This window comes from Eschrichtius robustus, chromosome 1 (assembly GCF_028021215.1).
Source record: "Eschrichtius robustus isolate mEscRob2 chromosome 1, mEscRob2.pri, whole genome shotgun sequence".
In the NCBI taxonomy this organism is placed as follows: Eukaryota; Metazoa; Chordata; class Mammalia; order Artiodactyla; family Eschrichtiidae; genus Eschrichtius; species Eschrichtius robustus.
The window spans coordinates 71092862-71164950 of NC_090824.1; positions in this window are offsets into that span (position 1 = coordinate 71092862).

Below are 72089 nucleotides of genomic sequence, written 5' to 3' on the forward strand. Positions count from 1 at the left end.
TACCATCATAATGGGGATTAAGATTTCAACATATGAATTTGGAGGGGCACACAAACATTCAGTCTATAGTAGCTCCCCTATTCAAATTAAGCCTGAAGTGGGCAGAAACCATGTTTCTTTCATCCTTTTATCACCCTGGGACCTTGTTCATTATAGATTTTCAATAAATTGAATGATTTACTAAATTATAAGATATGAAAATCAAAGAATATAGTAGATTCAGATTTCTGATAAAAACTTCAAATGAAATTAATATGCCTTAATGAAGTTCCAGAAGAAAGTTTACCTATCTCTCAAGTGATGATTCACTGAGACCAAGAGTTCTGAAGGGTCACTGGCAGCTAACAGTCACAGAGAAGGAAGAAAATTTCTATGTGACTTGATCTATTTCCTCAAAAGAACTCCTCTGGAGTGAATAAATACTCTGAAGAAATGGTATTGAATACAGCCATCAATGAGGCCCTGAAAAGAAATACTTCTAGGGGTTAAATTTATTTCTTAAAATGTTAAAAAGAACTTCTCCTTATGATAATTCCATTTTAAAACAAACAAAAATGATGGCATTTATTAAAGCACATGTATTGAATTAAAAATAAATTGATAAGGACATATAATCTTTAAAGAAAGATGAAAACATATAGTTTTACTTCTGTAACAGAGAAGAACTGAATATAAAAATAATTATTTAGATATGTAATAAATTATGTCACCTTTCTTCTTCTAACAGTAGAAATAACTGATGATCACAACTCTTGGAAATAATATCTTAATTCACAATTTGTGAAAGTTAACAAAAACAAGTCTTGGAAATGTATGTTTTTTTCACTTGCTTTCTCAAAAAAGTAAAAAGTTTAACATTAAATTTAACGAAAACTAATCAAAAATAGAACAAGGCAGGTTTCACAAAGCTGTATCAAAAATAGCATCTAATTTTAGAAAAAAAACTAACATCTTGGATAAGAAAATACATAGACATGCAGTACAAGACAATTTTCTTTACAATATTCTAATTCATCTTCTTGCCTTTGAGATTTCTCCTGCTTCCAAAATTTTTCCTAACACTCCATCCCTACTCATTAGTCATGGCTTTCCAAGGTCCTCAGGAAAAAGCAAAAAAAGAGACAGAGACCTCTGACTTTTTACGCCTTCCAAAAATCACTCAGGCTCATGGTGCCTTCTGGCATCATAGAAGAATAAATAATCTAAATTCAAAGGAGTATATATGATAGCCTTATATGAAAAGATTTTAAAACCCTTTACCCAAGAAGTTTAACCTCCCTCCTCACAAAAATATTTTCCGATACATGAAATTATAATAAGTCTGATGACCCTGCCCAAAAAGATGTAGCGAAGTCATTCTGGACAATGTAATGGTGTTACGCTAACCATCCTTTAAGTCAGATATTCATCTTACAACCAAATATATTTTCAGAACTATAAATGAACCTGATCTGACCCTGTGCTGTGCTCTGTTGAAGCACAGATATAAAAAAACGCACCCCCATGTTCTTAACCTTATCATCTAATTGTCTTATGTTCCTTGAAAAGTCTATGTCATTACATCCTTGCTTTCTTATCCCAGTACCTTTGAGACCAAAAGCATGTATCTTCAGGATGGCAGTAATGTGCTTTCTATGAAAAATAGGCAAGCAGCAATAGGTTGAGATATGGATTTCAAATCCAATATTCTGGACCTGTCACACAAAACCTGAATGTCATCTTATACTAAACCTTTCTTATGAGAATGTCAATTCACTTGCTTAAATTATAAAAGAAAACTGTTCTTATATGTAAAGTGGTATAATATTGTTTGAAAGTAGACTGTTGTAAGTTAAAATGCATATATTGTAAAATGTAGAGCAACTCCTAAAAAAATTTTGAAAAGAGATATAGTAAATAAACCAATCAATGAGTTCAAATGGGAAAACCAAAAATTACTCAATTAATGCAAAAATTACTCAATTAATGTAAAATAAGAATTCCTCAATTCATGCAAAATAGGACAGGAAAAAAAGTAAAAGAACAGAAGGGAAAAAATTTTAAACACGTAGCTGAGCATAGAAATGAATCTAACAAATTTGACATTTACATTAAATGTAAATGATCTGTATGCCCCAATTAAAGGGAGAGATTGACACACTGGATTAAAAAAGCAAGACCTATTTGCTCTCTATGAGAAAGCCATTTTTAATACAAAGAAATAGATAGTTTAAAAGTAAAATCTGGAAGAGAGATAGATCTTGAAAACATTAATCATAAGAAAGTTGGAAGCATTCTGTAAACATCAGGCAAAGTAGACTTCGAATCAAGGGAAATTACGAGGGATAAAAAGGGATAACTCATAAGGATTAAAGGGTCAACTCATTAAGACAATGTAAAAGTTCTAAGAGTACATGTACCCAGGAACAAATCTTCAAAATACTTGAAGCAAAATATAACAGAACTAAAAGGAGAAATAAACATCTGCATTGCAGTTGGAGACCATAACACTCTTGACAGAAAATAAGGAGCCATACAGAGGGCCTGAACAACACAGTCTACAACTTAATCTAATTGACATTATAGAATATTCCACTTTACATCACCAGAATACACATTAGTTCCAAGGACATATGAAACATTCATAAAGATAGACCATAAACAAGTCTCAATAAATTTAAAAAGACTGAAAACATAAGAGCATATTTTCTGACCAAACTGAAATTAAAATAGAACTCAATAACAGAAAAATATATAGAAAATCCCCTACTATCTGGATATTTTAAAACACAAGTCTAAATAACTCATGGTTCAAAGAAGAAATTGCAAAAAAAAATTAGAAAATATTTTGTACTGAATGAAGATGAAAACACAGTATCTCAAAATGTGTGAGATGATGCTAAAGCAGTGTATATAGGAAAAATGTCATCTTAATTTTAAATGCTTAGATTAGAAAAAAAGGGTCTCAGATCAGTGATCTAAGTTTTCACATGAATAAACTAAATATAAAGAGCAAATCAAACACATAGTAAGCAAAAGGTAGAAAATATTGAAGATGTAAGAGGAAACAAATATAAGAGAAAATAGACAAAGAATGGAAAAAAACAATGAAACCTCGAAAAGGCCAATAGCACTGGCAAATCTCTTGCTAGAGTTATCCAAAAAAAAAAAAAAAAAAAAGAAAGAGAGAAGACAAAGAAAGAGAAAGAGAGAAGACAAAGACAGCAATATTGGAAAAGAAAGATAGGATTTTACACATCTTACAGGTATTAAAAAGATAATACAAATTATGCAAAATCTATGTCAATAAATTTAAAACCTCAAATGAAATTGAATAATTCCTTAAAAGGCTTATTACCAAAGTGATTCAGAAAGAAGTTGAAAATCTGAGTATTCCTTTATCTAGTAAAGAGACTGAATTTTGGTTGAAAACTTTCCCACAAAGAAAAGACAAGGCCAAGTTGTCTGTACTAATCAATTTTATCAAATATTTAAGAAAGAATTACTCTTCCACAAACTCTATCAGATAATTGAGGAGAAAGAAAAAACTCAGTGAATTCTATAAGGAAATTATGACCCTGCTACCAAAATCAAAGACATTACAAGAAAATAAAACTTCAACACCTTCACAGATATAGATGAAAAAAAACCTTCACAAAACACAAGCAAATGAAAACCAGCAATGTGTAAAAAGGGTATTATTACATCATGAGGTTTATTTCAAGAATGTAAGTTTAAGAGTAAAAACATCATTTAAGAACTACTAAATGATGTTGCAAATGGCAGAATTTTCCTCTTTTTTAACAGTGATTAATATTCCATTTTATGTATATACCACATTTTCTTTATCCACTTACCTGTTGACAGATACTTGGGTTGTTTCCATATCTTGGCTATTGTGAATAGTGAGACAATGAACATGAGAGCACAGGTATCTCTTCGAGATCCTGATTTCAATTATTTTGGATATATACCCAGAGAGGAATTGCTGGAACATACGGTAGTTCTATTTTTAATTTTTTGAAGAACCTCCATACTGTTTTCCATAGTTGCTGCACCAGTTTACATTCCCGCCAACAGTAGACAGAAGTTCCAATTTCTATACAACCTCACTAACATTTCCTATGCTCAGTGAAATAAACCAGTCACAAAAGGATAAATACTGTATGATTCTACCTATATGAGGTATCTAAAACAGTCAAAGTCATAGAAGCAGAGAAAACAATAGTGGTGCCAGGGGCTGGGGCGATGAGAGAAACAGGGAAGTGTTATTCAATGGGTATGAAGTTTCAGTTATGCCAGATAAATCAGTTCTAGAGACCGGCAGTACCATGTAGTAGTGTCTAGAGTTGACAATACAATATTGTGTACTTCAAAATTTGTTTAAAAATATGACATACCTCGAAACTCTGAGAAGTATCAGGTATGTTTATTACCTTGATTGTGCAGATGGTATCACAAGTGTTTGCGTATGTCCAAACTCATCAAATTGTACACATTAAATATGTGCATTTCTTTGTATATCAATTATACCTCAATAAAGCTGTTAAAAACAATAACAGAACCTATCTCAAGAATTGTTCTAAGTATTGAATGAAGTAATGTTTGTTCCTTGCTTAGCACAGCATCTGGCATAGGATAACCATTCGAAAATCATACAATAGAATAAAATACTCAAAACACTTTCAATAAAAGAAGAACTATTACATGAGTTTAGTCAGTTTGCAGAATAGTAGATCAATATACAAAAATGATTATATTTCTATATCCTAGAAAAAATAGAAATCAAAATTTAAAAACTAACATCTACAACAGCATCCAAAAACCATAAAATATTATGGGTAAATTAGCAAAGATTTTGTAAGACTTGCACACTGAAAACTATAAAGGATTGCTGAGAAAAATTTAACATCTAAATAAGTGGAGAGATACACCATGTTGATATATCAGAAAGAATATTCAATATGATCAAAATATTAATTATCCCAAAAGTGAACTCTAGATTCTATACAATTATAATCAAAATTTGAGGTTTTTTTGGGTAGAAATTAATAAGCTGGCTCTAAAATTTATAAGAAAATTTAAAGAATCAAGAGTAATTTTTAAATTTTGATAAAGAAGAACAAAAGTGAAAGAAGTATATTGCTTGATTTCAAGACTTACTCTAAAGGTACAATAATCAAGACAATGTGATGCTGACTTAAAGACAGAGATACAGATCAATGGAACAAAAGAAAGAGTACAGAAATAAGTCAACAAATATGTATTTACTTGATTTTTGATGTTGCTAAGGCAATTCAATGGTGAAAAGATAGCGTTTTTCAAAAAAAAAGTAGTGATAGAATAAATATCAGTATAGGAAAAATAAACTCAGATCTTACTTTACACACAAAAATGAAATGGATCTAGACCTAAACATAAAAGTTAAAACTTTAAAATTTCTAGAAGAAAATCTTTGTGATCTTGGGGAAAACAAATATTTACTAGAGAGTTCACAAAAAGCAATAACATGAAAGAAACAATAAATTGAGCTCTGTGAAATTAAAAAAAAATTCTCTTTGAAAGACATGATTAGGAAAATTAAAAGGCATAAAACTAACTAGGAAAAATATTTATGATATGTCTATCTGAAAATTAGCTTGTATCCAGAATATTTAAAGAACTCATATGTATCAATAAGAAGAATACAAAAATATTTAAAGTAGGAAAAACTATTAAAAATATAAACAAACTTCACAAAAGAAGGTATACTAATGGCCAATGTACACAGGAAAAGATACTCAACACCATTAATCCTCAGGGAAATGCAAATTTAAATTACATTGAAATACCACTTCACAACCATTAGAAGAGCTAAAATTAAAAGGATTGTTAAAATCAAATATTGGCTAGGATGTGGAAGAATGGAATTCTTAAACATTGTTAGTGAGAATGCAAAATGGTACAGTTACATTAACAAACAGTCTGGAAGTTTCTAATAAAGTTTAGAATAACCTTACCATATGAACCAGCAGTTACACCTTCAGGTATTTACTCAAAAGAAATAAAAGTCCAAACAAACTTTGTACACAAATGTTTATAGCAGCTGTATTCATTATAACCAGAAACTCGAAACAGCCCCAAAGAACATCAACAGGTAGATGAATAAACAAATTGTAGTTTATCCATGTGAATATAACTCAGCAATAAAAAGCAACATCCTACAAACACTTACAGTAATGTGGATGAATATTTAAAACATTATGCTGAGAAAAAAAGTCAGATGTAAAATATATGTGATGCCATTTATTTAAAACTACAGGAAAGACAAACCTAATATATTGATCAAAAGCAGATCAATGGTCATCAAGGTGGGGGATGAGGGAAGGTTGAGTAGGAAGGGGCACAAGGAAATCTGTTGGGGTTATAGGATGTTCTATATCTTGATTATTGTGCACAGATTTGGCAAAATTCTTCACTGCACTTAAAATACATTCATTTTATAGTTTGTAAATTAAACCTCAATAAAGTTATTAAAATTGGTCTGCTAAAATTTTTTGAATAGAAATAACATGGCAACTATTTCTATTACATGATATCAGTCCTTATTACTTCAGAGCTCACAAAGTTAGCACTGCCCAAAACCAGGCACCTATGACCTCCATCTAAAACAAATGGATTATAGCTGAAAGCAAATTAGTTCAATTAATAAATTAACTGACTATTGATAAAAATTCCCTAGAAATATTCCAAACTAATGATGCTTCAGGATTTCATTAATCAAATATTGAGAACATCTTGCATCCTTTTCTCTCACAAAGGATACTTCTAGTTAGCAGTAAGTCCTGAATCATAAAGTAAAAACACAGGGAGTTTTAGAGGTCTGGTTCAACCTAGGTAGAATGAGCAGATAGGCAAGTTCTTTGTATATTCAGTGATATCCTGTCCAACATAAGGGCCATTCTCCTGTCAGCACTGAATAAATGGCAAATTACAAAAATATTAACCTTGATAACTGCCAGGTAAATTTGAGGAAGTTTAATTTTACTTGGAAATATAAAAGGATATGTTTCCAATCTGCAGTCTGTAAGAATAAGAAAAAGAGGACAGATATGTTAATAGTCAGCTGCCCTCACCCCTTTGTGTTCTCAAACTATCTCTTTTTTAAACAGCTTGGCAGAAAGGAGAACTATACCACTTATTTTCTGAACAGGAAACAGACGCAGCAAGAAAGCAGCCCATGAAGCGGAGACTCTTTGAGTGCCTTGTACAGTTCATCAGTGCACACAGATCTGGCCTCTAATGAAGCCATTTACATGCAGATGCAGGCCTGGGTGTGTGGACACCAGTCCCAACTCTGGGAATTGTTGTTTCATCTAATCAAAAGAAATTTGCACATGAAAGCCACATCCGTGTTCATTAACCCCACAGCTCTCTCAATATTGCTTCTCTATTATTCCTAACAAAATTGCAAACCTTCATATGATTAGGTACCCCACTTCAGAGCTTTATTTTCCTCCCATCCTCAACCCAGGCCCGCATCTGAATGCAAAATTGAATGTGGGTCTGTAAGACTGAATAATTTGTAAGTACACTTACTGAAAACCAACCCCAAGCACCTTTTTTGCACATTGATTGACCTACATAGACACACTCTTTCTCTCCTCCCCAACAGAGGAGAATCTTCCTTGCTTACAATTTTATCATCAGGGAAAATACAAAAATACTCTTCAGGATGGGAATTCCAAGACAGTAAGTTTATTCGTCAACTTTATTTGCATGTGCAAACAAGATAAAAATCACAGTTGGATCTGGTGGCGAATATTACTCACACATTACATTTGAAATAGAAAGGCCATAAGACAAGTATTTGCATCAAGTCCTAAAAAAATTGACGGTCATCAGTTGATATAGGTCCATCACACACTTAATAAGAACTACGTCTCCTGTCAATTGTGTGGGTGTTAACTGGGCAGAACTTGTGCCAGTGATCAGCTACATTGTCTTCTCATAGCGGACAAACAGGATGCATAATATTTGTACCCATTTTTATTATCAAAGATAATCCTGAGCCCGAAACTTCCAATATATGTAATAAATGTACTGGAATCGCTTATTTTGCTGGTAATAGCAAACTGAGTTTCTGTTTCCATAGAATTAGAAGAGCAAGAATAACTTAGCTTTGTTAATACAATTCAGCAGTGACCTGCTGGGAAGTCTGGGGCTGAGAGGCCAGGCGGATCTTCCTGCCCACTCAGTGTCTGGCCTTTTTGTTGAAGCTGCCAACAGTGGTCTTAATTAGTGCCAATTATGATTTTTTTTTAATGTGGACACCTGTATAATGTGAACTCGATGGAGTCCTACCACATCTTCTATCAACTGTTAAACAGCTGTCAGAGGTTGACAATTTTTAGTTGTTATTGTTCTGGGAAAGTTTCAGATGACTAGACTAGAGGTTTACTTATTTATGTCTCATTTGTATTAATGCTCTAAATCATCTAGACCTCTATTATTTCCTTTTCTAAAGATATATATTTATTTTCAGAAAAAAATACAGCTTATAGATCCTTCAGAAAACAAGCTGAAGTGTGATTCTGTGTTTTCAGTTTACTGAATGACTTTAAAAATTATATATCACCTGATTATTACTATTGAAGAATTAGCCATAACTATGGGACCCGCCAAGCCCTTCTATAGAAGAGGAGACTTTAAATTAAAATGTCACCTATCGAGTCCTCCATTCTTTCAGTCCTGCAAACTTTCAGCCCAGTAGTTTTGCAATATTCTTCCATGGATACATCGCAGAGGCCACTGTGGAGGCTTAAAACAAGAAGGTAGGGGAGTTCACCCTCTACTACACTTCCCCAGTTGCCATCCAGAGTAGTTCTACTTTTCTGTAACTAGAAACACACATAAGATACTTTTAAAGAAAGTTTCTGCAGCTAAAGGAGTTTGACATCATTGGCATATGTAGAAGACAAGAGAGAGGAGAGAGAAAAACAAGAAATCATCTGTTATCATTTATGAAAGTAAAAGGAAATGGGAAACGACACTATCACAATTTCTAGTGGCAGAAATGCTCCCATGGAATCATTTTATTGCTCCAGTTGATGAGAGAGCAGTAAAACAACTGTTGGATTTCATTTCCAATTGCTGCTTAGTCTGTAAGAATGTTCAATGAGTAGATTTGCAAAAACTTTGGAGCAGCCTGTCTGTTCATTTTAAGGGATGAAGGAAAAGAAAGTAATTAGGAAAAAGAAGGATGAAGGGAGATGAAGAACTGGGAGAAACTTCTTGTTTCATATTTGTAAATTAAACCTTTAAATAAGGTGGTTTGTGACCACCTAGAGGGGTGGGATAGGGAGGGTGGGAGGGAGACACAAGAGGGAGGAGATATGGGGATATATGTATATCTATAGCTGATTCACTTTGTTATACAGCAGAAACTAACCCACCATTGTAAAGCAATTATACTCCAATAAAGATGTTAAAAAAAGAAACAAAAAACCTTTAAATAAAAATCCTTGAATTCTGGAACACTTACTAGTTAGAGAAAATTCCAGAGGAAATGGTTCAAGAAGTAAAAAATGCATATTGTATTTCTGAATCATTTCATCTTTCTATAACCTCTTTTAGCCACTTTATATGAAACTTTAAAATTCAAAATGCATAAAAGACCCATTCATTAATTCACTCATTTATTCAACAATTATTAAGCAATGACTAGATCCTAGGCACTATGCATTTAATGGTTCAAAGCACATTCAGTTAAAAGAAAGACCAGAGAGCAGGCAACTACAATGAAGACTGGTAAATAATTTGATAGCAGTAGGCACAGAGTACTATGGGAATTTTCAGCCTAGAAGTTCTAGAAGTCTTTTTGATGAAATTATGCTTATGGAACAAGAGTTAGTAAGTGGAGAGAAAGGAGAAAGTTCATCCAATTCAGGTATATTACTGAAAAACAGCCCATATTTGTGGGATAATTAGAAAGGGAATATTGAATATGAGGTTAATAATTTAGTCTTAAAATTAATTTCCTCAAATTATTGTTAAAATATTTACTATAGCCAAATGATAGCTCTTCTTAAAGGAAAGCATTGAAATGCTAAATATAGACAAAGAGCAAAAGTCATGTTTTATTTTTTTGTTTTAAAGCAGCATCTATTTGGTCTTATATCAGCTGCAGTTACCTTCTGAAGAATATTTTGCTAGGTAGTTCCAAATAAAAACTGTGAAGAGGGATGAGAAGGATATCCCATAAATGTACAGTAAATTAGGATCTCTGTTGGGCTGAGCTTAAAGGGATGAAAAGTGAAGTTGTAGAGCAGGGTATCCTTATGGGGTGGGCAGGGCCAACACCTTGCTATCTGTCATCATTTCCCACTATGAAGTCCACGGAAAACTAGTCTAGGAGGTACTCCATGAAAATGAGTTCTATGCTCAATTAATTTTTGAAATAATTTTGTTCTAAAGGCCCCCTTTGGAAATCCACAGTGCATATAAAAATAGGAAAAGTTACATGAAGTCTTTCCTTAAAGAAACCTCTTTAACTTTGTATATCTCAGTATTTCCCCAAATAATTTTATTTTGTGAAATTCTTGATTATATCTAAGTTATTTGCTTGAAATAAAACTAACAGAGAAAGCATTATGCAGTTCATCCACGGATGTCATTGTGTACATGGACTATAGGTAGGTAGCAAGAGACAATTTTCAAATATTCACAGCTTCTCCATGCTGTATCAAGTTTCTAAATAACAGTATCTAATCCAACTTGAAGTCTGCAGTTACTAAGGATGCACATGAATTTCTCCTATGTCTATTATTAATGTTCTATTTTCTATTTTATGAACCTTTATTAATGTTCTACTTTGACGGTTTTATTTTGCCATGCATTTTTTCAGAACACTACACTATTTGACAACACTAACAACTGTCACATTGAAACACTCCCTTATTTTTTGTTTTTCAGTGACATGGTGGATTACTTCTTTCTCCAACCTGCTATCATTGACCATTTTTCTCTGGGTTATTTGCTATCTTATCCCCCTCCATTTCTGGATTTTAATTATCCTTCAAGGCTCAGGTTTGGGCCTCTGTTCTTTCTGCTCTCTTCTCATTTTCTAGCTAATCATCTCTAACAGCTTAAAATACTACTTGATCCTTAAATACATATTTTCAGCTGCTTCTTTTTCACATTCCCATATTTTGGGTACCTACCATAGTCGTAAAATCTAATAATTCAATACCAAATCATCATTGATTTCATCACTGAAAGTACAGATTTTCATTTCAATTTTTAGGCTTGAAATTTTGACAATATTTCTCCTTCATACTTTATATCCAACCAAATATAAAATCCTGATCATGTTTCTTTCACCTATTCTTTGCGTTCCAATCATGCTGTCAATTATATACAGCTGTATATGTCTCCTCCCTCCCTATATCTCATTTCTACTTTCTCACATATTGGTCTTCTAAAAATATAGAAGTCTTTCTATCAATATATTGTCACAAATTTTATATGGTTATTTATTTTTTGAAAAGTATTATGTACTATAGAATGATAGATATTCCATGTACAAAGTTTGTCCTGAAAAGGACAAAAGAAAATAATCACCCAGAATATTCCTCATCCATTGATAAACAGCGCTAATATTTTTGTGTATTTTTCTATACCACCAGTATCTGTTTTTAAACTATTTATTAAATAGTATTACATTTTTGTGTCATAAACAATTCTTTTAAAACATGGGGTTTAATGAGCATTTCATGTTCCAAGAGATATCCTAATTCATTTAACTGTATCCCTTTTATTTGAACATTTAGGCAAAATTCAGTTTCTAAATATAATTAATAGTATTGTAGAATACTCATTTTAAAATCACCTCTAATTTTTCCCCCTCAGGAAAAATTCCTAGAAGTAGCAATTTTGGGTCAAAGGATAAGAAAATTTTCAGAAATACTGAACCAGTTTTCACTAGTATCAGCAGGGTAGGGTTCCTTTAAAACTTCTCATAATTTCTTAGCGCTCATTGTATAAATTCTATAACCTCAGCTTGGCTTTCAAAACTCACATTTCACACTACTATAAATAATCCATTGAGACCATTATAGTTTCCTGACTCTCAAAAACAACACACTCTTTCTTGATCTCAGACTACTATTTATGTTAACCTTTATTTCAGAATGCTTTTTATCTTCTCCCTCTATCTATACAAATCATGCCTATCCTCCTCAACTCTTGCTTATATGGCACATCTTTAATTGGCTTTCCTTCATAAATTGCTTTCCCCTCTCTCTGAACTCCCGTGTTGTTATCAAATATTTTGATTTTGATTTGAATTATTGATAGTTTGTATACATTTCTACCTAAGTTTTGAGGTTATCCCTGCTCTATTAAACTATGTTACTTCAAATGGTTCAATATTTAACAAAGATACTGTGCATCTTATAATGCTCAGTGAATGTTTGTTGAATGAATAATAAATAACTTACTAAGATAGTAACCTCCACATTAGTGAAACATCTAGCTAATGTCATATTCATTTCATTGGCTAGTTATTCCTTGACAGTTAAAATTTTGGAAGATATTATAAGAGGTCAATAAGTAAGACTTTATTTTCAGATTGTTTTCTCAATTATCACTTTCTTTGTCTTTGTATGTTATGAGAAGTTGAAGCAATTAAATTTCAATCAGCTTCCACCCTAAACCAACCCCAAAGTAGGTCTTAGAGTATACACTCTAAAGTTATCCCTCCAAAACATGTACTCAGGAACTGAGAATATTATTAAAGAGGAAATAAAAATAATGGTGTATTCTTGGAAATTATTAAAATGCTTTGTTTCATTGCAATGCTTGGTAAAGTACCGGAATATTGTCTCCAAGATTTATAGTTTTATGACCATAGTCAACCTTGGCAGTAACTTAAAAACTAATTGTAACAAAAGCTTTAAGACTTACTACAAAATTAGAATTTGACTCATAAGTACATTTGGGTAATCATTAGGATACAAATACTAGATTTGTTTCTACAGTCTCTTACTATGTAAGTTTGTGATACTTTGATTATGTATATTATTAGCTCCTTCAATTTGGATATGTTAAACCAGATCCTGAAATGATGATGACCAAAATTATGTTGTTACAGTCTTTATTACAATAAGATATTTACAGATGACATTTCATTTAGTGGCACAAGATCCCTAGCAACCTTTAAGAGAAAATAAAATTATTCTGGGTTTTCTGATATTGTAGAATTTTAGCAAGCATTAAGCTTATATAATAATAGCAGTCAAGGGATTATCCTTCCCTTAAAAATCACATTTCTAGCTATATTTCTTCAAGATAATTTTTGAGATAGAGACTTTTGACCACACTCTGCCTCATGTTACACAGGTTTGATTGTCTTAAAAATGTCTAATTATGCAAAAAAATCCTTTAAGATATTAAATACACTCCAACTTATATATAATCAGAATATTTATTTTATGGTTTTTTCCTACTGATTTCTAAAACAAGCTGAGTTTACACATGGAAAAGCACTTGGTTCCACCTTTAAATGATTACCCATCACCATGAAGAAATTTGTAAGTACTGCTTCAACTTCCAATTATTGTTTCTCTTTAGTAACTCAAAGGGAATCAGGACAATCTAGTTTAACCCCACAGGGATAGCGAGAGACTCCAATAGGTAAGTTACCTAATGATAAAGAATTGGAGATTGCGTTTTGTCTCTAACTTCTCCAATTTCTGTTGTATTATTGTGGAAATGTACGTCCCTTACCAATCTAAGGCAGGCCCATAAATCTAGAACTAGGAAACTGCCAGAGCAGACCATAAAATCCTCAAATTCCTTAACGGAGTTCTAGTTTTTCATAGAGACATATTAGTTAAGTTCAGATTTTACATTTTTATCTTTAATAGTTCATCTACCAGAAACAGTTGAAGAATGAGAACAAAATGCTCAGGAGAGCTAAATCTCTGATTTATGTGTTTGGAAGAGGACTGACTTCTTATGTCCCAAAGATTTTGCAATAGTTTTCCATGTGTTATCTCTTTAATCCCTGAAATATCACTGTGAATCAGATGATCTTATCCCCATTTTTGTAAGTGGAATAAAGCTTACAAAAAGATAGTTTAGTAATATCACAAAGAGAAATGAAAAGTTAATAAGTCAGGATCTAAGGCAATTTGGTCTAAGTTTAATTTGACTATAAATGTTAAGAAAACAAATAGAGAATTTATACTTTAAAAGGATCATGGAAATCTGAAAAAGAGAAGGAGAATGCTTGCTTTGTTTTTGATCCTGGACTGGAATTCTTTAACATCTCACTGATGATTTGAATAGGCTATAATCCCAGGTCCGAGGACTGAATCCAACCAGCACCTGTGCGTGACGCTGAGTCATCTGTGTGATACTTCTTGCTGCCTTGAAAAGACCCTATGCCTAGAACAGAAAGTACTTTCAGGGACAGAATGACACTGACTTGACCTATTCCCCAGCTGCCTGGAGAGTAGTGCACACACAGGTCTAAGACTGTTTGCCTATCCAGAGGAAGCTTTGGATGAATTGCTCATTCATCATCCCCATGTCTATAATCAGGGTTGCTCTCTGTGAGGGTGTTCTATTACTCCCTAGTAATATCAAAAAGGCCAAAGTTATACAAACAAGACAACTTTGTCCTCTACCCTACTGTGCAAGAAAGCTTACAATGTCTGTCTGTCTATTCCTAGGTTGCTATGAATCCCTGCTAATGAAAGGATGAATAAGGGCATATGTTAATGAGGAGTCAAGTGCAAATTGAATGTAAACAAAAGGGGGGGGCCTTCTAGTCATGAAAAATATTTGAAAGTGATTTTTCTTTCCTCATCTTTCACTCAGAATTCATTTGCTCATGTCAACCTTCCTTTCTCCCCTCAACAGACTTGTTGAGAGATTAAATCATTGCTATTGAAGATGTGTTATATCTATGCATATGTGAAAAGAAAAAGAAACAAAACTGTGTATGCTCAAATTGTTGTGAATATAAAAGATGTTAATATCCTCACTTACTATTTCATATGCCTGAGTAGAACTTCCAGATTTTAAATAATGAATTACTAGTTTTCATGAATATATAAAAATGCCATATTTTTAACTTGAAGCTCTCCTATAGAAAAGATTTTATATTTTCTATTAATGTAAGAAAAGTTTAAAATAATATTGTTTTCCTAGTTGTGAATCTCATAATACACTAATTCAATGTGAAAAATTCCTTTTTCACAAATTTTTTGTTTAAACTTGACAAAAGATATGGAAAAAAATTAGAAGGTTGTGTAATTAGCAGTGTAGCTCCTAATTCTTTAATTGTTTTTCCATAAGATCCCTAGTAACTTATCACTTACAAATATGAATCCTATATTGATCATCTCCATATTAATCCATCAAACAGAGCAAATGCATTAATATGGCATGGGGATATGCCACAATGGGCTTCTAGGTATTTTAAATCTCCTATAGTGTATTACTTATAAACTAATATATACATGAACATGAACAGATGAAAATCTGGTATTTATTTCTTACCTGAAGTGTTCCAAGAATAACACTGAAAAGAAAATACATGATAATGCCTAGCAATCTGAAAAACCACCTACAGTCAATTCAGGATAATAGTCAAAACCATGAGGAAACATTTGTCAGTAGCCAAACTCCTCCCCCCACAATGCCAAAGCCATACATATCAGACAGATAACAATCTCTGAATAATGGCAGGATATGGTAGAGGAAGTGAGCTGTGTAGAGATGCTGCCTATTAACCTACATAACAGTACTGTAAACAGTACACACTAACTTCCTACTCCTACCCTGTCTCTGCAACCAGATCCCTGGGAATTGCGCAAGACCACCACCTCAATCAAATTCTGTACATCATAGAATGTCCATTTTCTGGCTCGAGACTGGAGTTATGGTTGTCATGGTGATGTATCTTGCTTTAGACTCTGTTGATGCACATAGGCTGTACATTTTTCTAAAGCAAAAGACAGCAGCTTTTCACCTATGTGATTAATATAGAGAGGTTAGGGACAGGAATTTATTGGTAAAGCTCCTATTTTGTGTGCCCTACTATTCAGTTCTTCTGGTAGGGTCAGTTCCTCATCACCACTTACCCAGAGCATGTTGAACCATTCTTTTATTTTATTTTTTATTTTTTTTAACAGTGAATCTAAAACATTTTTTTTGTTTTGTTTTGTTTTTGTTTTTGTTTTGTTTTTTGTCTGGAAAACTGAGTGCACTGGGGGTAACCACGGCGTAGCCTGGTTCCACCTCCTTAAATTTTCATCACACCCAATCTCCTCTTCCCATTCATGAGAACCAGGCCTACTCTAATAGTCACAAACTCCCATAATCAGATCCCAGATTTCACAGTTCCTAATCCCTTAAAAATAAGTTGTTGGCAATCCATATAAATAAAGGATAAAATAATTAACAGGGCTTCCCTGGTGGCGCAGTGGTTGAGAATCTACCTGCCGATGCAGGGGACACGGGTTCGAGCCCTGGTCTGGGAGGGTCCCACATGCCGCGGAGCGACTGGGCCCGTGAGCCACAACTACTGAGCCTGAGCGTCTGGAGCCTCTGCTCCGCAACAAGAGAGGCCGCGATAGTGAGAGGCCTGTGCACCGCGATGAAGAGTGGCCCCCACTCGCCGCAACTGGAGAAAGCCCTCACACAGAAACGACGACCCAACACAGCCAAAAATAAACATAATAAATAAATAATAAATAAAAAATTAAAAAAAAAAATTAACAAAAAATTTAAAGATTTTAGGGCTGAAAATCAGAAATTTCTTGATACTTGCCTAAAATATTTTCAGAATACTAAAAATATAAATGTTGATTTAAAAGAAAAACTGGTGCTTTGTGATCACATAGAGGGGTGGGATAGGGAGGGTGGGAAGGAGACACAAGAGGGAGGAGATATGGGGATATATGTATATCTATAGCTGATTCACTTTGTTATACAGCAGAAACTAACACACCATTGTAAAGCAATTATACTCCAATAAAGACGTTAAAAAAAAAAAAAAGAAAAATTGGCAACTTCGTGAATGTCATTTATTTCCTTTGATTGCTATCCAATTCTCAATTTATATCTCCTGGCTCCTCCTCTGTCACACCCCACTCACCTTATTCTTGCCTCATGTAACATGAACCTTCATGCACTAGAACATTACATTATCATCCCCTCTACCTCAAAGGCTCACCTATTCTCTCTTCCTTCCCTTCAGTCCTTTGACTGCCAATTTTTCCTTCTGCTTCTGGACTCAGCTTAAATGACATTTCCTCAATGATTTTTGCCTTGGTCCATCCCAACACCCCAGCCCACACCCCCCCCAATGCTTGACAAGATTAGGGTTCCCTTACACTTCCTGTAGTAGCAACCAGAAATTTTTTCAGTTGTATTTTTATCATTATTTGTGTTTTAATCCCTTTAACATTTGTCTTCATACCACACTGCAAATCACATGAAAACTAGCACTGTGTACACACAATAGGTAACCTATAAATAATAAACAATTATTGAATGAATAAGAAAATAAATTAATGGGCGTACGAATGAATAAGTGAATGCCTTGAAGACAATAAAAAGACAATGCTTTTGTTAGCATATGTATCTGCTTTGCTTTAGTTGTGGATTATCTAGAGCAAAAGCACTTTCAATAATGTTTATTTTTCTAACATCAGTGAATTTACTTATAAAGAGTACCTTTATTATGACACTTACAATTGACAAGCCTGAGTTATTTTCAGTTGAGACCATGACCTGCTTTAAAGATGAATGACTCGTTACAATACTCACTGCCTACTCACTACAGAGAATGCTCTGAGGGGGCTCTGAGAAAACACAAATAAGGCAAAGCCCCTGTCCTGCAGATGCTTGCAACTTCTCCCAATCCCTCCTCCCCACACTCAACGCCGGAAAACACCACCAGCCTCCAAACAAACAAAACAAAACAAGAGCTTGAAAGCAGTGAGAAGAAAGTGGAGCAGTAAATTCTTTGTGTTGTGTACATTTATGTAAAAACTTCCTTAGCACTTTGCCTATATCTCCCTGCAGTGTTTTATCATATATCAGATATGGTTTGAGGCTCTGTGGCTAAGAAGACATAATCCCTTCCCTCACAAAACACATATTCCAGTCAGGAACACAGAATAAGACAGAGATGTCCCTACACAACAGAGTCAGGGCTCTATAGGAACTGGGGACAAAGGTCTATGGGAGCACTTGAGAGGAAGAGGGCAAATTTGCTTAGAGAGAAAATTGTTGTATGCAGTAGCCTGCTAGGAGCTGGGTCTTCTTGAAGAATGAGTAGGTTTTGTCAAGTGCACCAACAGAGGAAGAGCATTATTGGAAAAAGAAACCACATAGGAAAAGGCAGGCTCTCTTTACTGGATATATTTAAAAATAAGTGTGGCAGTCATGAAACAAACAAAAATTGTTATAACAAAATCCAAAGGATAAATTGGAGAGAATCATTTCCAAATTTTCTTCTGCACTTTTTATGGTTAATAATTATCCCATTCACCACAATACTAAATGTTTTCAAGCATAGAAGAGTATTAGTAGAGTAGTCATTGTAATAAGGAGGGTGATACCAACACCTACGCCAGTGGCTTTTTGACATAGTAGAACTTACTATCCTCCTCTGGTTTTAGCTGCTTTGGAGTGATCTACATGCAAAACCATAAGAGAATATTCCCTCTGATTATGTATCTTGGAAAACTGTAATAGCCTCGAATACCAAACAAGTTAAGATTTCCAGTATATTATGAGATCCTTGGAACTTGGAAAGATTGTCCGCTTTAGGACTCAGAAAGTATAAGTCAATTAGACTGAGGGATGGCAGTTGGTTTTTATCAAATGCCACCATCAAGGGAAATTTCTGTTTTGAATAAAACTTAGAAGAATATTTTCTGGTTCAGAAGCTGAAGAAATTGGAGTTCTCACAAGAAATCCAACACAAAAGCACTGCTTTATCTTTATATATGTAGATTTATATCTCTGAATATTGGCATCTTTTTAAAAATACCTGGAGAGTGTCTTGGTTGACTTGTTTCTGTGATTTTTATTTAATAAAAGACTTGTGAACTTATAATTTTCTCTTATAATATTTAAATAAAGTTGGTAATTTCATTTTAAAGCTATATTTATTCTGAGTAATTTTAAAAGCATTTTAAAATGAATTTGGGGTCATTTTTGATGAAAAAATAAATAAAACATTTAGAGATCAGAAATTTCAGCCTCTGTGAGTAATATTTATGAACATGTGACACTGCAACCAGATTGGGAAAGGGGGGAATTTGGACAGTGGAATAGTTTCTTTATCTTGGTTTAGAAGCAATCAAAAAATAAGCAGTAACTAATTTATCATCATAGAAATCTGAAACATAAGGATAATTTTTGATATTTCTTAAGTTTCCAAAAAGATTTCCAAGTATTAAAGTTTGCAATACCCATATTTTAATGTTTTATAGGTTTTCAGAAATGATCTTCTAACTTCATAATGTTTGCATTTCCAAAATAATAATTTAACTCCAATTCTCTGAGAAATGTTTAGATAGTCTGGATACCTGTTTGTGGAGGTAGATAATTCAGAATAAAAACATCACGTAGGCACATCAAACATTCTGTACATACTAACTAGATTTCTTATCTTTCTGTATCCACTCAAAAATAGTTGCGATTTGATGGTCTTACTTAGAGAAGATAGTGTGTTTAGAGAATTTTTTTTCCAGAGTTCTAACTGGGCTTCTAGGAGTTAGTTGTATCTATATCTAAAACATGTATCTCACTTGGCGACTTTCAGAGATGAATCACTGGGAAACATATGCATGAAAGAAAATAGACTTGCCAGCTTAGTACCTACGTGCAAAATGTGGGTACGTATGAAAATATACTAGTATTGTCATCCCTACAGTTATCCTTACATACAAGGCATGGACTGTGCATACTATTGAACCAACTACCATATGGACATAAGAGACTAGTTGATAAATACATAAATAGGTGTAGTATATATTAACATGGGCGCAGCCCATTCTTATTGCTGTGAACTCCACAGGGCATTACAGTTTTCATCTCCTTTTTTCCCCCTGCAACAGTAAGATTTCATTATATACTGCTACAAATCATATTCCCAGTTGTGGCTGAGAGTAAACAAACTCAAAACAAGACCTCCAGGTCTCTTTATTGATGTTGCCCTGGGAGGAGGCATGCATTAACAAGTGGGAAAAAAAGTAGAGGTGGAAGGGCTTTAAATTCAATGCAGTGAGAAGAAGGAAAGAAACCCTCAAAGGAAAGCCATTTACTCTCCAACACTACCTGATAAACAAATGAATTTCCTCTTTCTTGCTTCAGACTCCAAAATGCCTGTGCTGGGGGTAGGGGCAATGGAATTGTGGAAAGGAGAAAAAAAGGACATTAGAGGCAAGGTGGAGCTCTCTAGCTAGACTGGATGTGGGTGATTATTTAAGGTGACTGCATGTGAGGGAATTAAAGATGCCTTGTTACAGATATTTTTCTTTTCAGAACGAAAGACTCTGTTGTTTTACAACTTCTTGTTTAGATCTAACGGTGCAAAAAGACTCACAAACAACTGGTATTTATATGCACTCAACACACAAGTCTTCTATTAGTTACTTTTGTAAGGGTTAGAGAATGACAATAATATAGGAATTTCTACTCAAAGCTATTTGCTGTGAATTATTACACAGAAAATACACTTGTAACCTAGTAAATAAAGCAGCAGTCTACAAACTGTAAATGGAATCATGGAATTTTGGATAGCTGTTGTTATAGTTGTTACAAAGAACTTTCTTTGTGTAGACATTCTTCGAAATCCTAATCTGCATTTTGTGGATGGCCTAAGAGAATGTATATATAAATGATTAAAAACAGAAACGGGGGTTCCTAAAACTAGATTATGTGGTCATAACCACTAGATATCTTTCTTCTCCAGGTGCTCTACTTAACAGGTGTTAGTTTGGGAAATGGATCCAACAGGTCTGTTGACATCATTTCTCTTTGGGAGACTTAAACGTACTACCTTGCAGCACTGTTCCCACCAGAGATGACTACCCATCCCTTTTGTTTACTTCACTAAAATTAGTTTCTCACACAGTGAGAGCAAATGGGGAGATTGCAACTGTTGGTAAATAAAGGGCTGTGTATGAGTGCCTCTTAATAGCTTATCATCGTGTGTAATCAAACTGAATAATTGCCGGAGAGGAGAGTTCCTACACGTTGGCAGATGCCTGTGGGCTGAGCTCTGCTCTGGAATGTCACCATGCAACAAAGCCCTGGATAGATAATGCGTCAGCAGCGCTGGGGCTCTAGGCATGTCACGCAGGTGGGGAGAAATCAGCGAGGTGAGGCAAATGTATAAGTGTGCCAATGACAAGGGAATGGTGATAGATGGACAGGGGGCAAGTAAAAAGACAAAGAAGGCAAGAAATTGAAGAAAACAGCTTTCACCACTAAATGGAAGTTACCTTGAATGCTGCATTGCACCAGTGACTTTGACAGCTGAAGCAGCGGCAAAGAGAACTTGACTAAGAGATTGGCCGTGCTGTTTGCTTTGCAATGGGCTAAGTGTGGTTGGTTCTCTCCTGACAAGATCAATCACCATTCATACACCACAATGAGCTAAATTCAAGAATATTTTCTTGGGGGCATTCACAAAAAGATTGAAAAGCAGCAGGCTGTTCCTGTGCCCTGAATCCACAGGGACACAGAAACACATTTTCCAAATGGCCATTTAGCTAAGAATTTTTGTACGTATTACATAAAATTATATGTTTACTATTTTATGTCATATAATTAAACTTTGATGTCATTGATCAATCAGAAAATAGATCAAAAGATTCCAGATAATCTTAAATCCACACTTCTTTTGCCCCATTTTAAACTGGATTTCACAGACCGGAGCCTACTTTTCTTGCTCTCTCTGTCTCCGGTATTCTCCTACGGAACCCCATATTTATATGGCAGATTGGCTGGCACCTATTATTGGGGTCTGCAGTGAGTTAGCTTTGTCATACTCACGTTCACACACACACACACGTACACACACGCACACCAAGTCAAGTGAGCCTCATTATAGGCTGGCATTCCCTGTGACAGACAAGTAACATCTGTGCTGCTTTGTCTGCAAACAGTGCGTCTGCTGGGGAAACTCATTTGGAAATCCTTTAAAACATTCCAGCTCCCCTTTTCTTCTCTCTCCTTTTTTTGCACGAGGCTGTGAATAAGAATTGAAATTCCAAATTAACTATTCCATATAAAGCTTAAGGTTTTCATTAATATTTAAATTGAACTATCAGATGTGATGTTGTGATATTTCATTACCAACAGCTTGCACAGAGAGGCTTTTAAATATTAAGGTTTCATCATTTTCAAAGGAAAGAATGAATTGTTCTTTTCTTTCAAACAGTGATACTGTGGAAACTAATGTGAGCCATGTAAGAAACAAAAAAAGCATGAGATTAGCCATAGATGCTTAGGTACTATCTCTGCCTTTGCACACCACCTTGAATACCAGAGCTCTGTGCTCTGTCAAATAGGCTCATTCTAGCACTTAAAAGAGAAGCAACTACAATTGTTCAGCCAGCAATTTGTTTGGCTCTTTCCAGTGCCTGGCTCATAATAGCCATTCAATAATCATTTAATATTGAACAAATAGAGATGTGAGATAGATGTTGTAGGGAACACAAACACATAATAAACAGCCTCCATCCTTCATCATAGTAGAGTATTGATAAATTATTCTATGATTCACAGAGTAAAAATGGGAAGACTTTCTAGAAGAGACATGACAAGCATTGGTCCAACATTGATTGAATGAGGAAGGCATTCCAGAAAAATAAAATGCTATAAGCAAAGAAAAAAATATGAATTTTCCAGACTTTTGAAGGGACACTTAAATGGTGAGATGGCTGGGAGCAGAAGTTTCATGTAGGGAGGCAGGAGGTTCATCTAGGTTCACCTCCTAGATGAGGTTAGGTTGAAAAGTTGAGACCAAATCATGGAGCACAGGCCTTTGAAGTTTCTTCTCCATTTCATGAGAAAGAAGTCATTGAAGGATGTTTTAGCAAGAGAGTGAGAGAAAAATTCTATACTGGGGACATTACCCTAGCTATCCCAGAGTCCTGTCCATCTTTTTAATGGGAAAATATAAATATTCAATACAGGCTATTTCAAAATTTTCTAAGTAAGAAGCAGAACATCCTTATAACACCGGTGCTATGACCAACTTTCTTTGAGCTACTGATCTTTTAATCATCTTATAATGTCTATAACAGTCCTTGATATGTTCTTATGTCTAATTAACTGTTTCTTCTGTCTCCTTTAAAGGATCATTTTTCTCTACCTGGAAATTAAATATTGGGGCATTTCAGTGCTAGGATTTAGACTGGTTCTTTTCTCACTTCATACTCTCTCTTTCTAAGCTCCTTCTTTGCGTACTCATGATTACAGAGCTATCTAACAAAAGGTGACCTTCAAAATACCTTATATTTTATATCTTATATATCTTATGCCCAGCTATTTCCTCTGAACTCCTGGCCCTTAGCACCAACTGCTTAATTAACATTTCCTCTTGGGCATATCAAGAGAATTTACCACTACCTGCGATGCTAAATATGTATTTAATAATGTCAATCTCTTCCTTGCAAAAATGTAGGCTTTGTGGGCGGGATGTTTTATCTTTTTGTTCACTGATGCATTCCCATGTCTATAACAGCACCTGACACATAAATGGTACTCGATAATATTTTTGAATGAAGAAATGGCTGAATCTCTGGTCCAAGTTATTATTTATACTCTCCAATGGTATATCAAGTGAATAGACTATTTTAATCACCACGATTGTTTAGAATTACTGGCACATAATGATAATAAAAGATGGTATTTTAGTTGGTTACATTTTCCTTTAAAATTCTCTACAGATAATGCACCCCTTTATTACCCAGACCTAAGGAAAACACAGCTTCCACCAACTCCTCCCTTGGTAAATTATTGATAATCTCTCTCCTGGACTATTTCAATCACCACTTTTCCCTATTTCGAACTTCACACTATAATTACATACACCTTTTAAAAACGTATATCTGACATAACACCACCCTGCTTAAAATACCAAAAAGGCTTTCTATTGTTGTTAAGATAAAAAACAGCACATGATCAACACAGACAACAAAGCCTTGCATGACGAAGCTCCTATTTACCTCTCCATCTCCCTTTGTATCAACACTCTTCTGTCCATGCCCACTTCTGCTTTCTCTGCCCCAGCAACAAGGCCTTCTTGCTTCAGATTCTCATACCTTTGCATGCCCTTGCACTACTCAGAAGACTTCCATTCCTCTCTTCACCTAGTTAATTTTCATTGCCCCCTTTAGATCTAGGCTCAGAGATACTCTTCCTCAGGGAAGACTTTCCAGATCTCCTTGACTCACTCAAGTGTCCTTTACAGAACTACAGTTTGGTATTTGTGTGTATCTGGTTTTGTTCACATTGCAAAACATCATCTACGAGCCATGCGCTGTACTGGACACTTGAAATAAAGCAGTAAACAACTGCAATTATGCAGCTAACATTCAACTGAGGGAGGCAGACAATAACCCAATATAATATATATTTTAATGTTAAGCTATACTAAGAGACAAAAAAAAAATAAAGCAGGATAAGTGGCTAGGGAATATAGAAAATGTTATATCAGGTAGGGTGGTCAGGGAAATTATTTCAAAAGAACAGATATTTGAACAAATAAGAGAATAAAGTAAAGGAGAAAGTACTACAAATATCTGGGCAAAGATCACCCCAAGCAGAGGAACTAGCAAGGACAAAGGCCTTGAGGTATCAGTATGCTGGGCAGGTTCAAATTCCAGCCAGAGCACCACTATGGGTAGAAGTAAGCAAGCAAGTCGGAAATGAGACCAGAACAGATAAAAGGGTTAAGATCATATAGGATATTATAGGCCAAGAAAAATTGTTTGAAATTTGTATTTTATTCTGAGTGTGTTGGGAAAATGTTTGAGAACAGGAATGTAATGATCCAATTTTAGTTTTAATGTAGCTGACATGTGGAGAATAGGTTATGGTAGCAAAAGAGTAGAAGCAGAGACTAATTAGGATGCTATTACAGTCGTATGAACAATGAACTAGGAGGATAACAAGATGTTAGATTAGTAATAAACTTTGAAAGTAGAACCAACAGAGATGATTTGGATGTAAAATATGAGAAAAAGAAAAGAATCAAGAATGACTCCAAGATTTTTGGCCCGAGCAACTGGATGAATGGTGGTATTATTTATTGTAGTAAGGGCCATTGGGAGATGGACGAGTTGATGAAGATTTGAGCTTTGGACAGGTTAATTTTGTGATGCCTATTAAGAATCCAAGTAATGATGTCAAGCATACAGTTTGATATATAAGGCAAAGTTCAAGTTTGAGGACATTATTGAATGGTGCTGATTTTATTTAGATATAATTGACATACAGCATTACATTAGTTTCAGGTACACAATGTAATAATTCAATATTTGTATATATTGCAAAATGATTACCATAATAAATCTAGTTAACATCCATCACCATACATAGTTACAAAAAAGTTTTTCATGTGATGAAAACTTTTAAGATCTACTCTCTTGGTAACTTTCAAATATGCAATACAGTATTATTAACTATAGTCACCATGCTGTACATTGCATCCCCATGATTTATTTTATAACTGGAAGTTTGTGCTTTTTAACCCCCTTCACCCATTTTGCCCACTAATGCTGCTGATTTTTAAAACACCAAAATGAATGGAACTGAAAATAAGACTGGCATTCCTTCATAATAATTTAAAAATAATCACTTGTTTTATAATATTCAAGATGAAACCAGACTATTTGACCTGTATTTGTGCTACCATTGGAGAAACCTGTGGGCATGAATATGACTTATATATCCACTCTAGCCTCAAGCACTGATGGGTCCAAAGTAGGTGCTAAGTAAACACTGACTGTTTTTTATTTTCTTTGGTAACCAAGGTAAGCAGAGAAAGAAAATGACAGCAACTCAGCCTTTGGCATAGTGCAAACCTAAGAGAATTTACAGAACAAAATTTGATAAACTGTCTAAAGGCAAAGTATTAGGAAAGATGACAGAAGACATAATAGAAAGAGCAGAGGACAGGGAATTAGCCTTTGAGTTCTGGCTCTTTCAAGAACATATTTTTTAAACTTGGGCCAATATCCTCATCTCTCTGGCCTGAAATAAAATCTGCTCAAAAAATCTACACGATCTTAGTATTCTTCCAAATTCAAAGGAAATCAGCCTTTTTCTTGATCACTTACCTTTCAAAACGGTCTGGGTTTTGTTCACAATATTTATTGTGGACTGCAATATTAATACCCATTTCAGAAACTCTTGAATCTGGGCCATATGCCATTAGTGCAATATCATCCTACCAAACAAAATTAACATATCCTCTTTAGCCACGTAGCTAATAGGAAACCGTCAGCTTATATAAGTTTTCACACCTTGGGTAGTCATTTTGTGGGGACATAAATTAACTACAACCACAAAGAAAATGTATAACCAATTGAGAATTCCAGGAAGGAGGAGGTACTGTTAGCGTTTAAAAGAACAATTTTATAATTACTCTCGTCCACGTGGACTTAAAAAACAAAATAAAAAACCTTTGAAAATATAGTATTTGCATCACCATTTAATTAATAATGATAGGATAATCTAATGAAAATTTTAAAAATATATCCAATATAATCTTCCTTTGACTTGGTAGTCTAGATTTGAGGACACTCATACAAATAAAAGAGGCTAAAATAAATATGAAGACTACAGGACTTCCTGAATATTGCTTTTAGGTGAAATGAATGCTCACATTTGATGGTGGAAACTAGATGCTGTACTACAGTCAAGAGAACTTTTTTTCTCATTCTTAAAAGTAACCCTAATATAAAGAAAGGATATTCTACAGGGACCAGTCTAATTTATGTTTAATAGATATAATATATGATATTATTAAATAATATAAAAGTGATCAAAAATTGTAATTATATACTACCATTAAAATGGATATATAACTTAATTTACCTATCTTTTACTTTCCATGAAATAACTCTTTTCCTACTCCAGAAAAAAGATGACTGACTCCTTTACTGTGCTTTCTAGTACATGGTTTCCTAAACTATGTTCAACAGAAATATTAGCACTCAAGAAGATGTTAATACGTGCTCTAAAATATAAATAAATAATAATGATAATGAAATATAGAAAACAGGACACCATGGTCAAAGAAATTGGAGAAATGCTGAATGATATATTAATGGCTCTGGAAAGTCCCACAGAAAAAAAAAACTAAGTGAAATTGTTTAAACCAGCAATTTCCATACTTATTGACCTGAGAAAACTTTTTTTTTTTCCCTTAGTACCTATGAACAAAGCCCAGGACTCCTATGTTATACAGAATGTAGTTCTGAAAACAGTACCTAGCAGTTGAGAAACACCTCTACTATACCATTTCCTACACTTTGTTGTAGTTACTAGACAATAGCCTGTGTATATATAGAACCTTGTTTTATTCTTACTTTTCTAGAGTCTTTGATAGGTTCTGATCTACAGTGTGTTTACTAGTGTTAAGTTGTATATGGTTAAGAAAGATGTAATTTTATTATTATATTAATTAATTAATAAACCCATTACTTTATTACTGCTACTTAAAATCAGGCTTTAATCAAATCTGGATATATTCCCCATATGGGCTCATGGTGCTCTTTGCTGACTGGTGTGACTTTTCATGCTATACTGGCTTGTTAAAATCATATCCATCCTTCAAGGCCTAGATCCAATTTCATTTCCTCTGTGAAGTTTTCCTTAATCCTCCATTGATAATTCTGCCTCTTCTCCCCCTCTTGATTTCTCATGGCACTCCCCATTTCTTTTGGTTCTCAGTAGATATTCTACTTTGTGGAATACCTTATATTCCATATGCTTGCACCTTGCTCTGTGCCTTGTACAAAGAAGTACCACAAAAATTACTTGCCAAGAATATGAAGAAAAGACTATCCTAATAAGACAAGATACAACTGCATAAGATTTACCATTTGATTATTTGAGCAGGACTTCAAAAAATATTTAAGCACATAACAGAGTAGAGAGGGAAAATGTTTAAAAGGATTTAGTCCACTTGTTTTCAAATCTGGCTAATTATCAGAATCTTTCTGAGCCCTTTTAAGACCACTTTACAGACCTGAATTCTAATCTCCAAGCATGGATTTAGAACCCAGATTATATAGTTTGTTTGTAACCTCTCTGTCTTCTTCCCACCAAAGAAGCTACATTCTATAACCCCTTCTCTTTCACCACATCATCATCTGAGAGGCTGACCCTGATAACCCAGAGCCTGAAAGCAAAGAGAAGTAATAGCCCCTGTTGGTTGCCATCTTTCCTGCAAACACAGTGACTTGCCTACAAGTGTCACTTGCAGATTCTTTGCCAGGGGTGAGAACTAAGAGGCAGTTGGCAATAGCATGGTATTACTTACAGTACCTACTGACCAACAGCACCAGAGCCACTGGAAGAGTTGATACAATGCAGGTAACTTGAGCCCAGTAAACGAGAATCTCTGGAGCAAGGTCAGAAATCTACACTTCTGACATATTTTAATGCCCACTAAAGTATGAAACTAAATGGAATACTGCTTAAGGATATATGACCTTGGGATCAAGAAGACCTGTTTTCAAATCCCAGATCTGCCACTTTAATTGGTTGCACAATTTTTGGCAACCGTAAAATGGGAATTTTGTAACAATTAAATGCGGTGTGCCACACAGAATCTAACAAATAGTCAGGACTTAGTAAATAAAAGCTACTCTTGCGTTGCTGTTGCTGTTGGTAGTGGTGGGGGCGGGGGGCGGATACACAAGCAGAGCATCTGTCCCAGCCCTGAGTGTACTGTGCCCCATTGCATGCTATGTAACACTCATATTCACCCTACTTTCTACTCAGTGACCCATTCCCTGTGGATCTGTAATAATCTCTGTGTATGTATGTAGCAGTTCACGTAGCATAACTCTTTTGGACTCCTTATCCACAGAGAAAAATCTAGTAATTTCTGTTACTGTGAATATTTATGCTTTGAAACAAAATTTTGTTAAAGTTTACAAAAATTTGATATGCCAAAATTTTATGAATATTTTTGATTTATAAAAAGTGTTTTAAACTATCATTCCAGTTTTGCAGGTGAGAAAAATATAGGTTTAGAGATGTTAAATGACTTTCTGAAGAGCACACAGGAGGTACCTATGTGGCAGAGCTGAGACTCCAAATCCTTATTTCTGCCACTGTACCAAAGCAGGCTGCTTGAAACATCTTCTGAAAAGTTAAAGAAACACTAAACTTATTTTATTTTAACCCATTAAATATTGGTAACACCTATAAAGTAACTCTGTACATCAGAATATTTTATTAACCATGCTATGAGAAATACGCGAATAAAGAAAAATCACCTGGCCCACAGGAATGATGAAGAAACTCCTTGTTTTATACAGAAAATATTGGATATATTTAATTTGCATCTAGGTAAAACATCCATGGAGTTCAAATGTTAAAACATACTAGAACATATATAGTGCAAATTCTCTCTCACACACACACCTTTAGGCATGATCCACACAGCTGCTCTCCCCCAAGAGGGCCATACATTTCCCAGCTGCATGCATATCTCACTCACCGCCATATGTAGAAGCTCTGACCCACCTCCTTGCAAAAGCTAACCACTATTATAAATTTTAAGGTTTTATATGCTTATGCACTTAAATATAATATTTACTCAATTTCCTTCAATTTTATACAAAATACAATATATGGTACACATTGATAAAATAGCTTTTTTTTTTTCCCACCGCATAACAACATATATTGGCAATCTTTCCCTAGTTGTATGAGCAGATTAGCTTAATTATTTTCATGGTATTACTTTAACTTAATGCAACATAATTTATTGAACCACTTCCTATCAATGAATATTTTTTTCAGTCATTTGCTGTTACAGGCATACTGCCAACATTCAAACTTTTGAGTCACATAAAATGTCGATTTCATATAGTTCAAACTGATATAAACAATCCTAGAACAAATTCCCTTGTATGTTTGCAATTTTGTACAGAGGTAAGTAGAACTCTAGCATAGATTCCCAGAAGTAGAAGTACTCAAAGAATATATAATTTTAATATATTTTCTGTAATTTTCATATATTTTGTCAACTTACCATTAGAACTATACAAATTTAAACTGTCTGTATGCTGTATGCAAGTGCCTATTCTCCCACAGTTTAACAATCAGAGTATTGTTAAATTTTGGGAAATTTCCCAGTGTTATGATTTCAATTTTCTTTTCTCTTATTCTATCTCCCTCTCTGTCTCTGTCTCTGTTTCTCTGTCTCTGTCTGCCTGCCTGTCTCTCTGTCTCTTCTGTTTAACAATCATTTCCTTTATGCCCTTCAGATTTTTAATGAAGTCCAAAAGTTCTTTCCACACCCGATTTATAAATGAATCACCTCACGTTTTCTCCTAGCACTTTTATAGTTTATTTCTTATATTTAAATATTTTACCTATTTGAAATATATCCTAATAAACATTGTGATATTGGTCCAAATTTATTGTTTTCAGATGTCTTCCTAGTTGTTCTAATGCCACTTACTAAATAGTCTATCTTTTCCCCAGCTGATTTTAGATACTAACTTTAACATACACATAATCCTCATTATGTATTTGTGTCTATCCTGGAATATCTAATCTTTTTCTTTGATATGTCTTTCTGTTGTTGTACTATTATCACACTATTTTAATTTTCAATACTTTGTATTTTAATATCTGTTAGATTCTTTCTCATATTTCTACTTTTCAGAATTTTCCTAGTTATTGTTTTAATTTTCTACATATTTTTCATTCCCTGTATACTTTTAATTTTCTTTTTTAAATTTAATATACAGTTTAAGACTAATACATGCTTCAAATATAAAAATCAAAATACATTCATTGCTGTCTCCCCTCTGCCCAGTTACTCCCCCTACCTTCACAGTAATTATTGCTGGCAGGGTTTTTTGTATCATTTCAGAATTTATTTATACATATACAGCAAAATGAATATAATTTATTTCCTCCATTTTATATACAGTAATATACTATACACCTTGCTCTGCATCTTTTGTAAACAATCTTTATCCAAAGAGAATATCTAAGTCAAAAATATGTATTATTTTAATCCTCATAACAAACCTCTTAATTAGGTAATAATGAAGAAACTAAAGTAAGAAAAGGTTAAGTAAATGACCCAAAGTCACACAATTTTAAGTGACGAAACTGGGATTCGAATCAAGTCAGTTGGATAATTTTCATAATTGATCATCTTAAATGTTTCTGATCATTATTGTTTCCTTTGTGGCTTCCCCATTTCCTCATGGAATTTTTCTCCCATGTAAATCTTGTACTTAAAATAGTATAATTCTCGTTTGGACTGAAATGCTATTCAGTAACCTCTTGTTTCTGAGCATTGATTTAACTCTTTTTTTTTTTTTTTTTTTTTTGGCCGCACCACGTGGCATACGGGATCTTAGTTCCCCGACCAGGGATCGAACCCTCACCCCCCTGCAGTGGAAGCGCAGTCTTAACCACTGGACCGCCACGGAAGTCCCCTGAATTAACTCTTTAAAGAAAACAAGTTCTACATCTGTCAAGTGTTTGCAACCTGAAAAATGTTTGAGTCATGTTGATGGTGGTGGTTGGAGAGTGGGGTGAAGAAGGGAAGTAGGGAATGATGAGTAGCTGGATAATCGCTGTGCAATGTGGAGAAGTGCAAATGAGCTGGTAGAGAAAGACTCAATTTATTCTGCGTTAGCTACAGAAACAGGGACTGGGGCTGATGCATGACAACAACTTGTATACATAAACCTTCTAAATCCATCTCCAGGGGATACTTGAAGTGGACTTTTTTTTTTTTTTTTTTCCTTTTGGCTGCTCTTATTCTCAATCTTCTTTCTATGTTTGGGTACTCTCCCATTTTAGGATCCTGGGTGGGAGGCAGAGCTCTCCTCTCACCCAAAAATCTCAAAGTGGTAGATTTTTATATTCACAGCCTCTCTTCTGCCTAGGGAGTGTGCCTTTGGCTCCTCCAATCACATGAATCTGCTCCAAACTTGAGATGTGAGCTAAGGAATCTGCTCTGCCCCCATGCTCTTTGCACATATCTCTGGGCAACAGGAACAGATGGTGGTAAAAGTGGCATCCAGTTTCTTTTATCAAACGTGTGGAAGGGTAAGCTGCAATGAATAATGCTCAACACTGGTGGCATATTGTTCTCCTAGGGACAGTCCTGCTTTGTTATTTTTGTTTTTGTTCCTGATCCTGTCGTCTGAGAATCATAATCACTCTCCTATGCTCAAGGAACTCACATCACATCTGGCACAATGTATAAGATCCCATAAACCCCACTCATCAGTTTTCCCTGATACCTGAAATTTTCACCACTCTTAACAAATGATTCTGGGTTAAAATATTTTATATGTAAGTGATTGTAGTCACTAGTATTGCTCTGAAAATTATCATAATTATCCATTGCATTTAATCCCCACTGATGGCAGTTAGTTTGGTGGATCAATCATTGTTACCTTGGAAACTAAAACTGAGGAAAACTGAGTATATTTCAATTGGAGAGAGATTATCCAGAACACCTACCCCCCAAAACTACTCAAATTTCTTCCCCATGTTTGTCTTGTCTACATCCAACCCAGGCAGAGGATCTTGTTGTTGCAATATTTCCCTAAATTCCATGGAATGGCCTGCGGACTAGTCAGTTTTTTACTACCATTCCTTCCCTCATTCTTGTAAATTTATCTGTCACTCCTGTAAACTGTACTTTGGTTGAGTAGTTACACCTTTATTGAACAAGTTGGATTCACAATGATTTTACTGAGATCCTATTCCTATCTCTTTTAAAACTACTGACGGAATGCTTTCGCATAACCACTTTGCCCCCTGTTCTTTTTGAAAAATGTTATAGCTTGGAAGTTATAGTACCTTGATGAAAGTATTTTCAAATGACAAAAATGTAGAAAGAGTTTTCAAGAAGAGACATCACATTATCATAAAACACGTTTTGGGGTTTTTTGTTGTTGTTTGTTTCTGTCCTTTCAGGCAGCCCAATCAACAACTGCTAAAGAATCCTTTTTGTGTTATATCTGTGTTACGTAGAACTCTTTCATTTGGGAGTAATAGAAAACATATTGAGCTATGGTATGTGTATTCTAAGAATATTTAGGGCCTTATAAAACTCAAGGGCACGGATACTGCTGAACCTTAAAAATGGACTGAAATCACATATGAGAGTGCTCTAGAGAACACAGAAAGGACCTTCTCTCCATTGCTAATCTCTGATTCTCTCCACGGATGTTCTGTATTCTTCTACTGGCTTTTGAGAAGGTTTTTTCTATTCCCAAGCGACATGGAATAAAATGTTCAGTGACAATAGCTCCCAAGTCCCTACTTCTCTGCATTATTCTGTATCATGCGTTCTCAAGGAAGGAGTCTATTTAGCTCAATATGAGCATACAGACTTTACTGCTGGAAAAACCGTGCAGGTTCATGCTGACCACTATCACCTCCACGCCTCTTTTCTACATGGTGTTCTACATTGGTCATTTCTTCTGAGAAACTTTCCCAAGCCTGCCACCCCCTGGGCTCAGTGAAGTGCAACTGTTTCCCTTAGTACCCCGCGCATCTTTGTTTTATTATATCATATTGATGAAGAAGATCAGAGGAAGTTCCCAGAGCAGGAATGTGGAAGCAGCACAGAAAGAGTGGCCAGACAGGCAAATAAATCTGATGAGTACCATATTGTACAATGACATATTTGGACAATGTTTTTTTTGTGTGTTTGTTTTGTTTTGTCTTATTTTTTCTCTTCAAAGGGAACTAAGTACAAGAATGTAAATGAATCAAAATGCTCCCATCACTTGAATAAGAAAAAAATATTTTAATGTATTTATATTAAAACATATGAAGTTAAATTTTATATGTATACACACACACATAAACATATAGGTTCTCAACGTAAAAATTCAGCAATTGTCTTTAGAATGTAACCTTAGAAAAATAGGGATTTCATTAGGTTGTATGTAATGTACATGCTGTAAATATAAATTCTATTGCTGAAATAAAAATACCTCTCTTAATGGTTAGACTTTTTACTAGCTCCTAAAAGATTCTTATCTGTCACAACAATTTTAGGATTTTGAGACTAAAACAAAATTATATGTTTTGTTATATTCTTTTGTTATATTCTTATATTCTCTCCTACTCATCCACCTTCACATTTGCAAATACAGATGTAGAGAGACTATTCAATTAGCAAATTTCATTATGTTTTACCATTCAAATCTCTCAGTTCTTTGTACCCCAGAAAAATGTTGGTAATATTTTTATTACTAACATTTTATTTTATTTTTGGTAATACCAAAAATGTTGGTAATTATACTTATGAAATTATAGAGAGTAAACATATAAGAAACAGAAAATCATGTTAGAGCAAAGTATCACATATTTTGGTGATTAATGTTCTCTCCCTGCCTTAAGCCCGTACTCAATAATTTACCATATCTCCCTGAATACCTTTCTACTTATGTCATAAATCATATCATCTTAATATTTCTACAAAATGCTCCCTCCCCACTTTCATTTGTTCTCATCTAGATTTCCATAAACTTTTAAAGCTTCTCCAACTCCCTGACCATTGTCCAACAATCTGTTCTCCACACAAATACCAAGAGATCTCAGGTATGACTAAACCATTTCCTCATTAAATCTAGAGATGACTCCCCACTACACTTCCAATAAAACATGAATTTCTCAACGTAATGTAGAGCTCCTACATGATCTGGCCCCTACCTGCCTCTCCAATTTCATTCTTATAATGTTCCAACACTGAACTGTATGTTGAACTAGGTGTTTTGTTTGTTTGTTTGTTTGTTTGTTTTCTGAACAGTCTCTGTTCTTAGATGCCTTTGAATATCAAATCTTTTCTGGTCCAAAATGCTATAAACACCCTTCTCCCATAGACCATCATGATCATTTCAACTCTTCATTACCTGGTGATCTCCTACATTGACAATTCAAGTATTATAGTTCCTCTTCTGGGAACCCTCCCCAAGCTTTCCATGCCCCTAAGCTGAGTGAGGGCCTTTCCACAATTTCTCATAGTATCCTGTGCTTCCTTTCTTCATTGCATTTATTGTATTTAATATGCTCCACTGTCATGGGTTCTTAAAAAGCCTGTCTTTTTCACTAGGTTAATATTATCATATGACATAATGCTTTGCTTTATCATTTTCAGGTCTTTTCAGAATTTACAAATGTATAAATATATAAAAGGAACTGTCCTATTATTTGCCCATGTTCTTACCTCAGACTGTAAAATAGGAGTTCCTAAGAAATATTGGGAGACAGCTTCTGTTTTCTCTTCCACTCTCCAACCTCCCAAACCCATCACTTACTCAATCCTCCCCTACCACCTCAAGCAGAGGAGCAATGAGCTGATCTAATGTGAGGCTATAGGAAAAGGGTCTCTGAGCATGCATAGCTCAGCTTCTCTTGGAATTTACTTACCTGAAAGTAGTGTGCCATCTCTTCTTCCCCCCAGTTTATGCCATGCGGACAGACCCTACCCCTTCAAGAGATGGGATTGAGTTGCTGAGCTCCTATGCAATGACTAGGTGAGTAAAATCAATTCAGAGCTAAACCATATTTAGCTTTAAATCTAAGCCATATGCCACATTCTGATTTTACTGGTAATAATGATAGTAGTTTGGTCTCTGTTTGACTCTTATGTTCATTTTTCAATTGGTTTTAATTTGGAGGGAACAGAGATATGAATAATTAGTCCCTTCGGAGACACTCAAAGTAATGTGAAGGTAATATGAAGTAATATGAGTGGGTCAAAAGTACAAATTTCAAGTTATAAAATAAATAAGTCATGAGGATATAATGTACAGCATGGTGACTATAGTTTTAAAAAAAATTATATGAAATTTAACACTTAAACTTGCACTTAAACTAAACCTTAAGGGAGCCTTTCCAGTAGGAAAATGTGACTAGAATAACACTGATAATAATAAAATCATTTTAAAATTTGTCTTCAATAGCTAGTTATAGATTTATAATTTATGTTTAGAAATAACTGAACTCCCCATCAACAGAAGTATAGATTTGAAAATTTACAACTCTTTAGATGCTGCTAGGAGAAATTAAAGAGGCCTTATTATTCACTACAGTCAATACTCAACTTCTACAGCTTTGATTTAAAGAGTTAATTTATCTTTGCTGAGGAAAATTATCAATACAAAATCTAAAATTAATTGTATGTTGAGTTAGAGGAGACTTGAGTAAAGTATTTTAAAATAACCATCCCCCTGAACTGTGAATTCTGTGTGACCTTTACTAGAGTCACATGATGTTAAAAAATTAAGTGAGTAGAAAATTAAAAGGAAAATGTTCTACCATTTTTCTTCAGTCTCACTGACACCATTGCCCTCTATTTATCTGCAACCAAGAGGCACTTAGTACTTCCAATAAATATGAAGTAAAATCATTTTAGGGTTAACTTCAGAGAAGCAGAATCAAAGGGATGTTAACTGCAAGAGAAATTTGAGGCAGCTCTCTGCAGTGGAAAGAGAAATAAATTGAGAGAGAAGGGACCTGAATTCTAGATAACTTTACTATTCTAAGTTACTTATGTCTCTAAGCCTCAGTTTATTCCTTTATATAATGGGGATGATGGTGATAATATAAAAATTTCATACAGTAATGTAACAATGTGAATGAGAATTATAAAAAGTTCATATATAAAATGCTTACAACATCATCTACCATGTAATTAGTAAATAGTAATAATAGCAAACAACTTACAAAGTACTTGATACATCCAGGTACTATCCAAGTGTTCTACATATACTAGCTCATTTAATTCTCACAACTCTACGCTATAGGTATTAAATATTAGTTAATATTATTGCTTACATTACTAGAATCTCTAAAATGTTTGTACATCTCTTGTGTCCCATACACACAAAACCCTTTTGCACTCCCATCTCTATTTATTTTGACTGCAGCTCAAGGACAGGAATCATGTTTTTCATTATATTCCACAGCTCCCAGGATCTCACAGTTTAATTAGAGAGCAGTAAAAATAGCCAACGAAGGAAAGAATGTGGTAGGGCAAAGGCATACCTCAGAAATCTAAAGACAAACCATGGGGAAATTGTTAGTTCTGCATAAACAATGACAGTTCTTTGTGGCCCCAATGCGTATAATTGTGCCTGGTACCTGGTAGTTATGACAGAGGTGGGGACTATATGAATGAATCAGGGACACTATCAAGTGTCACATATGGATTCTTTCACTTACAGACTTGAGGCATAGACAAAACAAACAAACAAACAAAACTAAGGACTCCCTATATAACACAGAGCATGCTTATTACCCAAGGCTAGATTATAGCCAACAACAGGAAAGTCATTGGGTTCTGGCATACATATGCTCTCCAATATGTAGAGAAAGAATATATTTGCACATGCACAATATATTCTTGGAAGGAATCAAAGGGAGCCCAAAAAGGGCCATATGTAGGGCCACCTACATACATAACAGCACATCTGAACATATTGTTTTTAAAGGCACAAGCAAACTAATTTCCTTCCTTCATTTCTGTCCTCAAGGAGTTCACAGCTGAAGGAACAACTGGAACATTAAAGCACAGCAATGCAGCTCACAGAAAAAGGGAACCTCATTCAGATATGGCAGAGGTCAAGGATGGCTTCTTAGGGAAAACAAGCATGAGCTAAGTCTTGACAGTAGAGAAGACAACTAGCCAAGTAAAATCAGAAGGAAAGACATTCTAAGCAGAAAGAACAGCCTGTTTACTTCAGCTGGTTCAACATGAATAGAGAAGTTGTGGGTTAGAGAATGCTGGAATAAGAAGCTGGAAAGCAAGGCAGGAGCAGATAATGGAAGAACTGTTGTGCCACACTTAAAATTTTAGCTTTAGTTCCAGAAGTAACAGAGCTAGATGAGGCATTTTAAACAGGCCATAACCTAACAAGATGTTCTACGTATAAAAAAAATCTGTGTTAACTATTTGAGAGTTTAGGACATAATATATAAAATAAGATGATAGGAGCTTTTAAATTTTTATCTTCACCATGCGTGAATATGAGCCTCATTAATCTTTAAATAATACACCTAAAAAAATGCAACTCTGTGTTTGTGAATGTGGAAAAATACGCTCCAGCAGTGGTCATTCCATTCTCGGCATAGGTGTTATTCCAAAAATCATGATCTAAATGGAGACTAATTACACAAATGAATGAGGGACACTCATTATAGTAGCCTCCAATCTTTTGAGAGGACAGGATGACTGAAAGGGAGCAACTGGTGAACAGATGAATAGCCATTTTCAATTCCTTTCTGGAAAATGATATGAATTCGTTTAAATACTTTGTTCAAAAAGATACATGTTCATGTGGTGATCCTCTCTAAAGGTATACATAAAAGAGAGGCTCCAAGAGAGTTGCTTTCAAAAAGGTGACAATTAGATAATCAAGATGTTATAGAATATTTAGAAGACATGAAAAAATAGTTAATATATATTCTTTAGTGGAAAAAATCTACATGATATTTTAAACAAATTAAGTATGATAATGAAAAACAAATCTAGATGGACTATTAACAGTGCTTTAGATGATAGGATTATAGGTATTTTTTGTTGTTTTTGCTTACTTATATTTTTTATAGTATTCTACAATAGACATATAATTCCTGGATAAATAAAACATTAAACATTTATTCAAATTAAGGAATTTGCAACAAAGAGCCAGCCAATGAAATCAAGAGTTATAAAAAAAGAAGGTATGTTTCTAACAACATAAAAGTAAAAGCACAGTGTCTGTATGATTCAATAAATTTTGTAAATTTTAAAATATTTCTCTTTTTAAAAATGTATCAGTGTTGTATATTCACAGATAATTTATGCTTAGGTCAATATTGTTTTTTTTAAATTATTTTTACTGCTTACTGTTTTACTGTTTTGGAGTAAATGCTCTCATAATCCCTGTTATAGAAACTTGCAATGATCCCCAACTCACAATGTTGAATAACTTTAAAAACAAATGTAATAACTGCAAAGAAAAACTAAGAAGATAGCTAAAGAAATGTGAATTAAAGAATGTACAATAAGAAAATCTAGAAGTATTTTTAATTTAAATTTTAAAAAGCTCATTTTATGGATAATATGGATTAATTTGAATTCTTTAAATGTACAGAAGTAAAGCTGCAAAATGTTATCTCATTCTAAACTACATCTTTTGATATGAGAACTATGTGAGCATGAGCTAAGTGTATTTTGCATATATTCAGGTAATGTTTCTGAGCATATTATACCTACATATGCTATGCAAAATGTTGCAGAAGATTAAATTATCCTAGCCACATTTGGGAAGCGGCAGTATGTCTGTCATTGCATGTAAACATATGCAGATTTATGCAAAAGATTCTTAAATATGTGTACCTAAAGTCCCAAACTCCCCACAGACATTCAAAGCCAGAAGGTTTTGTTTATTTTCAATTTATTGGAAAACCTATAAATGGGACTAAAGAAATAGATATGCTTATGCTCTATGTTAAATTTGGGACATCTGTGTGTGTGTGTTTTTTTTCCTTTATTTCTTTGTTACTTGGCCAAGATTTTAAATTCATCTGCAGTAATGTGTACAGTAGACTTAACACAAGCAAAATTTCCATTTGCTTCCAAAAGTCCTCCCAAAGTTAAGAAAAGAGAGCTCATGCACCATTTTACATAATGAATTTGATTCTTTCAGCACTTAAGTCCCTTTCTGTTGGCACTTTTTGTTAGCCTTTCAGGGGGAGCACTAACTCTTTCAGGTTATTGCAACAGAACATGAAATATTGTTAAAGTGGTTTGCCAGGATGAAGTCACTTTCCAGATTGGGCGATTTATCATAGTATAATGAATTAACCTTTGTTTTGGTAGATAAGGTAGAAATCACAAGAATGGATGTTTTTAAGGAATAATGCAGTATCAGTAATGAGAAACAAACAATAATACAAATATTTCCTAAAGGAGTGATACTAAATTTTAAACAGTAGATAGTTTCTGAAAAACTGCTATACATTGATTCCTCTTGTATATCAAGTAGTAGATTTTACCAAGGGAGTTTTTAAAAGAACTCTGTAATATTTTAATGGGCATTCCCTGGTGGTCTACTGGTTAGGAATCAGTGCTTTCACTGCTGTGGCCGGGGTTCAGTCCCTGGTCGGGGAACTGAGAACCCACAAGCTGCATGGCGTGGCCAAAATTAAAAAAAAACAGAAAAGAAAAGGGAGTTCCCTAGTGGTTAGGACTTGGCACTTTCACTGCCATGGCCTTGGCTTCAGTCCCTGGTTGGAGAACTAAGATCCTGTAAGCCGTGCAGCATGCCCAAAAGAAAACAAAAAAAGAAACAAAAAACTATGTAACATTTAAAATATTGACCCCAAATTCTTGACCCCATTCCCATCAGGAGGTGGAGTTTATGTTTCTTCTTTTTGAATCTGTCGCTGCTTGACCAATTACTTCAAAACATGAAGTAATGCTATCAGACTCTGAACTTGGGCTTCAGTAAGCCAGCAGCATTTACTTCCTGTTTTGTGGAATGCTCACTTTTGGGACCCAGCCACCATGCCAAGAGTAAGCCAGGGAGCCCATAGAGAGAACCAGGTGAAGATGAACTGAGGTCCTTGATCCTTAGGCCCAGCTGAGCTCCCAGCGAAAAGAAGCGCCACTTTGCCAACCATGAGTGAGCTCTATTCAAAGTGGATTGCCTATCCATATGGAACACAGAGAAGCATTCCCCCCACTAAGCCCTGCCCAAATTGCAGAATCAAAAGCTAAAAACATGATCATAGATATAAGTGGCAGGTTTTGAGATTCTTTGTCATGCAGCCATAGTTAACCAGAACAGGACACTTTTGTACAGTGACCTTCCCTTTGTGTGTGTATGTGTGTGTGTGTGTGTATGTGCACACCTGCATGTTTGTATGTTTTAAATACATTTATATTTGCTCACATTGTGACTTTTGGGAATAATGTATACTTCCAGAGAGTTGGTTCCAACTTAAGGAATCTGAGACTTAATTGTTGTCATGGTCTAGTGATGGTTCCAAACTACACAGAAGCATATAAACAGGTTCTGGTATAAAAGATACAAGGGCCAAGGAAGAAGAAAGTGTGTTCAAGAACCTATGCTTTAGAGTTACTGTAATGTTTATCTGAGTTGAAGGCACTTCTCTTGATTAATCAAACCATATTTACTTTGTCAAGTTGTTCCTATTTCCCTCCTTTCCAATTATATAACAAAATAAGAAACTGTGGTTCTGTTCAAATATTTAACCCACTTCTGTTTGATTATATAGGTTTAGTCAATGTATTCATTACTGGCCCACTTTGGAGGAGTAGTACCTCAAGATTGTTTTTCATTCTGTGTCGAACTTTCTTTTCTTTTAAGGACACGTAGTCAAATTCAAATTTGAGTTCTTCTCCTCTAAAGTACCTCCCAACCAGTCTCAATAGGATGTTGCTCTGGCAAGTGATTCAAGTTTGCACCCACCTGACAAGATTTTGGGTGGATACTTGTGCAGAGTGGTTCAGGGCTACCTTCAAAAATATTTTCACAGAAGCCTATCACTGATGTCTGAAATTTCCCTTTAGGAAAGAAGGGGCAAATTAGTTTGTCATTAAATCCTTAATGTGAATTTTTTATCAGCTCCCATTATATGTAACAGCTAGCTCAAAGTTTGTTTGGATAGCAAGGAAGGAAGCTATTGTCCTCAGAGAATCAGGTGTTGAGCTGGGGATGGGACAAAGTTACTGAAGTCAAATTTCATAATTTTGTCTGTCTGACCTTGTTACTGTAAAGCTGAGTCAAAGAAAACATAGACATGTGTTCAATGGGATTTTTATCTTCCCAGTGCTACAGTCTTTGTTGGTAGCATCTTACACTCAGGGAAGCACATTTAGGTTTTCATCCCACTGAGGGACACTTAGCACAATACTACTTCAGTGTCCTCCTAGCCTCCAAGAGTGAATGAGTCTCTCAGTGCCGACTTACTACCAGAGAGTAACTTAGGTAAGGGAAAGAATCAGGTTATGACTCTTAAGGTTCCTTAAAACTTTCATTACCTTTTAAAAGTGAAGTTTGCATGGTTATATGATCGAATTCTTAAGATAAAGACTGTTTCTGTTCCAACAGTAGCTTTATCAGCCATTGGCCAGTGCTGTCTTGAAAATGCACACCGTTGGTGGCCATTGTCCTGCCCCAATTTGAGTTGGTGTCAGGTTAATTCTGCAATCCCTTGCGATCAATGTTCTACAGTTTTTATAGGCATCCCTCCGCTGCATAAATATTTCCTGACTTACCTCTCTGTTCTGCCCTGGAGATCTATAACCATTTTCTAAAATGGCTTTAAAAAAGAAAAGTATTTCTTTCACTTCTACTAAGATGTCTCTGCAGCAGTAGACAGGACACAGGAGCTGTTTCTGTCATCATTATCTCCTTCAATCTGTTTTGCATATATATATATATATATGTGTCCCTGCCCCAAAGAGTCTGTCCTGTACATTAACAGCCTCTTGATAATCCAGAGTGAAACAGACTTATATTTGCCAAAGTAAGGAGGTAAAAAAACAGTGCTTTCTAATTAGATGACTATGTACCAAGTACTTGCCTTTCATTGTGTCCTTTCATTGGGACTTTGTTCTCTACTTTTCAGTGTATGTACATATATACGTATGTTTTCACTAATTTATACCTTGACATAATAATAATCTCCTAGTACTCACTTTCCTTATAACTGCTTTATTTTACTAGTTGATACTACTCCTGGGTAAAAAACCTTGTCAATTCAAGACTTCTGAGGGAACTTTCAAAAAGATGACCAAAAATGAGCAGATCAATTGAAATTATGAGTCTACCATTATAAGTAAACTCATTTCACAGAATTTGAAAAGTTTTAGATTATTTAAAACATTGAGAACAACAACAAAAATTCAGGCTGCATAGTCATATTCAATTGCATGTATGTTGCAGTAGCTGCTGAAAAAGTGAAATCCAGTTTTAGTTGAGAAAAGGAAAGCAGTGTTGAAAGGAGAGGGGAATTGCATTTTTAGCCTTAATATTACCAGTCCTATCCTTAGTCCTTTATACACATTCTTTCACTTGCTACCCACAACAATATTATGAGATATTTACTGAATTTTCCATTTTACAGGTGGAAGAAACTGAAATTCGGCAAGGTTAAGAAAATTGTCCAAGTTCAAACCACTGGTAAATTTCAGATCCACAATTTTAACCCTGATCTCTCATTAAAATCTGTGGTTTTTCAATAATTCCATACAAACTAACCTGAAATAATAAAGAATGAATAAATATTGCAGAATTTTAAGTTAGGAATTTCAAGTTTTAAAAGCATGGGGAAAAAATTCTAAGGTTTAGTAGAATGGCAAATAATTGAGTTAAGATCCTAGAACTGGGAAAATAGTGACTTCTACTGAAACTTATCAGCTGGGAGAAGGAACAAACAAGGAAACAAACAGGTAGTATCAACAGCTAAAAGGTCAGGTTGTAGACCATCCAGTGATAATGCTAAGCTTGTTGCAGAGTAAACCATAATCTTAGACTGGCTTCTTTCAAATGTTTTCAAATCCAGGAATTCCAGCATCTTTCTCTCATAGAGTATCACGTCCTTTTTAAAAAATACTATAATTGAAAGGGAAAAATAGTTTTTTCTTGGAATTGGAAACATAAAGTTCACCAAACAGATTACTGTAGGTTTCAAAAAGAAGAAATTTTAATGTGTATAATTATTTGGGCCTTGAATCTTTCATAGTTTAGACTTGGAATAGATGAATAAAGGTAATTTAAATATCAATTAAATTCCTAGGCTGATAATTTATATTCTTAGTTTTTTTTGAGGTATGGGGTAAAAGGCAAATAAAGAGATCATAGTAAAAACAAACCAAAACAAAGTAAAACACTCTCTACTTAGAAAGAGAAGAGTATCATGCCAAGTAAATATTCACCAGGTTTTTAAAGGAGCATTATAATTGATATTGGTCCACAATTTGAAGTAGGCTTTGAAAAAGCTTGGACAGTTTTTAAGAGTTTTGGAAACTAGATGGACCAAAAAGGCTAGAAGAAATAATTTTATTAAGTCATCTTCCTTAAGAATGAGTTGATAATTGCTGTTAAGAAGAAAAGAACGATCTAAAGACACATGCTTTACAGTTGTTTCCTTATTCTGATGAAGAATAATAAAACAAAGGATGAGCTTGCAGAGGAGCAAAAAGACTTCCCTGATATGAATACAAACTTCCAGACCATTAGTGTATAAAATACTGTGCTTCCTTTAGAAACCTAGCAGTCTTTGGTCTACTGCATAATAAACATGAATAAGCATTAAACATTTAAACAATTCCCCCAAAAGATATATCGTTAATAAAATGAATAAGAATAATGTAATGCTCTGTAAGAATAAATGCTTTTACCAGACATGTTTGCCAGTGGCCCTCTAAAAAGATGGAACTTATCACTTCCTAAGTAAATAGCTCTGTTTGAAACAACTTTAACCTCAAAAGGTTCCCAGAGGTGACAATTCTTCTTTTTCAAAATTTCTAAGTAATCACTTATTTGCTACTTTAATTGTGATTAATGAGTTATACCTATCCCTTGATTGATTTTCTACTTATAAATTCCTTATAGTTTTTCATGCCTGTCAGAAGCTTGTCTTTTGAATTTTATCTCTCTCCTTCATATAATTTCTCAGTCCTACATACCACTCTGAACTCTCTCTGTAATAAAATTCCCCAGACTGGAAGATCCCTGAACCCAGGCTACCCCTACTTTAAAGTGGCATCAGCATTCCTATAGATTTAACACTGAAATTTTATTACATCAAAAATGATTCTTGATCCTCCTGACCTCCAAGGAAGAAAGTGGGGCTGGAGATTGAGTTCCATCATGAATTGACAATGATTTTATTAGTCATGCCTATTTAATGAAGCTGCCCTAAAAATCCAAAAGGATGGGGTTCGGAAAGCTTCCAGGTGCCACTCTAAGAAAGCAGTTCCACAGACTAATGAAAACTGTGCTCAGCTTTTCACTTTTTCATTCAGTGCTTTTGGTGGAATCCATACTCACCCAGCAGCCGGGGGGCTGACAGAGTCTTGGTGCTCCAGCCAGGTATCTAGCCTGAGCCTCTGAGGTGGGAAAGCCAAGTTCAGTCCACCAGAGACCTCCTAGCCCCACGTAATATCAGATGGCGAAAGTTATCTCAGAGATCTCCATCTCAACGCTAAGACCCAGCTCCACTCAAGGACCAGCAAGCTACAGTGCTCGACACCCTATGCCAAACAACTAGCTATATAGGAACACAACTCCACCCATTAGCAGAGAGGCTGCCTAAAAACATAATAAGGTCACAGACACCCCAAAACACACCACCGGATGCAGTCCTGCCCACCAGAAAGGCAAGATCCAGCCTCATCCACCAGAAAACAGGCACCAGTCCCCTCCACCAGGAAACCTACACAACCCACTAAACCAATCTTACCCACTGGGGGTACACACCAAAAACAATGGGAACTATGAACCTGCAGCCTGCAGAAAGGAGACCCCAAACACAGGAAGTTAAGCAAAATGAGAAGACAGAGAAATACACAGCAGATGAAGGAGCAAGGTAAAAACCCACCAGACCAAACAAATGAAGAGAAAATAGGCAGTCTACCTGAAAAAGAATTCAGAGTAATGATAGGAAAGATGATCCAAAATCTTGGAAATAGAATGGAGAAAATACAAGAAACGTTTAATAGGGACATAGACGAACTAAAGAGCAAACGAACAATGATGAACAACACAATAAATGCAATTAAAAATTCTCTAGAAGGAATCAATAGTAGAATAACTGAGGCAGAAGAACGGATAAGTGACCTGGAAGATAAAATAGTGGAAATAACTACCTCAGAGCAGAATAAAGAAAAAAGAATGAAAAGAATTGAGGACAGTCTCAGAGACCTCTGGGACAACATTAAATGCAGCAACATTCGAATTATAGTGGTCCCAAAAGAAGAAGAGAAAAAGAAAGGGACTGAGAAAATATTTGAAAAAATTATAGTCAAAAACTTCCCTAACATGGGAAAGGAAAGAGTCACCCAAGTCCAGAAAGCACAAGAGAGTCCCACACAGAATAAATCCAAGGAGAAACATGCCAAAACACATATTAATCAAAAATTAAATTCAAAGAAAAAATATTGAAAGCAGCAAGGGAAAAGCAACAAATAACATACAAGGGAATCCCCATAACGTTAACAGCTGATTTCTCAGCAGACACTCTGCAAGCCAGAAGGGAGTGGCAGGACATAATTAAAGTGATGAAAGAGAAAAACCTACAACCAAGATTACTCTACCCAGCAAGGATCTCATTCAGATTCAACAGGGAAATTAAAAACTTTACAGACAAGCAAAAGCTGAGACTTCAGCACCATCAAACCAGTTTTACAACAAATCCTAAAGGAACTTATCTAGACAGGAAATGTAAGAGAAGGAAAAGACATACAATAACAAACCCAAAATAATTAAGAAAATGGTAATAGGAACACACATATCGATAACTACCCTAAATGTAAATGGATTAAATGCTCCAACCAAAAGACATAGACTGGCTGAATGGATTAAATGCTCCAACCAAAAGACATAGACTGGCTGAATGGATACAAAAAACATGACCCAACATGTATGTTGTCTACAAGAGACCCACTTCAGACCTAGAGACACATACAGAGTGAAAGTGAGGGGATGGAAAAAGATATTCCATGCAAATAGAAATCAAAAGAAAGCTGGAGTAGCAATTCTCATATCAGACAAAATAGACTTTAAAATAAAGACTATTACAAGAGACAAAGAAGGACACTACATAATGGTCAAGGGATCAATCCAAAAGATATAGCAATTGTAAATATTTATGCACCCAAGGTAGGAGCACCTCAATACTTAAGGCAAATGTTAACAGCCATAAAAGGGGAAATCGACAGTAACACGATAATAGTAGGGGGCTTTAACACCCCACTTTCACCAATGGACAGATCATGCAAAATGAAAATAAATAAGGAAACACAAGCTTTAAATGATACATTAAACAAGATGGACTTAATTGATACTTATAGGACATTCCATCCAAAAACAACAGAATACACTTTCGTCTCAAGTGTGCATGGAACATTCTCCAGGATAGATCATATCATGGGTCACAAATCAAGCCTCAGTAAATTTAAGAAAATTGAAATCGTATCAAGTATCTTTTCTGACCACAATGCTATGAGACTAGGTATCAGTTACAGGAAAAAAATCTGTAAAAAGCACAAACACATGGAGGCTAAACAATACACTACTAAATAACCAAGAGATGACTGAAGAAATCAAAGAGGAGATCAAAACATACCTAGAAACAAATGACAATGAAAACACGACGACCCAAAACCTATGGGATGCAGCAAAAGCAGTTCTAATAGGGAATTTTTTAGCAATACAATCCTACCTCAAGAAACAAGAAACATCAAAAATAAACAACCTAACCTTACACCTAAAGCAATCAGAGAAAGAAGAACAAAAAAACCCCAAAGTTAGCAGAAGGAAAGAAATCATAACAATCATATCAGAAATAAATGAAAAAGAAATGAAGGAAACAATAGGTAAGATCAATAAAGCTAAAAGCTGGTTCTTTGAGAAGATAAACAAAACTGATAAACCACTAGGCAGACTCATCAAGAAAAAAAGGGCGAGGACTCAAATCAATAGAATTAGAAATGAAAAAGGAGAAGTAGCAGCTGACACTGCAGAAATACAAAGGATCATGATAGATTACTACAAGCAACTGTATGCCAATAAAATGGACAACCTGGAAGAAATGGACAAATTCTGAGAAAAGCACAACCTCCCAACACTGAACCAGGAAGAAATAGAAAATATAAACAAACCAATCACAAGCACTGAAATTGAAACTGTGATTAAAAATTTTCCAACAAACAAAAGCTCAGGACCAGATGGCTTCACAGGCGAATTCTATCAAACATTTAGAGAAGAGCTAACACCTATCCTTCTCAAACTCTTCCAAAATATAGCAGAGAGAGGAAAACTCCCAAACTCATTCTATGAGACCACCATCATCCTAATACCAAAACCAGACAAAGATGTCACAAAGAAAGAAAACTACAGGCCAATATCACTGATGAACATAGCTGCAAAAATCCTCAACAAAATACTAGCCAACAGAATCCAACAGCACATTAAATGGATCATACACCATAATCAAGGGGGGTTTATCCCAGGAATGCAAGGATTTTTCAATATAGGCAAATCAATCAACATGATAAACGATATTAACAAATTGAAGAAAAACCATATGATCTTCTCAATAGATGCAGAAAAAGCTTTTGACAAAATTCAACACTGATTTATCATAAAAACCCTTACCTCAACCTAATAAAGGCTATATATGACAAACCCACAGCCAACATCATTCTCAATCATGAACAACTGAAACCATTTCCACTAAGATCAGGAACAAGACAATGTTGCCCACTCTCACCACTATTATTCAACATAGTTTTGGAAGTTCTCGCCACAGCAATCAGAGAAGAAAAAAAATTAAAGGCATCCAAATTGGAACAGGAGAAGTAAAGCCGTCACTGTTTGCAGAATACATGATACTAGACCTAGAGAATCGTAAAGATGCTATCAGAAAACTGATAGAGCTAATCAATGGATTTGGTAAAGTAGCAGGATATAAAATTAATGCACAGATATCTCTTCCATTCCTATACACCAATGATGAAAAATCAGAAAGAGAAATTAAGGAAACACTCCCATTTACCATTGCAACAAAAAGAATAAAATATCTAGGAATAAACCTACCTAAGGAAACAAAAGACCTGTATGCAGAAAACTATAAGACACTGATGAAAGTAACTAAAGATGATACAAACAGATGGAGAGATTTACCATGTTCTTGGATTGGAAGAATCAACATTGTGAAAATGACTCTACTACTCAAAGCAATCTACAGATTCAATGCAATCCCTATCAAACTACCACTGGCATTTTTCACAGAACTAGAACAAAAAATTTCACAATTTGTATGGAAACACAAAAGACCCCGAATAGCCAAAGCAACCTTGAGAAAGAAAAACGGAGCTGGAGGAATCAGGCTCCCAGACTTCAGACTACACTACAAAGCTACAGTAATCAAGACAGTATGGTACTGGCACAAAATCAGAAATATAGATCAATGGAATAGGATAGAAAGCCCAGAGATAAACCCACACACATATGGTCACCTTATCTTTGATAAAGGAGGCAAGAATATACAATGGAGAAAAGACCACCTCTTCAATAAGTGGTGCTGGGAAAACTGGACAGCTGCATATAAAAGAATGAAATTAGAACACTCCCTAACACCATACACAAAAATAAACTCAAAATGGATTACAGACCTAAGTGTAAGGCCAGATACTATAAAACTCTGAGGAAAACACAGGCAGACACTCTGTGACATACATCACAGCAGGATCCTTTTTGACCCACCTCGTAGAGTAATGGAAATAAAAACAAAATTAAACAAATGGGACCTAATGAAACTTAAAAGCTTTTGCACAGCAAAGGAAAATATAAACAAGATGAAAAGACAACCCTTAGAATGGGAGAAAATATTTGCCAATGAAGCAACTGACAAAGGATTGATCTCCAAAATATACAGGCAGCTCATGCAGCTCAATATCAAAAAAACAAACAACCCAATCAAATAATGGGCAGAAGATCTAAATAGACATTTCTCCAAAGATATACAGATTGCCAACAAACACATGAAAGGATGCTCAACATCACTAATCATTAGAGAAATGCAAATGAAAACTACAATGAGGTATCACCTCACACCAGTCAGAATGGCCATCATCAAAAAATCTACAAACAATAAATGGTGGAGAGGGTGTGGAGAAAAGGGAACCCTCTTGCACTGTTCGTGGGAATGTAAACTGATACAGCCACTGTGGAGAATAGTATGGAGGTCCCTTAAAAAACTAAAACAGAACTACCATACGACCCAGCAATCCCACTACTGGGCATATACCATGAGAAGATCATAAGTCAAATAGAGTCATGTACCGCAATGTTCATTGTAGCTCTATTTACAATAGCCAGGACATGGAAGCAACCTAAGTGTCCATCGACAGATGAACGGATAAAGAAGATGTGGCACATATATACAATGGAATATTACTCAGTCATAAAAAGAAATGAAATTGAGTTATTTGTAGTGAGGTGGATGGACCTAGAGACTGTCATACAGAGTGAAGTAAGTCAGAAAGAGAAAAACAAATACCGTATGCTAACACATATATATATGGAATCTAAAAAAAAAAAAAAAAAAGGTTCTGAAGAACCTAGGGACAGGACAGGAATAAAGACACAGATGTAGAGAATGGACTTGAAGACACGGGGAGGGGGAAGGGTAAGCTGGGACGAAGTGAGAGAGTGGCATGGACATATATACACTACCAAATGTAAAATAGATAGCTAGTGGGAAGCAGCCGCATAGCACAGGGAGATCAGCTCGGTGCTTTGTGACCACCTAGAAGGGTGGGATAGGGAGGGTGGGAGGGAGACACAAGAGGGAGGAGATATGGGGATATATGTTTATGTATACCTGATTCACTTTGTTATACAGCAGAAACTAATACACCATTGTAAAGCAATTATACTCCAATAAAGATGCTAAAAAAAAAAAAAAAGATTCTTGAGCCTCTTACTGTGTTTTGGGTCCTGGTGATAACCAAAATATAATAATGCCACAACCTCCTTCTGCCACCCATTTAGTTCAACCTCAGGACTCCTTTTCATATTGTGTCTTGGTAATGATCCATTCTACTCTATTGTCCCTCATGACACTTTTTCTGCAGAAGCCCTATATACATCACATTGCAAACGTTACAGTTCTCAGAGAGCTAATGCACTCAGAGCTGAAATGACCTCCACGAGCTCATGCAGCTTCCTGCTGGACAAATACATAATATGATACCTTTCTGAATTGATTCAACATATCTTTTTGATAGTTGCTTATGTCTACCTGTTTTAAATCCTTATGCAGGGTTAATGTCCATGGCGGCAGCAGGAAGCTAAGAAAATAGCTGCTACAATTGCTCTTAGCCCAAACTATTTTACAAAACCATCAGAAAAATGAGAAAAATAAATCTTAATGTCCTCCAGCCAAGGGGTTTCCTTCCATGAACAAAAGAACAATGGAACCAAGGAAAAGTGATGAAGTAATATGCTTTCTTTACACTGATTACAAGAGCATCCACAGGAGTTACAGTGAGTCTAAGGGACCAAGAAGCTCCCTGGATTTCAAGCTCAGCACAATATCTTATTTATAACCAAGATCATTTTCTTATGTTCTGCAAAAACTGCTCATAATTTCTTCCCCAAAGGTTATTCCAAAGTGAAGCTACCATGACCTCTTGGTACTGCATACTTTATTACAATTTACTTCATTTGAAGGAAGCATTTTTCTCCTAATATTATTATTATGAGGATGGGGTCTCCTAGCCAGGCCAACTCTTGAGTTGGACCTACACAGTTCACTCCAGTTTCATTTCCACTGGGCCCTCTGCCCCACTTAATAAAACAACAATTGCATTCTTGCTTCACATCTTTATTGAGGGGTTAAGAATCTAAGCACTCTGGCTTTCTGCTTTTTTACATTTTCTGATTCTTTATAATCTATAAAACCTATGACCAGTATAGGTTTTCCTATACCCACTGATTTAGTATATTCAATTTCTACTAATATAACATTCATTTTATATGATTATTATGTTCTCTAACACATTCTTTCCTACTCTGTACCATTTTAATTTCCTTCTCATCAGCACTAACCAATAATTGATTATGTACCAAGCATTACACATGGCCAAGAATATATAGTAATTAATAAAAGATAGTTTTACCATCAAAAACAGCCTAGGAGATATAAAGAGATAATAAACAAGTAAAAAATGAACAAGTAATTACAAATTCAAATATAAATTGTTATAAAGGAAACTGAGGAGGTGTCTTTTAAAATATGGTTTGAAGTATGAAAAGAATGAGTTGTACAAAAACCTGATGCCAGCTTATGCAGAGCCTTGTCAGGCCATGGTAAGAGAAGAGAAAAAGTAAAATGTTAAATTAATAAAATAATAATACTAAAATAAAGTACAATTATATAACATGAGATATATGCTGAAAATTTAAAATATAACACTGAAATTTTTTAAAATGTGGGGATGGAAAGTAAAGTCAAGGATAAGTCCCAGATTTTAGAACAAAAAGATGGATATTAAAAATCAAAGAGAATACATCTTTAAAAAATTTAAAAGACTATTCAAGACTTTCATTATATTAGTAATAGAAATTAAATAAAATGAGACTAATAAAAACAGATGAAAGAAAGTTATCAAAGAAATAATGCAACAATATTTCCTATAAATGATAGACACGCGTCTACAAATATATAGAGCTGACGGAGTGTCTTGCACAATGAAATAAAGAAATCCTACAACAAAGCATACCATCTTGAATTTTGCACATGTAAAGGATAAAGAAAAGTTTCTAAAATCATCAGAGAGTGAAACAAGGTTCCACACAAAGGAACAGGAATCACATATCACAGAAATTCTCTACAACAAGAGCCAGAAAACCATCGACTAATACCATCACAATTCTGAAAAAAAAAAATGACTTTCTATTTAGGATATTGTATTCAGCTCATTTATGAATTATTTAGAAGGGTAAAATAAATTCATGTTTAGACATGATAGGTTCAAGAAATTTATAGCCTATTTTTCCTTTCTATGAAACAACTGGAAGATGTGCTCCAGATAAACAAGGGAATAAACTGAGAAAGAGAAAATAAGATTTAAAAGAAGAAAGAAAGTAAAAAAAGTCTCCAAAGGACAGAAGGCCCCAAAGGCAGAGCACTCTTAGAAAGCAAATGGCTTAGGCTGGCACAATAGGATAAAATATGGTCTTTAAGGGAAAATGGAAATGATATAGCCTCTAGTGTAATAGAGCTTTTGGAAAATAATGTTGTTAATAGATTGATAATGCATAAAATAGGTACATAGAAAACTAAGGAAATAAAAAATGAGGCAAATATTAATTTCAAGAAAAACAAAGACTGGTGATAAAACATACATTTTATACAACTTTGCTTAGCAGTGAATAATATTTGCATTGTCAAATAATATAAAGACTCACAATTAATTTGACCAGAAATTTTTATTGAAATCAATTTTTTAAAGGATGTGGTGGGATGTTGAGATGCTATATGAAAGAAAGTGAAATCCTGATCTTCCTAAGAGGAAATCAATAAACTGTGATTAAAAGAAATACATCAAGAAATATCAGTATATGCATATTATTTAGTACAACAGAGATAAATAACCAAAAAAAGGCTAAAAGAGTAAGTCAGGAGGGGGATCAAGATAGGAGAGTAGGAGGATGTGGAGCTCCACTCCCACACAAAAACATCAAATATGCATCTACATGTGGAACAATTCTTATAGAAGAATAACTGGAAACTGATCTCCTATACAACCAAAGCTACAAGAAAGATCTCCATGCAACTGGATAGGAAGGAAAAAAAGAAAAAAGGTATCAAGTTGGGACCAGTGCCCCTGGGAGGGATCTGTAAAAAAGAGATAATCTACACCATGAACCCTAGCCTTGAGAAGCCCCTTACCTGCTGAGAAACATGCTGGGACAGATAAAGAGGTGGGAGAAGCCTAAACTCTACTCGTGAGGAGTGCACACATGCTGGCTTGCTAATAATTGGGGTGGAGAGAGATTTGTGATGGTGGGTGCCACCTTGCGCACTTCCCAATCTGAAGGGATGAATGTCCTGGTCTCACTAGCTCCACACCATTGACTGGCATGAGATCAGGGCAGAGATTCAGTTTAGCTGCACAGAGACAGACCGAGGGGCCTGGGGTGTGATCCGGGCAGAACTACAAAGACCACTGTCAGTGCAAACATGGGGGTGGCGGAATGAACTAGGAAGACATTATCAGTGTGTGCACAAGGTGGCACCACAAGAATCTGCAGCATCTAAGTGCTGAATCTAAGGCAGAAGAGCCCTGAGAGAGGACTCGATCTAGCTGCTCAAAGGCAGCCTGGAGTGCCTGGGGTGGGGTTGAGGAGTGGGGGGAGCCACAGAGCCCATTGTCAGCACACACACACAGCAGCTCTGGCCATGGAACCCACTGTCAGTACGCGCAAGGTGAGGGCGGGTTCGGCCATGGCAGACATTGCTGGCACAGGCACTGAGCAGCACCACAGGAACATACAGGGGCTTGGGTGGATAGGCCCCGGGCAGGAGTACACAGCCGTTCATTTCTGGCTCCACCCACACCACTCCCTAGCAGCTTGGCAACAGATCTAGGGTGGACAGGTTATGGGAGAGCTCTACTACAAAGGCAGCTCAGATTCCAAGTGGCAGCACACCCACCTTGATTCCTGAAGCCACGGTGCCCCGGCCATGAGCCCCATCCTACTCCACATCAGAGCCTTGCATTAAACCTGAGATGAACACAAGGGGGAAAGGGACATCACGTTGGGCTGCTTCTGGGTGGAACCACAGACACTTCCATGGGTGGTGCATAGGTTCACTGTAACTGCATGGCCCTCACTTACTTCAGTAGTCACCTTCTTTGGGGCACGGCATGCACTCAAGGTCAACAGAGCCTGATCAAATACAACCCTGTCTACTCCAACAACTGGGGAGCAAACCCTGCTCTCAACTGGCTGGTGACAGCCACAGAACAAAGAGGAGGCCTCACATCCAGTGCAGGGTCCGGACACCACAATAATAATCACACCACCTACCAAGGAGGTAAAGGCCAGCATGCTCTGAGGAAAGATGTGGCTGGCATCCATACCAAAACCAGCCCTCACACCAAAAATATTGGACACACACAGTCTACACAGAGATGCTCCCACGTAAAAACACTCCTTCAAGACCACAATATATAACAGTTTCTCCTAAATTCATAGAGACAGAGAAAGTGAAATAAAATGAAAAAGCAGAGAAACTACCCCAAATTAAAATAACAAGAGAAAAATCCTCTAAAGAACAAATAATGAAACAAACTTCACCAGTCTACTACACCCTGGGTTCAAAAAGGAGGTAATAAAAATGCTAAAGGAATTAAGAAAGATTATTGATACAAGTGCAGATAACTGTAACAAGGAACTGGAAACCATAAAGATGAACCGATCAAAATTAGACAATTCAACTGCTGAGATAAAAACAAATCTAGAGGCAATGACCAGCAGAATAAATGACACAGAAGAATCAGTAAGTGATCTGGAAGATGGAATAAGAGAAATCACCCAATCGGAACAGAAAACAGAAAAACAAATGTACAGAAAAGCAAAAGCAACATACGAGATCTGTGGGATAACATAAAGCATGCCGACAAACATATAATAGGGGTTCCAGAAGGAGAAGAGAGAGAAAAGGGAATCAAAAATGTTTTTGAAGAAATTATGGCTGAAAATTTCCTAAAACTAAAGAAGGAAACAGATATCAAGGTACAAAAAGCACAGAGTGTCCCAAACAAGATGAACCCAAACAGACCCACACCAAGACACATCATGATTAAAATGGAAAAAGTGAAAGATTAAAAAAAAGATTCTAAAGCCAGCAAGAGAAAAACAAGAAGTTAGTTATAAGGGAGTAACTTAAGGCTATCAGCTGATTTCTCTCCAGACACTCTGCAGGCCAGAAGGGAGTGGCATGATATATTCAAAGTCCCAAAAGGGAAAAACCTGCAACCTAAGATACTCTACCCAGCAAGATAATCATTTAGAATAGAAGGAGAAAGAATTTCTCAGACAAGCAAAACTAAAAGAATTCAGCAATACTAAACCTACCCTAAAAGAAATACGAAAGGGTCTTCAATAAATAGAAAAGAAACATGAATCTATAGGAAAGGGAATATCACAGTATGAAAGGCAAATATATAAGAGGATTAAAAATCACATAAAATAAGCCAGTACACAGATTTTTTAAAAATCAAAAATAAAAATTGGTAAAAGTGTTTATAACTAAAATTAACAGCAAAGGATAAACATGCAGATGTAAAACAGGACATCAAAATCACAAAATATGGGGGAGTGGAGTATAAAAATGTAAATCTTTTAGAATGTGTTTGAACTTGTATGACTATCAGTTTAAAGCAAGTAGATATAGTTATAGGTCAACATACTTAAACTCCATGGTAACCACAAATCAAAAACTTACAATAGAGTCACAAAAATTCAAAGAAAGGAACCCAAGCACACTACAAAAGAAAATCATCAAACTACAAAAGAAAATCATCAAACCACAAAAGGAAAACAGAAAGAAGAAGAAATGAGCAAATGAACTACAAAAATGACTGGAAAACAAGGTCTAAAATGGCAATAAGTACATACTCATCAATTAGTACTTTAAATGTTAATGGACTAAATGCTCTAATCAAAAGACACAGAGTGACAGATTGCATTAAAAAACAAGAACCTACAACCTATAATATGCTGCCTACAAGAGACTCACTTCAGGGCAAAAGACACACACAGACTGAAAGTGAGGGATGAAAAAAGATACTGTGTGCAAATGGAAACAACAAAAAAGCAGGGGTAACAATATTCATATCAGAAAAAATAGACTTTAAAACAAAGTCAATAAAGAAAGACAAAGAAGGACATTACACAATGATTAACAGGATCAATACAATAAGAGGATATTATACTTATTAACATAAATCCACTCAATATTGGAGCACCTACATATATAAAACAAACACTAACAGACACAAGGGAAGAAATTGACAGGAGTGCAATAATAGTAGGAGAGTTTAACACCCCACTGACATCAATGGACAGATCATCCAAATAGAAAATCAATAAGGCAAGGGAGGTCCTAAATGACACAATAGACCAGTCAGACTTAATTGCTATCTACACAACACTACATCCAAAACCAAAACAGAATACACATTTATTTTAAATGCACACGCTCTGTAGGGTACTAGGTCACAAAACAAGCCAGGTAGAAATCATTTTAACCATCTTTTCTGACCACAATGGTATGAAATTAAAAATCAACCATAGAAAGAAAAATGGGAAAAGAAAGAGCATATGGAGATGAAACAACATGATACTAAAAATGGGTCAACAATGAAATTAAAGAAGAAATCAGAAAATACTTCGCAACAAACAACAATGAAAATACAACCTTACAGAATCTATGGGATGCAGCAAAAGCAATTCTAAAAGGGAAGTTTATAGTGATACAGGACTTCTTCAAGAAACAAGAAAAATCTCAAATAAGCTACCTAACCTACCACCCAAAATAATTAGAAAAAAAAAAAAAAGCCAAAGTCAGTAGAAGGAAGGAAATAATAAAGCTCAGAGAGAAAATAAATAAAATAGAGATTAAAAAATAGAAAAAATGGCTTTTATTATGTTGAGATATGTTGCCTTTATACTCAATTTGGTGAGATTTTTAATCATGAAAAAAATAAACAAAATTGACAAACCTCTAACAAGACTCACCAAGAAGAGAAAAGAAAGGACCCGAAAAAACAAAATAAGAAGTGAAAGAAGAAAAATAAAAACTGCTACCATAGAAATACAGAAAATCATAAGAAAATAGTATGAACAATAACATGCCAAGAAATTGGACAACCTAGAAGAAATAGATGAGTTTCTGGAAAACTACAGCCTGCCAAAACTGAGTCAACAAGAAATAGATAATTTAAATAGACTGATCACTGGAAGTGAAATAGAATATGTAATAAAAAAAGACTCCCTGCCAACAAAAGTTCAGGACCAGATGGCTTCACTGGGGAATTCTACCAAACATACAAAGAAGAAACTATCCTTCTCAAACTATTCCAAAAAATTGAAGAGGAGGGAATACTCCCAAATTCATTCTATGAAGCCACTATCACACTGGTACCAAAACCAGACAAAGACACTACCAAAAAAGAAAATCACAGGCCAACATCTTTAATGAATATAGATGCAAAAACCCTCAGCAAAATATTAGCAAACCAAATCCAACAATGCATAAAAAGGATCATACAACATGATCAAGTTGGATTCATTCCAGGATCTCAAGGATGGTTCAACATACACAAATCAATCAATGTGATACATCATATTAACAAAAGGAGTGACAAAAACCACATGATCATCTCAATAGGCACAGAAAAAGCATTTGACAAAATTCAACATCAATTCATGATTAAAAATCTCACCAAATTGAGTATAAAGGGAACATATCTCAACATAATAAAAGCCATTTACAACAAACCCACAGCCAACATAATACTCAATGGTGAAAAGCTGAAAGTCTTCTCGCTAAATTCAGGAAGAAGACAAGGATGCCCACTCTCACCACTCCTATTCAACATATTATTGGAAGTCCTAGCCATAGCAATCAGACAAGAAAAAGAAATAAAAGGTATCCAACTTGGAAGGGAAGAAGTAAAACTGTCACTATTTGCCAATGACATGATATTCTACATAGAGCACCCTAAAGTCTCCAAACAAAAGCTATTAGAATACATTAATTCAGGGAGGGAGCAGAATACAAAATTAATATACAAAAATCTGTTGCACTGCTTTACATTAACAACGAAATATTAGAAAGAGAAATTTTTAGAAATCCCATTTAAAATAAAATGCTTAGGAATAAAGTTAACCAAGGATGTGGCAGACCTAAACATTGAAAACTGTAAGACTCTTATAAATGAAGTTGAAGATGATTCAAAGCAATGAAAAGATATCCCATGCTCTTGGATTAGAAGAATAAATATTGTTAAATGGCAATACTACCCAAAGCAGTCTACAGATTTAATGCAATCCCTATCAAAATCCCAGACATTTTTAACAGAACTAGAACAAATAATACTAAAATTTATATGGAACCACAAAAGACCCAGAAATGCCAAAGTAATGCTGAGGAAAAAGAACAAAGCTGGAAGCATAGCCCTTCCAACTTCAGACCACACTACAAAGCAACAGTAATCAAAACAGCATGGTATTAGCACAAAAACAGATATATAGAACAATGGAACAGAATAGAGGGCCCAGAAGTAAACCCACACACTTATGATCAATTAATCTATGACAAAGGATGCAAGATATATAATAGAGAAAAAGCCTCTTTAACAACTGGTGTTGGGAAAGCTCGACAGCTACATGTAAATCAATGAAATTAGAACACTCCCTCATACCGTATACAAAAATAAATTTTAAATGGTTTTAAGACCTAAATGTAAGACCTGAAACCATAAAACTAGAAGAGAACATAGGTAGGACACTCTCTGACATAAATCATAGCAATATTTTCTTAAATCAGTCTCCCAAGGCAAAAGAAATAAAGGGAAAAATAAACAAATGGAACCTAAGCAAACTTAAAACCCTCCGCACAGCAAAGGAAACCATTAACAAGACAAAAAGACAACCTATGGAATGGGAGAAAATATTTGCAAATGATGCTACCATTAAGGGGTTAATATCAAAAATATAAAAACTGTTCATACAACTCAATATTAAAAATACAAACATTCCAATCAAAAAGTGGGCAGAAGACCTAAAAAGACACTTCTCCAAAGAAGATATACAAATGGCCAACAGATATGTGAAAAGATGTTCAACATCACTAATTATTACAGAAATGCAAATCAAAATGACTATGAGGTATCACCTCACACCAGTCAGAATGCCTATCATCAAAATGTCTAACAATAATAAATGCTCAATAGGATGTGGAGAAAAAGGAACTCTCCTTCACTGTTGGTGGGAATGCATATTGGTGCAGCCACTTTGGAAAACAGTATGGAAGTTCCTTAAAAAAACAAAAACAGAGCTACTATATGATCCAGCAATCCCAGTCCTGGGTATATATCCAGAAAAGACAAAAACTCTAATTCAAAAAAGAAATGCACCCCAGTGTTCATAACAGCACTATTTACAATAGCCAAGAAACAGAAACAACCCAAGTGCCCATCAAGAGATGACTGGCTTAAGAAGATGTGATATAGATAGATAGATAGATAGATAGATAGATAGATAGATAGATAGATACACAGACACACACACAATAGAATATTACTCAGCCATAAATAAATGAAATATTGCCATTTGCAGCATCACGGATGGACCTAGAGAATATTACAGTAAGTCACCTACATACAAATGAGTTCTGTTCTGAGAGTACGTTCATAAGTCCAATTTGTTCATAAGTCCAACAAAGTTAGCCTAGGTACCCAACTAACACAATCGGCTATATAGTACTGTACTGTAATAGGTTTATAATACTTTTCACACAAATAATACATAAAAAACAAACAGAAGAAATAAAATATTTTTAGTCTTACAGTACAGAACCTTGAAAAGTACAGTAGTTCACGCCAGACACATGAACTTACGTGATCAGACATGCGAACACACATTTGCATCTTTAAAAGTTCACAACTTGAAGGTTCGTATGTAGGGGACTTACTGTATAGTTAGTGAAGTAAGTCAGACAGAGGAAGACAAACATTTTATGATATCACTTAAATACAGAATCTAAAAAATAATGCAAATGAATCTGTATACAAAACAGAAACAAACTCACGGACATGGAAAACAAATTTATGGTTACCAAAGGGGAAAGGGGTGTGGGGAAGGGATAAACTAGGAATATGGGATCACAGATACAAACTTCCATACATAAAATAGATAAGCAACGAGGATTTACTATATAGCACAGGGCACTATATTCAATATAATGAAAAGTAATCTGAAATATATATATATATATATATATATATATTTAAAACTGAATCACTTGTCTTCACCTGAAACTAACACAATATTGTAAATCAACCATAGTTTAATAAATGAAAAAAGTAAGTCAGGACTCCTAGGGAGCAACCTTAAGTTAGGGGTAGAGTAGAACAGGGGATTGCTATTTATTTTTATATAAACTTTTAGTACAACTTGACTTTTAAAATGTGACGATTTTATTGATTAAAGTAAAAACTAATAAATAGTTAATGTGACAAAAGTATACAAAATATATGTGTTTATTATAACATAAACCTTTAAAACTCTGAAAGATGTAGAGGAAAAGTCACTCTAAACCCCACAACCCAGAAATAAAAACTAAATAAAAATATTTCTTCCCATGAAATATTTTTATTTATGTTTGAACATAATATCATACTTAATATGGAAAAATTATATATACTAATTATCTCCCACCCAATTTACTGATTATAAAGATGACAGTAATTCTATGATATTTAATATTGGTAATATAATTTATCTACTTCAATTTTAATACTATGAACTCAAGCTCCTTAAAATTTTTTTGAAAATGTAAATATGTGTATACCCATATATACAAAATAGATAGGGATCACAAGTGAAGGGAAGATGCCCCTGTTCTGAATTGAATGAGTCCACACCATTGAAGGTATCCGAGAGAAAAGTGTTCTGGGAGAAGCCTGAGCAAGGTTGAAAATCTCTGAGGTAGAGCAAGCTGAAACATTGGAGAAACAATCAGGAGGCCGAAGTAGCTGGAGCAGAGACTAAGGGGAAGTGGAATAGGCATCAGACAAGTAATGCCTTCTTTCTGCAGACTGAAAGGACTTTGGCATTTTTCTGACGGACTTGCAGCACCATCGCAGTTTCTCTTTTCTTTTTCTTTTTTCTTTTTTGAAGTATAATTGACATACAATGTTATATTAGTTTCAGGTATACAACAGTGATTTGACATTTATAAACATTATGAGATGATCACCACAATAAATCTAGTTACCTTCTGTCCCCATTTAAACTTATTACAATATTACTGACTATATTCCATATTCTGTATAGTACATCCCCATGACTTATTTTTAACTGGAAGTTTGTGCCTCTTAATCCCCTTCACCTATTTTGACCACCCCCCGACTCTCCTCCTTTCTGGCAACCCCCAGTTCATTTTCTGTATCTACGAATCTTCTTCTGTTTTGTTTTATTTGTTCATTTGCTTTGTTCATTTGCTTTTTTTCGATTCCACATATCATTGAGATCATACACTATTTCTCTTTCTCTGTCTGACATATTTCACTTAGCATAATACTCTCTAGGTCCATCCTTGTGGTTGCAAAAGGCAAGATTTCATTCTTTTTTAAGGTTGAGTGATATTCCATTACATACACACACACCCTCCACATCCTCTTTAACCATTCATCTATCGATGGACACTTCAGTTGCCTCCGTATCTTGGCTGTTGTAAATAATGCTGCAATGAACCTAGGGGTGCATGTACCATTTTGAATTAGTGTTTATTGCAGTTTTGAGGAGGGAAATGTCTGGGTCAAATTTACACTTCATCAGACTCAATCTGGTTGCTTTATGGGGTTCAGTATTTCAAGTCACAGGTAGTAAGAGCTTCATCCAGGGTCTTAAAAATAGAAAGGTAAGAAGGAGTCTGATTTATATAAATGAAAGGGAGAGTGGTCAGGATTTTCTATGTAGTAAAGGTCAGTACTTTTTTACCTTCCTCTTGCCTCCAGTCTACTGAAGAGATCATCAGATTTTTAAAAAATGATTAAATTGCATTTAACGACAATTCAAAGCCAAAATTCAGGGTTCCACATATTTTTCACACTTTGCCCTACAGTCACTGAGGCTTCACGTGACAAGTCTTAAGACTTACTTCTTGCTTCCACCTGCTCCCTCCCTCCCCCGCACATAAACAGTATAACAGTGAAAAAAGCTTCTTGGCAGCATAGAACTGTGATGACATCAACTCTCACACCTAATAGCCATGGAAGCCTAATGACACAGAAAAGATCTGGCAGAGATCCTCAGAGGACTGCAGTTGATATGAACACAAGTTTCGCACTAGGAACATGATGCTGCCTAGTTTTATACACCATTATCCGCATTTCCCAGTGTTAAAGACTTGGAAAATATAAATTACGGCTAAAACTCATAGGCCTGTATTGAGTCTCAAAGGATAGAAAACTTCTACTTTAAAATATGGGAAGAAATATTTCCCTGCATCTATATCTTCCCACCCTTCCACCCCCTGAACTGCAGTAAGCAATCGGATCTGCCAGGGGTAAGTAATGAAAGCATCAGTGTTTGAAGGGTCCTGGTTAGGTTGTGTTGAGTCACGTAAGACAAACAAGACATGAGAAGGCTTTCCATTGTGCTTTTCTGTGGTTTCCCCTGCCAACTGGTGAAGTGAACTAACATGGAAATCAGTGTCCTGAAAATTGGTTGAAGTAGAATAAAGATAAAGCTCTTTAGGTTTCAAAACAACTGTATATGCCTGCTCTTTGCATCTGAATCCTCAAACCCTGCCCTCTCACCTGGCAAATGAGCGTTCTTTTCACAACGAGAGAATGTCTAGCCTTAACCAGAGCATCCTATTTCAATAATACATAGGCTCAGGTGTTTAATAGAGAGTCTACTGCACTTTTCGACAAGGCTTCGGTGTGTCACCGCACCTTACTTTTCCACAAAAGACTGAAATTAAATTAAATATTGGTAAGCTAAACAGGCAACATAGCAGTGGCATTCACATTTAAATCCCAAAAGCATACTTACTACATGGATGATATTGGTCTAGTTATTTCAACTCTGTACATTTTAATTTTTTTCTCTATAAAAAAATTAATGGCACTTACCTCAGAGTTTAGTGTGAGGATGAAATGAGTAAAAACATGTAAATCACTTAATATGGTCCCTGTGCACAGAGTCACTGAGTTAATGTTAACACTCTTATTAAGATGTTCATTGTTCTGAACTGACAATAAGAAACCCTCTTTGTTATGTTCATTTTAGTTTGATTCTGTACATAGTCTCCTTCTGCTGAAGAAAAGCAATGTTTTAAAGTCAAGAAATCAAGCAATACATGCCAAAGTGCTTGGTGGCTGATGTGTGCCCTAGAGGTGTGGAGGTTTGTTGTATTATAAATAATACTATTCACGTTATTCCTCCTGAGTTTCTGCAGCATGGTAAAGGTAATAATGTGTAACTGATGGAATTTCAAATAAAGCATTATTAAAATACTTGTTCAGTGACCTTTTTGCTCTTTACCTTCTGTCTTCTTCTGTCTGTTAACATTCTGGTGTAATCTCTATTCTATTCATCTTATACATTTCTTTCAGTTCTACGCATGATATCCCCTTAACTGGTTCAGGACATCTATTTTATTTTATTTTGGGAATCGAGAAAATATATGTAATAGTACTTATTAAGAAGTTCATATCCTAAGTTAGGAGATCCAGGCCTAGAGAAAGACACAGCAGTGAGTAGATCTCTTATTAAAAAGGGAATTAAGCATCAGTTAATTTCTCATGGTATATGAATTATAATAAGTACTTTGGAGGACCTTTTGAGATCCACAACCTAGCAGGGTGCCATATGGTAAAATCCTTCCTTGGTGCTAAAAAATGCTTTTGCCTGTGTGGGGTGCTAAATCTGTCAGTGCTATTTTATTCCTGACAACCAAGAATGCTGAGGTAGTCTATAAACCTATTTACATATTTACGATAGTCTTAGAATATAATTCATAGATCAGAAAATTTTAGATGAAAACAGCAGAGGAGGGCAGAAACAAGAAGGCATATTTTTTCAGGAAAAATTGCTTAAGAGAGCAAGAAATAGTATCTTCTCGTGATCCATGGATTAGGGATGACTCAGAACATTCTCACAATAACGGTCTGTTTCTACAAGGAATAAAATTTAAGGTAGCTCAGAGAACTGAAATCTTGCTTTGCCAGGATCTGTCAGGGAATATTGGTAGGGAAGAGTGGGTACCTGTTAAGTTTACCAGACACATGAATATTCCAGAATCTAGGCTTGTGAGGTAGTAGATCAGATTCACTAAGAGTCTTCTAGGCAAATAATACTTGCTTTAGAATAACATTAGATTTAAAAAATTAAGAATAACAGTTCTAGAACTTTTAGTTTCCCAGAGTCAAGATTTATAGAAAAAACAAAATATTCTGAGTTAACATCACCTGTTAATTTATCTTTTTTCTGAGCAAAGGGATAAATAGCACGTAAGGGTTAGTACTTCATGACCAGAGGAAGTCAATGGAAAAGCAAACATATTTCAAAAGAAACAGACCTAAAGGAAGGCAAGGGACTCATGAAACTGTATGCTTAAAAAATGTCTAAGTGGATGAAAATCCACAAAAGCTCAAATTCAGTAAAGAAATTGTATGCGTTATAAAAGGATGAAAGCTCTTCTAGATCCAACAATATGAGAGACTAAGTTAATATTTCAGCCCCTTCTCTACTGCATAAAATAAAACAACAATAATAAATTAATGCTAACCAAGTTTAAAAGGAAGAAGAAAAATCAGCAGGTGCTGGAATGAAGAAGAATCACAAATCCAGAGCAATAGGGTACAAGTTACCAATGTGGTTTATATGAATGGTTGTATTAGAAAAGGACACACCATCCTACCAGGGTTAAGAATTCTCATTTGAATTGCTCAATTTTGAAAACTTGGACAAACAGTAAAAGTGACTCGCCTCCTTTCTGTGTGAATCAACAAACAATTGTAGGCAGAGAACTGCAAAACCACACAGGTAACTGGGTCACTGATATGAGACCACCTGACTTCATCACTTGGTGGATGAATTACTACTAGGTACAGAGTTGCTTGACATTCCACCAATGCATTCAATGACATGTGACTGATGGTGGGTCTAATAAAAATCATACTTTTGGCTAAAGATGGAAGTAAAAAATATATTGAGATATTTGCAAAAATTTTAATGTGGTACAAACAAATCTGTGATTTCTAATGGTGATGACACAACTCCTGTTAATACTACTGTGATTCATTGCCTACTTTCATGATCAGAGTAAATAGTACATTTTAGTTATAGCTTGATCAAAATGAAGATATAATTTTTCCATCAAATTCCAGGCCCTTAAATCTATACATGGACCTCATGGGTACGAACCTCTGCTTTACATGAATTACCTCATTGAGTCTTTATATGACCAATGTGAAGAAAGAACTAATATTTTTTTAACTGGAGATAAAACTGAGGGACAGACAGTTTGATTTTATCAGTTCATGTCACACAAAAGTTAAATCCTGGAGCTGGGATTCTAACAGAGGCAAATTGACTCTGGCACATTTGCTTTTATTCTTTTATTTTGAACTAAATTCTTATGCATTGTTACGTATTTATGCATTAGGTACTTCTGTTATCTATCTAGACATTTGTTTTTTCTATTGATTCATGCACCACATCTATAATGCTTCCATTGCAGTTTTGTAATATGTTTAATATTTGGTAGGATAATTTCTCTCTCAATATTTTACACATCTTTTTCAATATCCAAATTAATTATCTGAACTTAAGAGGCATTATTAGAATTCAGGTTTATTGAGGTAAAATCTTGCATACAATAAAATTCATTCTTTTTTCAGGTACAGTTGATGAGTTTTACAAATGTATAATGCCACCACAGTGGAGTCATAGAACATTTCCCCCCCAACCCAAAATTCCCTCATTTCCCTTTGTAGTCGATCCCTTCCCTTCTAAGCTTTAAAAAAGTTTAAGAGCAAACATTAAACCAGAGAAGCCAAGAAGGTCTTTTTTTGGTTTCTTTTTACAAGACCAAAAATAAATAATTAAGTAAATAAAGGACAAGCTATAAAATGAAATGGTGACAATATTCATTACATTGTTAGTTTATGTATTAAAAAGCTTCCTTTAAAAAAATTTTAAAATACAGGTTAGGTAATCAGAAACAATGTTATATAACAATAATAAGAGACCACTCCAATTAAAGCAGATTGGAAAATGTTAAGATTAAATTTAATGTTTGGAAGGACTTAGGTAAGGTTTAGGAATAGAATTGTGCAAGAAAAAAGTAAAGTAGGTAGAGGTATCATACAGTACTTGATAAATTGTAGACTTGGTGAGTCTACAAAACGTTTCATCTTTTAAAAGCTAGAGTAAGTAAGAAGGAAACCTGTTACTTTGGACTTAATTATGGCTACTAAGAGTATACTTGTTTAAATGAAAATAACAAGAAATTTTAAAGAAATCGAACACATTGGCTTCGTGTTAACCAACAGAGATGTCGGATATATAAACTGAATTAAAACCCAGAAAAGGTAGGTTTGGTCCCACAGCCTGAAATTTTTAAAAAGATGTCTCAAAGTGTTTCAAAAACTCAAAGTCAAGATTCTGTAAAATCCTTTTCAATCCCTTCTATCAGAAATATCAAAACCAACTTTCACAAAAGGGTAAAATAAAATACATACTATGGCACTTAACGATTTATACTCATTGTATTTCCCATTCTTAGTGGAAGGGGATTTCATTTTATGGAAAAACCCTTGCACCAAATAACAGAACTCAAATTATAAAACTTTGGACATTAGGTAGCAGAAAAATGAGGTAATTTATAAATGGATTACATTTCCTTTGCATCAGTGACAATACATCATACATCCTTCTTATGCTAAATATCTGACAATATGTTCTGATTTTACAACTCCCTCCTCATGCCATTTCCTTCTCAATCCATTGTAATCTCCTTTACTCCACCATTAAAGCTACTCCTAATCCAGACACACTGACTCCTTAATTCAACAGACATTTTCAGTCTTAATTTTTGTTAACTGATTCCTCTGCTGTTTTTAATTTTGTAGATCACTTGCTATTGCTTAAAACTTTCTACTCCCATCATTTTCATAACATCAAATTGTCACTTACTTCTAAATAATGTTGGTCTTCACTATTTCTTTCATCGCCTAAATGCTGGCACACTCAACTCCTCTCCAGTAAATGAGTTTTCTTATACTAAGTTTCTCCTTGAATTATCTCTACCACTTTTATGACCTTAACTCTTACCTATATGCTCTTATGACTTCAAAAATTATAGCATTAACCATGATCTCTCTTAAGAATATTAAACATGTACCTATACCTAACTTCTGGACCTCTCCACTTTGATATCTCAGGAGTCTTTTAAAGTCAGGTGTCTAAAATGAAATTCATATTCCTTCCAAAACTGTTTTCTTTCCTAAATTCCATATGTCAGTTTACAGTTCCACCAATAATCCTAACACCTAGCTAGGAAACTTGGGTCCTTTATTTATTTATTTTACCCCTACACCTAATTTACAAGTCCTACTGGACAAGTTTACCTAGTAATTATGTACTGCATCTGAATGACCACTTTTATTTTTGCGTCCACTCTGCCAGTTTCTACCCTCATCCTCTTTGGCCTAGAATGTTCGAATATACTATTGATTTTGTATCCCAGACCCTTCAAATCTACCCTCACACTGTCAACAGATTGATTTTTATAAAGCATAGAGCTAATACCACTCATCTCCCTAAAATCTTTCAAAGTCTCCTGTTTATCTAAAAATCTAAAGTTTTTAACATGTATACAACAATCTACATGGTCTTACCACCCCAAATCTGCTTCTCTAGCTTTGTCTTCTTCTGTGTGCCTTGCACTTTAGCAACAATTACTTAAAAGCACTGAACACACTATGCTAAGCCATGATTACATCTTTTGCCCAAACTCTTTCCTCTGCCTAAAATAGACAAACCCATGCCATTCTTTCTTCCCCTGGTAATCAACAATACTCAACTCACATGTCACCTCCCCAGAGAATCTTCTAACACTCCTCCCTTATTAACTTAACTATAATTCATCTATTTTTCACAATACCCTACACAATACATTGATGACATTTAGATCATTGCCATAAAATATAACTTTATGTTTCTCTCTCTCTTTACTCCTTTCTCTCAATAATTGAGAGACCATAGAAACAGTTTTATTCTTCTTTTTATCAACATAGCCTGATAATTACCTGATGTGTAATAGGGCTCAATAAATGATGGTTTAAATGAAATGGGAAAAAAAAGCAGCTGACATGGGTTGTCTTGTTAAGGGGGCAGAAATATGTCTTCACGAGAAATATGTAAATATATTTAGATACTCCAATTCCTGTTATATCTCTTCAACTACCTATCATAGATATTACAGGGGAGCTTCATACATCAGAGGCCCCAACCAAAGTAGAGGTGCCCCTAACTCTAAGAGCCCATGATTCCAATTATACTCTGCCTCCCTTAGAGCAGAATTTTCAGCCTCTAAGATTTAGGCTCTAATAGAATTCCAGCTACTAAATAATAATCTGTGAAGATACAGAAAAAATTGTATATGTTAATTTGAGCTTAGCATTTTATTTCTTGGAATCTCTGATATTTGATTTATTCAACAAAACTACTGCCTATTTAATGTTCCTCATACACATTTTACTATTGTTAAAAATGGTGCACAAGTCACACAAAGGGGGATAGAATTCTATTTATACAATTAATGAACTGACATAATTCAATATACACAACAGGGGATATAATTGATTTTTCAAATCTATATTTGAAAGTAAAATTATGAGATATATAGTTTGTTGATTTTATATTATCTAAGATTTCAAAACTCAGCTATCATAGTTCTTGACCTCTCACTGAATTCTTTGCTGAAAAGTGCTGTGTATTTTCTCTTTAGTGCTTCTTTCCTGATTAGACTTTTTTAAACACTTACCAAAGAAACTTGTGATTAATGACAGTTACAACTTATTGGACTTGAAGGACAAATGCTTGCTTCACCAGTTAAGGGAATGAGCTAATCAAAATGAAGAAGTGCAGGGCAAGGTAGAAGAGGGAGAGAAACGAATGCAGTGAATCTATATGGATTCGCTTGAAGTGATGAGCTGAACTGTTAACTTTTCATTTACTGCATCACAAACTTGACTCAACCTTTGTCTGCATTAAGAATAATGGAGCAGTTCTTATAAAAAGTATGAAACTTCTCAAATTAAGCCTCCTCCCTCTTATTTTTATAGCTACTGGTTGGTATTATTCCAGCTTCTTCACAGTAAATGTTTCACAATATCTTTCACAGATTGAAAAACTTTTCCACTTCCACAGTTACAAATCCTACAAACCAAACTGTCTGTCTCTTCAGAGACTATACTTCATACTTCAGCAAGAAACTGAGACCGAACTTTTTATTTGCTGAGAAGGTGACACAATTTTCTTTTATATGGTGTGGTCTTATTCTTTGCTTTCCCATTGACCTCAAAGGAGTGGGTGCCTAAAATATTTCGATGCTAGATTGTTTGTGAACTAGAAATGAATCAGTCTTGAAAAGAAGGCAGAAATCCTTTTTGGTGGAAGGGTGCCAAGTAACAATTCAGAGTTTGCCATGTCGATATTTGCTATGTGTTTCATCAAAAACTTGCACTATTGCTAGAAACTCAGCATCTAACAATGTAATCTAGCTGGTTATGTGTTTCTTTCCAACTAATCTCTGCAAAATAAAAGAGGAAAGGGTTAGAAACACGGGGATAAATTTGTCTGAAGATTTCTGTCATGTACAATGGTGCTAGTTGAAGGAGGAAAACAACTCTGTGTTTCCTACATGATATAGAAAAAAATTTACTAATCAAAAAACTATACCTACACTGGATTTAAGGACAATTTGTGTGAAGATGTGATATATTAGGATAGAATATAAATAGGGGCTTTACTAAACCTGAAAATTTAAAGTACCTAGGAACTTACCCCTTTTATTGCTTTTGGTTCTCTAGAGAAGATTCATTTGCATATTTCTTTAAAATATTTCTGCTCTAGATGTGACCATCTATCTAGTAAACTGTCTCAAGAACCAAGTAGAATGACAGCTAGAAGGTGAAACACCAAAGAAAATATGAAGTAACTTAGTCATTTTAATTCTGTGTTTTTTATTGTCTTAAACACCCTTCTCTTCCATTAATAATCTCCTCGGGGCTTCCCTGGTGGCGCAGTGGTTAAGAATCCGCCTGCCAATGCAGGGTACACGGGTTCGAGCCCTGGTCTGGGAGGATCCCACATGCCGTGGAGCAACTGGGCCCGTGAGCCACAACTGCTGAGCCTGCGCGTCTGGAGCCTGTGCTCCGCAACGGGAGGGGCCGTGATAGTGAGAGGCCCGCGCACCGCGATGAAGAGTGGCCCCCGCTTGCCACAACTGGAGAAAGCCCTCGCACAGAAACGAAGACCCAACACAGCCAAAAATAAAATAAATAAAATAATTATTAAAAATAAATAAATAATCTCCTCGAAAGAAAGCAGTTGTTGTTCCATATAGAGGTCTCCATATAAGGGGGCGATGCTGAGAAACATCATATGCCCTCTGCAAGTTACTCAAGGGCTCCAATGTAGTAATGGGAGCAATGTTTCCAAAGCTGCTCTTGGACATCATATGCCTGTTTGATTTGGCAGAATCAATGGCTAGTACTTTTCTTTCAGCCAGTTTACTGGAAGCTCCTCCCTTTCTTACACATAAGCTCCCTATGGGCTCACAGTACTTTTACACATTTATAGAACATTTATTTTGTTCTGTTATTAACAATTTTTTAATTCTAACATTGAAGTGTTTCATAATTTTCCTTTTTTAAAACAATTCTTTCACTTTTCAGGAAACTGCTCTGTAGTGTATCTCAGAGGATAAATGCTAATATATAAGGGCAATATTTAAAAGTCACTTTGACATATTATTATTAATATGCCTTAACTTACATCTCATTAGTAAAAAATCAAATTTCTTATCTCTTTGTTGAAATTGTGTGATGTGTTTTTAGCTCATTTGTTTCTGTAGTCAATTCACTTAATGTAGAACCCAAAAATTTATGAAGGAAAAAAAGTTAGACTAGATACTCAAAGGAAATTCATCTGTGAAGCTAACTCTAAAATTTCCTTGAAAAGATACAAGAAATAAATAGCAAAAACTACTGAAAAAAAAAGAAT